Source organism: Fringilla coelebs (genome assembly GCF_963513975.1).
Source record: "Fringilla coelebs genome assembly, chromosome: 5".
NCBI lineage: Eukaryota > Metazoa > Chordata > Aves > Passeriformes > Fringillidae > Fringilla > Fringilla coelebs.
The window spans coordinates 36,882,629-36,952,667 of record NC_140033.1 but is presented as its reverse complement, the minus strand read 5'-3'; the positions used below and the strand labels follow the sequence as shown (position 1 = coordinate 36,952,667).

General features: G+C 39.5%; 5 protein-coding genes across 7 annotated transcripts; 3 read left to right on the top strand and 2 right to left on the bottom strand.

Moving 5' to 3' along the window:
• Positions 1-1,065: 1,065 nt before the first annotated feature.
• Positions 1,066-5,824, top strand: KRR1 (KRR1 small subunit processome component homolog). Of its 2 annotated transcripts, none has more exons than XM_084205613.1 (10): positions 1,066-1,184; positions 1,562-1,737; positions 2,207-2,341; positions 2,611-2,736; positions 2,832-2,915; positions 3,508-3,564; positions 4,043-4,213; positions 4,381-4,458; positions 4,589-4,682; positions 5,173-5,824. In XM_084205613.1, the coding sequence occupies exons 1-10, from the start codon at positions 1,079-1,081 to the stop codon at positions 5,313-5,315; spliced, it is 1,170 nt and encodes a 389-aa protein (XP_084061739.1). In that variant the 5' UTR covers positions 1,066-1,078; the 3' UTR covers positions 5,316-5,824. The 2 variants fall into 2 exon arrangements, with proteins under 2 accessions (XP_084061739.1, XP_084061738.1); XM_084205612.1 differs by having other exon boundaries at positions 1,559-1,737.
• Positions 5,825-7,827: 2,003 nt separating this feature from the next.
• LOC311153772 (glioma pathogenesis-related protein 1-like) lies at positions 7,828-18,596 on the bottom strand. Its single transcript, XM_084205805.1, has 6 exons — positions 18,403-18,596; positions 13,649-13,894; positions 11,540-11,649; positions 9,723-9,805; positions 8,558-8,584; positions 7,828-8,474 (listed from the first exon to the last, which is right to left on the bottom strand). The coding sequence occupies exons 1-6, from the start codon at positions 18,580-18,582 to the stop codon at positions 8,323-8,325; spliced, it is 798 nt and encodes a 265-aa protein (XP_084061931.1). The 5' UTR covers positions 18,583-18,596; the 3' UTR covers positions 7,828-8,322.
• A 1,868-nt stretch (positions 18,597-20,464) lies between these two features.
• Positions 20,465-26,821, bottom strand: LOC311153771 (glioma pathogenesis-related protein 1-like; the record flags this gene model as incomplete). The annotated part of the gene is made up of 6 exons (XM_084205804.1): positions 20,465-21,073; positions 21,157-21,183; positions 22,899-22,981; positions 23,696-23,808; positions 24,234-24,479; positions 26,642-26,821. 6 exons carry the CDS (start codon positions 26,819-26,821, stop codon positions 20,847-20,849), a joined length of 876 nt encoding a protein of 291 aa, XP_084061930.1. The 3' UTR covers positions 20,465-20,846.
• A 5,965-nt stretch (positions 26,822-32,786) lies between these two features.
• LOC311154305 (uncharacterized protein) lies at positions 32,787-40,156 on the top strand. Its single transcript, XM_084206661.1, has 6 exons — positions 32,787-32,983; positions 35,437-35,642; positions 36,341-36,407; positions 37,524-37,614; positions 38,712-38,821; positions 39,494-40,156. The coding sequence occupies exons 1-6, from the start codon at positions 32,815-32,817 to the stop codon at positions 39,781-39,783; spliced, it is 933 nt and encodes a 310-aa protein (XP_084062787.1). The 5' UTR covers positions 32,787-32,814; the 3' UTR covers positions 39,784-40,156.
• A 1,721-nt stretch (positions 40,157-41,877) lies between these two features.
• Positions 41,878-69,749, top strand: CAPS2 (calcyphosine 2). 2 transcript variants are annotated; one of them, XM_084205791.1, is made up of 18 exons: positions 41,878-41,949; positions 42,802-42,913; positions 45,200-45,246; positions 46,746-46,791; positions 46,916-47,026; positions 49,770-49,925; positions 52,140-52,256; positions 56,701-56,768; positions 59,101-59,220; positions 60,313-60,387; positions 61,905-62,000; positions 62,108-62,201; positions 63,430-63,545; positions 65,636-65,712; positions 66,213-66,367; positions 66,913-67,032; positions 68,098-68,194; positions 69,462-69,749. In XM_084205791.1, the coding sequence occupies exons 2-18, from the start codon at positions 42,836-42,838 to the stop codon at positions 69,635-69,637; spliced, it is 1,749 nt and encodes a 582-aa protein (XP_084061917.1). In that variant the 5' UTR covers positions 41,878-41,949; positions 42,802-42,835; the 3' UTR covers positions 69,638-69,749. The 2 variants fall into 2 exon arrangements, with proteins under 2 accessions (XP_084061917.1, XP_084061916.1); XM_084205790.1 differs by lacking the exon at positions 41,878-41,949 and adding an exon at positions 41,993-42,121.
• Positions 69,750-70,039: the final 290 nt, after the last annotated feature.

Genomic DNA, 70,039 nt, shown 5'->3' with positions numbered 1-70,039 from the left:
CAGCGCTGAGGAATGCCAGCCCGGCAAGCAGCCCCAGAAAGCTCTTATGTCCAAGAGCTGAGAGAGGCGAATTTACCTCCCCGGGCATGTCCAGGGACACGGAACCTTTCAAAGTCAATGGCATTGGGCACCCAAAGCCCGGCGCCGGGCGGGGCAGGAGCACATTCCCACCGCCTCCATCCCTCCCTCCCTCCCTCCGCCCGGGCTGCTCGGCTTAGCGCGGCGGCCAGTGCCATCTAGCGGGGCCGGGCGTGTCTAAGCAGCCTCCCCGGAGCGCCGCCAGCACCCGCTGCCCGAGGCCTCGCGGGCTCCTCTTTCGGCTTGCTCCCCTCCCTGGGAACCGCTCCCGGCCCCTGCCTGAAGGATGCTGACAGACAGACATTGACATGAATGGCTAAGAGCTTGCATCAGCTCGATGTCAAGCTTGCAGACAAGAAAGGACCTGGGAAGTGAGTCCTGTGGGAGATGTGGGCGTGCAAAGGGCTGGCACATGGAGCAGGCGAGCCAAAATAGGAAGGAAGGTCCGAGGGAAAGGTTTTAGGAGGGTCAAAACTGATTTTTAATTTAGTACTTTACTCAGGTGTAGATCAGGTGATAGAATTCTCTTCCTCATCATTTAGGTAATTAAATATCGTAGAGTGCAGGTTCTTATGAACAGATGTAGTGAACATCTGCCAAAGACAACACTGTCCTGCCTCAGAGTGCTCTTGCTCTTAAAGGTCTCCTCCAGTTTTTCACCCCATTGGCTCTTCATGGTGTCCATAAAAGACAGCGGAGGAAGCACATTCTTGCTCTTTCATTGAAGGAAAGGCTCAGGTACAGGTACAGGAAGGGGCAGGGAAGAGGATGAAGAGCACCCCCCAGAAAACCTTAAATTATTTAGTTACTATCCAGATTCATCAGCTGAACAGTAAGTTACTCAGCTGAAAAATCAGGTCTCATCAGGAATCTCCCTCCTTTAGTTAGGAGCCCCGCAGCACCCGGGCATTGCTGCACGCGTTTCCGGCCGAACGCTCCCACACAAAACGCACGGGAAGTTCCGCGCGGCCCAGCCCCGCCCCTTCCGGCGCGCGCGGACATGGCGGCCGTGGCCGAGGAGCAGGCCGGGCCTGGCCCGGGCCCGAAGCACAAAGAAAAGCAGAAGAACAAGAACAAGGACAAGAACAAGAAGAAAGCGCCGCCAGGTGAGGGCGGGATGCGGAACTGGCGGCTGGCCGGGAGGGCCGCGGGCTGAGGGGGGCTCTGTGGGGCGCTGCGGAGAGCAGAGGCGGCTGGTGGTGCCGTGTTGAGGTGTGCCCGCTCTCAGCTTCCTCGCATCAGTCTGTGCCTTGTTCCTGTGTAAGGTACTTGAATAATCATCTTGTATATACCAGATCAACAGCGCAGATCTCAGCTGCAGATTTCTTCGTGTTTGTTTTGTTTTGTTTTGTTTTTTTAAGACAAAGAATTTAAAGCAGTCATTTTTCTAAGGTCAGAAGAGATGCGAACCGCACTTAACAGTGTATTAAATCAATCTTCTTATAACAGTAGTAACAGGAGCTTTTTTTCTTTTTAATAGCAGTTGATGAATCTGAACTTCTCACTGTACCGGATGGATGGAAAGAGCCAGCCTTTACAAGAGAGGATAATCCCAGAGGGCTGCTGGAAGAAAGCAGTTTTGCAACATTGTTCCCGAAGTATAGAGAAGCATACTTGAAAGAGTGCTGGCCACTTGTCCAGAAAGCCTTGGGGGAACATGTACGAACATTTTACTGTTTTGATACTACACTTTACCTTTTGAGACATACAGGTCGTAAGCTGATGAAAACAGTGCAAGTTGCTTTTCTCGTGCCGTGTTTGTGAATTTCTACTGTGCTTGCCTTTGGAATTAGCAGTGTCATTTTTTGTCATCAAAATTGGTGAAGAACTGTGTAGCCAGACTTGCAGTTCTTTGCAAATGCTGTCAGCACAGTATTTGCAGCAGCAAATATCTCATCATCCAGGCACTGACAGCTTTGCTGTGCTTGAATTCGGGGAGATGAGAGAGGTGGTGCTTTGGGCCTTGGATATGTATTCAGTCTGGGTTTTGTCTCTCTGTGTGTGAATTTCCTTAAGCAAAATGTCACTCAAGAAATTTTGGAAAATAGATGTACCTTCTGTTAGCTACCTGCTTACTGCCAAAGCTGAATTATGATACTGATCTGGTGTTTCTTTTCAAACACCGCAGTATGTGAACGGAGCACTGGATCTAATTGAGGGAAGCATGACTGTCACTACCACTAAGAAGACTTTTGATCCGTATGCAATCATTAGGGCTAGAGACTTAATAAAACTTCTGGCAAGAAGCGTTCCATTTGAGCAGGTCTGTAATAAATCCTGAAAGTTTTTATCCATCATAATGCTTTTCTTTTGTCTTAAATTCTATCATAATATTATACTTAAATTCAGTCATAATACTTATAAAATGGTATGTTTTAAAAACGTGGGAATTTCAAGTGAGTCAAGTAAAATAAAATAAATATTTAAAATAAATCTATCTGAAAGCAAGGGGAGAAGAATAAACTGAAGTATTCTCTTGACTCCTATGAGTAATACATTTGAATTCAGATGACATTTCCTGCATCTCTTTAGGCAGTTCGTATCCTTCAGGATGATGTTGCGTGTGACATCATTAAGATAGGCTCTCTGGTGAGAAAGAGAGAGACTTTTATAAAAAGAAGAGCACGGCTTCTTGGGCCAAAAGGATCTACTCTGAAGGTATTTCCTACAGGTGGGGTAGCCACACAATACTGAGACCCAAATTTGTGTCAGGTCTTCATATTGTACTAATTTATTTTCTTTTTTTGGTGTAGGCCCTGGAACTGTTAACAAACTGTTATATTATGGTGCAAGGCAACACTGTTTCAGCTCTTGGACCCTTTAGTGGGCTGAAAGAGGTAAGATGAGGTAGATGAGCTGTTTGTGTAGCAAACAGTCTTCTGTGCGCAGCTCGAGGGTGGGCGATAAACAAAATCTGGCAACCTCGGCAGTATCTCACTGACTTTTCAGCTGTGTGTTAGTAAGCTGCATTTGCATGAATGTCCATAGCAGTATCATCTTAGCTGCTGAATTTTGTTTAGACCCCAAGATATTTCTGTCTTGGAAGAAAAAGCATCTGTATATATTTTAATAACTATGTGGGAGAAGAATGCTTGTCAAAAGCAAGTTCCTCATGACACCATAAGATCCATGGTAACATGAAAATAATGTTTGTGGAGCCTGCTGGAGTCTATTAGAAGCATGACAATAGTACTGGCATTTTTGAAGTGCTGTTCCTTCCAATTAACCCTGTGCTTTAGCTTTTTAAAGACTGGAATCAATGATCTTAGAGATCTTCCCCAACCTTAATGTTTCTGTAATTTTAAATGTTACTACTTTGTGGTGGCAGAGGTGGACAGAGGAAGCACAGTATTTTAAAGCTGATATTTTAATTGATTAGCATATTAAATACTTGAATGAGTTTCTCTTCTTTTTTTGTACTCAATACAGGTCAGGAAAGTTGTTTTGGACACAATGAAGAATATACATCCCATATATAACATCAAGGTTAGCATGGTCCACTGTGAATCTTTGTTTACAAGAAAATGCTATTTCTTCCCAGAGTGTTGTGTGTTAAAAACTTACATGTTTCTGTATGGTAATCTCTTTTGAGAATTTCTGTAGTGTGCTGCTTTATAAAAACCACTTTGATATCCTTCGTTTTATTAGGATACATTGCCATAACACCATTATGACAGTATCTGCAAAACCAGAGGAAACTTTCTCCTTTGATTGTTGGCTTGATACTTGCTCCTTTAAACTGAAGCACCTTCTCCAGTGCATTCTATCCCTGTTTTAAAACATCTTTTTGGTTCTGCTGTTCCTAATTCAACCTCTCTGCTCTTACTGAAGTGAGATGTGGAAGGTTTGAATGTAGCATATTCCCTCTAAGAAAGGCTAGTAAACTTCTATTCTGGATCTCTTGGCTTCTACTGTAATACTTTTTTTTTAATAACTTCTTTGTGATGTTCTGAAACTACTGAAGACTTTGATGATCAAAAGGGAGTTAGCAAAAGATCCTGAACTGAGGACACAAAGTTGGGAAAGATTTTTGCCTAAGTTCAAGCGGAAGAACTTGAAAAAACGCAAGGAGCCCAAGAAGAAAAATACTAAGAAGGAGTACACACCATTCCCACCTCCACAGCCAGAAAGCCAGGTTAGTTGAAACTTTATTTGGTTATGCAGGAATATAGCACACCTGAAATTGTGTTCTTTGTAAAAAGAGTTTGGAGGCTTTTTCTGTCATGTTCTGATTCCCTGATACTACACATCTGGCTTATAATGCATAATTAACTAAGGCTTCTTGCTCCCTGTCTTACACAGATTGATAAAGAATTGGCAAGTGGTGAATACTTCTTGAAAGAAAGACAGAAGAAACGCAAGCAAATGGAAGAGATAAAGGTAAAGTTGTACTAATCCAGAATCCGTTAAAAAGCGTTTGATTGCCATCTTGGAATCTGATTTTTTTTTTTTTTTTTGTCCTTTTTTGCCCTGCTCTATTGCTGCTTGACCTTTTTATTGGTAACTTCAGGCAAAGCAAGCAGATGCAGTCAAGAGAAGGCAAGAAGAAAGAAATAAAGCTTTTATCCCACCAAAGGAAAAGCCAGCTGTGAAAACAAAGAAAGGTAACCATTTTTTCCTGTTGTAAAATCTTCTGTTGTCAATTTCTAAGCTGAGTGATTTTGCAAATACAGCCTAGGAAAAAGAAAGGTCATGCAGGAAAAGGCCTGGTGGTAAGATCCATGCCCAGAGATTGCCTGGGACAGTAGAAAGATCATCTAGCCAATTCTATACCTATAAAATGGTAATTCTCCATTGAAGAGTCAGTCTCAATTGGTTGTTTGAGCTTCATGAATTTTTGCCTTTCAGTTTTACAGTGATACTGCCATAACTTTTACACTCAAGTAAACAGAAAGCGATAGTTACTTGAAAAACTTACGTCACAACTTTGGTACAAGATAGGGTAAATAGTTCTAACCTTTTCTAATAGTTCTAACTTTTTCTAAAGGTTAAAGTAAAACCACACTATGTGCAGAGTAAGAGCTTATGTTCTCAAATGTTTTATTTTTTTAATGCACTGGAGAAACAAAAATCTTTGTATTTCTTACTGTGTAGCCTCCACTGAGAAAAAGATTGATATTGAAGCGATCAAAGAAAAGGTAAAGAATGCGAAGAAGAAGAAATTAGGAGCACTCCCTGAGGAAGAAGTGAAGTTAAAAATGGCAGCAGATGAAAAGAAAAAAAAGAAAAAGAAGTAATTCACCACCCAAGATGTTTACTTGTCACCTCTGATAATGAACATTTTTACACTCTGAAGATGGGAGATTTTTTGCTGTCAGTATAATGTGGACAAGAAAAGACTAAGTAAATGATCATTCTCTTTTCCTAAGTACAGTTTAAGTTTAATTAGAGGACCTACAATAGCTCTACAGGCTTGGCGAGGTTGGTGAAGAAAATTGTGCTATTGTGTTGTTTGATATAGTGAGAGAATGTATTTGGATAATATCCATCTGTCTAAAGGGAAGGTTTCACAATAGAAACACTGAGGAGTTTAATGTGGAGTGTTAAACATTTGGGCCCGATAACTGGGAAGGTGGAAGCTCAAGGTAATTCTGTAAAAGACTAGCAGACAATATGCAGCCTCAAGTTGTGATGATAACTTTTGCTAAACAGGCAAGATTTATTACTATATAATGCTTTTATTTTTGTAAAAGCTGATTTTTTTTGTGTGTCTTGTCTTGATGTAAAATAAACTATTTTAATACAATTTTTGAAGCCTTGTTTAATCTACTGCACTACCTTCATTGTGTTGTCCAGGAAACCGCTGATAAACTGTCATTTATTAGCATTATCCTGATGGGATTTTACACAGAATATGGTACAAAGTAAGTGTCTTTACATAGGGATTGTGTGCTGCAGAGAAAGCAAAACTTTGTGTTATTTACCTTGAAATATATTCTTAGTTTAGTTCCTTCTTGCAAGAATATCTTAAAAAAATGTGTTCCTGGTTTGTTCTTTTTTTTTTTTGGCACTTGCCCTGTTTTAAAGGAAGTTTAGAGGTTTTTCAATTTCCCGAAACTGTGAAATGTGATGAAATAAAGTGCTTCAGCAGAGCAGCTATTGCTTTTTTCATACATCTGAGATTAAAGAAACAAATGTATTAAGGGGGAGATAGAGCCACACTAATGTCATGATTCTGAGTGCCTTTGCTGGGGTTTGGAATTTTGATCACTGCACACACGGTGGAAATGATTCTCCTAGCAGGATGCAGTTCAATGCCTTTTACATTAGTGACCTTTTATTTGAAACTAGTAGGTGAAAATGCATCCTTTTTTTTTTGTTGTTGTTTGAAAGATGCCACATTGTAAAATTTAAGGATTCAATCCCACTATGCCCACAGGTTTTTAAGGGAAGGTCTTTCTTAGGATTTCTAACAACTGCTTAAGTATACGGTTAAATGAAACTGTTAACATTTTGAACTTTCAGGTCTCTGCGTTGCTTCTGTTTCTTCTCCTGGAGACATGCATTAATTAAACTAAGCAGGAGAGAATTCCTGCTGAGCTCTTTTTAAGCTCCCCAGACACAGCAGTGTATCTGGTTCCCTTTCCTACCTTCCTCTTTCCAGTAGTAGGATACTACCCCACATGGGGGGCAGAGACCCTACTGGACAGTCTGCTGTTTAGCCCTGTGCAGGAAGAGTACCCACAAATTAATTCCTGCTGCCCACGTGCCACTTGCCAGCTGATTTTTAGTTGGGACTCTGCAGTACATGAAACTTGAGTCCTGGGCTTCACACAAGAGTGTGTGAATGTGCTGTCTTGGCTATGGAGGCTCCAGCAGTCACTAAACAAAGATGTGTATATATATATATATATATATAAAGATCTATCAAGCATGAAATTTGTAATTTTGTCCCCAGACATTTGCATATTGAAAAATTATTTATTCAAGGAATGCTGTGATATTGAAATGATTCTAGTATAAGAGTACTAGCAAATAATGATCTGGAAGTGTAATGTGAGAAATGTTGGGTACCAGTTCCAGTGTTTTCAGTGAAAATCCATGCCAGTAGTTAGGTCAGGGTCAGTAGTGGGCATGCAGAAATACTGATAGGTATTGTGGTGATGGTACTGCAGAAAGAAGGGGTGAGGGAACCTTTCCAGCTTCCCCCGCAGTAGTGTGTGCAGAGCAGAGGGACAGTGTGCAGAAGCTTCTAAAGCTATAGACAGGGATTGCTGTGGTCGAGCTGTGAGTTTGTGCAGCTCTGCTGCTTCCAGACTCTGCTTGAGCTAGGTGGCTGTGGTTGGTAGAGGATGTACCAAGCCGAACACAGCAGCTGTCCCCGCAGCCTTCTGCCTGCTGCAGATGTGCAGGTTCCAGGAGATTTGTTCTTTGGCAGCTGTTGAACCAAACTTGTAACTATGGGCAGAGAGTGATTTTATTTGGAGATCTATCTTTCCCAGTATTGCTTCTAGTGTTGTGCAAGTTGGAGCTGAATCCGGGGTTATTTTGTGCACCAGCAGTTAAGCTTTAGGTCATGTTGCAAATTCATGACTACCATACACAGGAAGCAGGAAATAACAATTTATTGTTTGAAACAGCAGTAAAACTCCTGTATTTAAAAAAATAAAAAACCACAACAGGAAAGATTGCAGTGATACATAACCACATAAACACAGGTGAAACTGTTTAGGCACAGATGCCCATGAGTTTAAAAACAAATTCTAAGCAAAGCAAAATACCAATGACAAGTGCTCTGTGAGACTGGGAAGTGCGCTGTCTGCCCCAGGACGCAAATGCCAGAGCTCACAGGAATCCAAAAATTCGTTAAAAAAATTTAAATTATACAGGCCACTCTGCATCTTGCTGTAGGAGTGCCCAAGGTAAGAGTGCAATAGGAATGAGACAGGTGCATGCTCTGCCTGTGCCTTGGCTGTGGGCTGGGACCTGGCCCCTGGGCTGGACACTCCAGCCCTTCCTAAAGTGTGTTGGACAGCTGCCTGCAAGCCTTAGTGTGCTGCCTGGACAATGTGCCCCTGTACCCACCAGATCATATGCACACTGCTCAACTTTAAAAATATTTTAACTTTTTAACTTTTAAAGCAATTTTAACATCTAAATCTATTTTAACTTTTAACTGGTTCTGAGCAATGAGAAAGCTGATATCAGTGCTTGTAACTACAACCTGCAGTGAAGATGTTATTAACTTATGTGAATGGAAGAGATGAATTGAGCCAAGTGCTCCTGTGGTCTTCTACGTGTGTGTTACCCACTGGCAGGTATTAGAGACCAATATTTTGGTAAGAGCCAGGAGGCCACAAATGTCAGTACAAAAAGTAGTAATCTTAAAGCAATAACGGTGATGCAGAACTCATCACACGCAGGCCTGTCCCACTCTGGTTGCCACCTGGAATTTTCTGTAAACAAAACAATTCACTTGTTTACAAGTATAACTGCAACAAGGGCAACAAAAGGAAGCAGTAATTCCAGTAGTACTTACCAATTACTTTGTCACGCTCTGGATTTTCTGGAGAGAGAAAAGAAGTAAACAGAAGCACACTTATAATTTAGAAACAATTTGACTCTAACCAAAAGGGAATGAAATGTGAACATCACAATGGGCTTATAAATACAGCTGATGTGTTTCTTCTTAGAAAAAGCAAAGACCTGCTGGCTCTGGGAGAGCTCTGCAGTGACTTTCAGGACTCTGGTGAGGAGTGATTTATCATACTTTTTTGACTTCTGTCACCAGTGGCTGGTGTAGAGAGGACTCCCCCCCGGTGTGCTTCCCAAGATCACAGGGTTTTGCCCTGTGCCCCATGTTTTGAGAGCCTGCAACTAACATTAAACAGCTCTGTGAATCCAGGACTCCCTTAAATTCCTTAGGTATTGGTGTTTTAACAGCATCTTCCCACTCCTTTTTGTTCACCAATGGTCGAATGCTGGGGAAAAGTGTGACCATACCCTCAGCTCCCCACAGGCCAATGGCCACAGCACAGTGCCTTGTCTTTATGGAAATTTCAGTTCTTCCCTCCTGACTCCATGCAGCCACTAAAAAGCCAAGTGCAGGCATATCAGGAAGGCTGCCAGACTTGAGCTGAGCACTGCATCTCCATGAATGTATGCATCTCTCTTGCATGTCAGCCTTGTTCTCTCCCAGTGCTTAGGGAAAAGCAGATGGCCTGGCTGATGGTCACCGGAGTGAGCAGCTTTAGCAGTGCCATGGCTGCTCTCCCCACCCGCAGTGGCATGGCAGGGGCAAAGCTTGCTTGGACCTGCACCAGCTCAAGCCACAGCTCACACATCAGGTGTGGATAACCTGGAGCCCCTAGGACAGGTATCCCATTCTCTGTTTCTGTTTCTGCAAGCAGTAATTTCTGGCAGGGGTAAAAACACCTTAAACTGCAAACACCACATCTCCTGTAACACACTCTCTGGCACCTGAAGAGCAAACTCCATCCTATCACTCCCCAGGGTAGAAAACAGGCTCTTTCGCCTCTCATCCCCTCTCTTTATGTAGTACTAGCCACTTGGCTTCTGACTGCAGTTTTTCAGTCTATATTTAGGAACAGGAGATGCTGTGCCTGTCTCCTGCCGCTATCTTTTGCGTGCTCTTTCCTTTTCTGCACGTGCTTGGGGAGGATATCTGGTTGTCTTCTACTTACGGCACAGCTGCATGGTACACTCCTCACCACCGCACTCGCTGCACGCTGCTCCTGTCTTGTATGGGCGCACCGGGAAATTCCCACTGTGAAGGAAAATACCACTGCTCTCAAACAGCCCTTGGGAAAATGGTAATACCCACTGCTAATTAGGTTTGAACCTGAGTTCTGCTTCACTTGTGTTGATAGAAGGATGGTTTTTTCAAGAGTCCCATCTGAGTGCCCTGTGCCCAAGACATGCAGTGAAAGAGATTAGGTGTAATGGGACCCCCTGTTTAGGTACTTGGAGATAGCAGTATTGCAAACCTGGGAATTAAAGAAGTCTCAGAGTTGGGTAATTTGTGTGCGTGGAGACTGGAACCTCATAGCTGGCTCTGGCTATGGAAGCAAGAGCAGGTTCAGTTACTATGTATGTATGTGTGTATTCAGCCTTGAAGAGGAATGCTCTGGTGTTGGAGAATTATAGGTGATGATTTCATCCATTTGTTGTTTAATATTTTAGGAGTGATGTAGGTGTCTCTCCTGCTCCATCCCTCTGCCAATGGTGTGAGCGGGACTGACTACATCTGCTCAGGTTGATACTGCACCAAACACAGCTTCAGTTCTTTGCTCAAAGCACGGCCAAAGCAAGACTTACAGCTTGCCTCATACTGGCCATAAACACAGAGAGGGATTTTGAAAGCATGAAATCTCAGCAGTGAGATGAAACTTCATGGTTAAACCTCATTACTTTCAGCAAGGCAAGGCTTTCTTTGCTTGGTCTAATCTGAAGAGTACATTCACTTGAGGAAATTGTATATGCATCTTGCCTGGGCCCTTGGCAGAGCTGAAACAAAGCAATGAAGCTACTGCTTCTCAAAATCAACAGCTGGATGTGACATTACTCCACTTGTTAGCATGCAACTGACCATTTGTGGCATCCTCACCCAGCAGGGGAGGGCCCAGCTTTAAAGCCCTCTCTAGAGCACCTTGATTCTCCAGAGAACACCCTGTCTGCTTTGCTGGGTGCTGGTGAAGGGACCACTCCTCTTCCCCATGTCAACATAGGACAAGAAATCCAGTGGGATTTTGGCCCTCTGCACAGTTGGGTGTGGGGCTTCTAGGGAGAGCAGCAGCTGTGTAATTTCAAGATATCTAGTCAGGGGTACATATTCTTCCAAGCATGAGACGTGGCAAAAGGAATGCTAAACTTGCTTGTATTCAAGGGCTGCCTGGCTTTGGCCCAACATGGCTTGGCCAAAGGCTTTTAAAGCTGCATTTATACCAAGGTGGTATTAATTAGCTGGAGAAGAGAATAATACATCCATCCTAGCCCGATATCCTACTGACTATGCACATGAAGGACCAAATTTTGTCTTGAGCAGCCCCAGCCTCCTAAGCAGCCCTCAGCTGCTAAAACTGCAGGCTGCCACCACTGCACACTTAAATGTTTATCCAAGCCATTGACTCAGGGGCTTAATTCCTTGGGCACGTGTGGGAATATCCTGAGACTTTGGGTTTGCACCTTGGCAACTGTCTGGGGCCATCTTGGCATTTAGGAGCAAGGGATTAATTTTCAGATGATCACTTCAGTATTTTCACGTCAATATCTTATATTTAATCCTTTCTTCCAGTTCCACTGCTTTTTGTCTCCAATATATAGCTCTCATCCAGCAAATAAAAAAGGCTGGTTGGACAAAGGAGTACCTCTTCTCTATTTTGGAGATTATTTCCTCCCACAAAAAACAGGACTAAATTGACTGATCTAATAAATTTGCACGTTGTGGGAGGGAAGGGGAAGGACCCAAACCCTGTGAAATATTCATAACAAAGAACCTTACGGTGGCCCATAGTTGCAGACGAAGTGTGCTGCGTTGCGTATGGTGATGTACTGCACCGTGGGACAGTAGTGGACAGCACAGCCAACCTTGTAGCTTGTAGCCCAAACTACCTGCAAAGACAGATGGATACACTAGTGACAAAGGCTTTGATTCCGCACCTGAAGAGTTAGGAGAAGACATTCTCTCCCCTGTTTTATCACATACAAATGGGATGAGGAGGACTCCTTTGGCAGGATTCACAGGGAAAAGCAGCAATAATGGATCTCAAAATAATAGGTTGTTCTGAAAAAAAGACTGATTGTTTTACCCAATTCACGATATATTTGTTAAAAATGTGCAGAAAGAAGACACAACTGGCTGTAACAGGTTGTTTTCCTTTCTTGCAAAGGAGAAAGGTGAGGTTCATCTCCTTTGTTTCAACCTAATCCATTAGCATTCTGTCTTTCCTGCTGTGGGAACTGAGTTCACACCTGTGCAGAAAAGGCTGCATGATCTGCTATAGCTCTTATGAGGGCTGGCTGCCCCTTCACTAAATCCTGTGGGGACATAAAGCAAATTTTCAGAAGGCACTGGTGCTTTGGGAGGAGGATTGTGTTTCAGCTGCATTCCTGCCTTTTAACATCATGGCCGTGACTAACATAATCTAGGGGCAAGGCCATTACTTCATGTACTGATCCTCTCTCTACCAGAAGCTTTTCTGTGGAACCCAGCATCCTATCAGAGTGCAGCCAAATGCTGCAGTCCTGAAAATTAAGTCCCGTGACAGCAGCAGAGGGGAGACAAGGGCACAGCAGTACTCTTGAGGGTGATAAAACATCAGCAATGACTGACTACATGAGCAATATGGAAGGATTCTGGCAACTTAGAACATAAATACATTTGTGCTTCCACTGACTTAAAGGGGAGGTCTGGCCCTTTCTATTTATGCCTGTTTGGTACCAGCTCTGGGAAGATGGGACAATCCTCAGGCTCCTGAGGGTTTTCTTAGTGCAGTGGCAGAGCAGAGGTTGCTCCTGGCACTAGCTGTGGATAACTTCATTCCTGAGGACTGTGAAGGACTGAATAAAAGGACCTTCCCTATTCCAGGAGGCCACTGACTGAGCAGTGATTTGTGGTCACTGCAGTCATTGTGCCCAGGGAAAGTTCTCTTCTCCACAGTTGGGAAGAAGAGGAATGATGAGTTCCCTGACAGTAAAGACCCAAGGATACCTCCTGAGGCTGTCAGATATACATCTTCTAGCTACAATCGCTATCGCTGCTAACTCCAAGTGAGAATAATCTTGTTTTTTTATTCTACCCCCATGAAATTGCATGGGCCACTCCTGTACAAACACCATGGTCAACAGCACTGTGCTTTAGTGCCAGGTAAGGTGTGCTGTGCAGTTTCCATGTGCTGACTCTTGCAATGTTCTTTGAGCAAGCTCAAAGAGCAGCACAGTCGCCTCTCACAGCTCCTGCATCCCAGTATCTTCTCTGCACACAAGTTCAGAAAGCCCACCAGCTTCACCTCATCTACTCAAGTCCTAAATGCACTTGTGTATCTCTGCAAAAAATATTAAATAGCCTCAGATCAAAATTTAAGCCTAGAGTTGCTGTTGCAAGCTGTCTTGCTTTCCTATAGCTGTGGGTAGTGACTGCAGGGTTTCACGGCAACTGCAGTCCTTTTCCTCCCTTTGCCTGCTTCCTTTGGGAATAGCAGTTGGACAAAGTGTGCACATGATGTTTGCAGAACTGCAGACATCTGTTTTCATTATGGTACTTCTCTAGGCCTTGGCATTTGAAGTCAAAGCTGAGACCTCATTCCACTCAGGCACTGCAGCCAACAGCCATTGCTGTTGTCTGTTTTTCAGCCACTGCTTGGCTAATGTGACTGCTTGATAGCTGCACTGTTTTGTTCCAAAAAACCCCACAAACTGTCACATTTAAAGTAATAACACACTGTCTCTTTTCCTCCCATGATTTGGAACATAAGAACATCTTGTGCACACAGACATACAGTAAGACTACAGAACCTGGAAAGATTCACTGAATCTTTAACAGAAATGTAGAGGTCTTGTATCAAAATGTCAAAGCTGGTTCATGGTTTAGATGGAGAAATGCAATGCCTACCTGTGTATAGTGGCCACATACTTTAGTGCACTTATTGTTCTCGTAATTATAGGATTCGACCTCGTGGAACCAAGAGGCGAGAGCTGCTTTCACGGTAAAGACAGAAATTGTGCCAGTCCAGATGTTTTCTCCAGCAGTAGCAAATTTGGGGTGAACTTTCCCTCGCTCTTTGAGGTATATATTATGTTTAAATAAGCATTTCTTTGCCCAAGCTTTTGCAGTCTTTGCCAAATCTGGATCCCAACTCTGCAAAATAAAGACAATTAAAAATCACTTTGTTATATTGGCAGTGCAGTAATTCAGAGCAGCTCTCAGGAAAAGCTGTGTCTCAGTTATGTAGATGCTTTTGGTTCATTCAGTTCTGCTTCTGTGGAGACTTACAGAGCTACATGGTAAATCAGCTTGTAGGTTTGTTTCTGATTTGAACTTAAATTGCTGATTAAGCTTGAGGAAATTTTTTGGGATGGTGTATGATCTTGGCTGACTGGCTTGTTGGACACCAAGAGCTGTACATTAGCCAAATACAGTGTTTGTGGCACAATGAGCATTTCAAGACTGTGCTGGCCATGAGAGAACATTAACGTAAATTAAAATGAATTTACATGGAATCCGGAAAATGAGGGTTATTCTTACCATATCAATAATGCAAAAGTCTTGTGTAGCCTCATACTTGCTTAAGGCCGTGGCTTGCAGGTCAGTTCACAAGCACACTGCAATTTTGGGGACAGTTTAAACTCAACCCTTTGGTGAGCATCATTGTGTTTGGTGGCTTGAAACCTGAGTGCTGAATTCATATTTGTGGAATGACTCATTCACTTGCTATTCAATTTTAGAGAAAGTAGCTATTTAAGCAACTGAGTTATGTAAATGTCTTTTGTTTGCACTGGAGGTGGTGTCTGCCCTTGCTGGGTTTTCTTGTGCACACACCTTGATTGAACGATTACAACATTGTACCTCCTGGCAGATACAGTACCACAAATGTATGCTTGTAGTCCTAGTTATACTTTGTGTTATATAAATGAAGTTGTCCAGCACTGAACTATTTTGTACTGAAGTTTTTTTTAAAAATAAACTTTTTATTTTTCCTCTTCTGAATTAATTAAAATTGCTTCTTTGCTTCTGCAAATGATGGAAACAACAAGGAAATTGTTTTGAATGGATCAGAAAAGATGAAGGAAAAGGTGTATTTTACAATCTACCTTTTTGCAGATTTTTTGGTAGAATCTAACAAAGGTAGGCTGTTGGATTTTATGTCTATGTTTTACCTAAGTAACTTTTTTTGTACCATAGCTAAGTCTGAAACAATGTGTATTGTTTACGCTACCAATTAGTAATTAAAAACCACAAGATCATGCCAAAATGCATCTACAGAGATTTAAAAATATTTTTTAACCTATGTCTTCCATTTCTTCCTTTGCCTAATGTTTGTGGAGGGTGTATTTTCCCAATGTGGTGGGGTGGGCGCTGGCTAGGTGCCCACTGAAGCCACTCTATCACTGCCCTCCTCAGCTGGGAGAGGAGAAAAAATGCAACCAAAGGCCCCTGGACTGAGATAAGACAGGGGGATATCACCCATCAGTTACTGTCATGGGCCAAACAGATTCAGCTTGGGGAAATTAATTGTATTTATTACAATTTTAAACACCTTCCTCGCACCTCTCCTTTCTTCCAGGACATAACTTCAGTCCTGATTTTTCACATCCTCCTCCCCACCAGCAGCACAAGGGGATATGAACTAGGGGTTATGCTCTGTTCATCAAACACTGTCTCTCCTGCTCCCTCCTCCTCAGGGGGAGGACTCCTCACACTCTTCTCCTGCTGCAGTGTGGGGTCCCTCCAACAGGAGACAGTCCTTCACAAACTTCTCTTCCTTCTCATGGGGTATAGCTCTTCACAAACTGCTCCAGCATGGTCCCTCCCTCAGGGTGCATTCCTTCAGGAGCACACTGCTCCAGAGTGGGTCCCCTCCATGGGGTCACCAGTCCTGCCAGCAAACCTGCTCAGTGTGGGCTCCTCTCTCCCTGAGGCCACAGCTCCTGCCAGGACCCTGCTCCAGCACAGGTTTCCCACAGGGTCACAGCCCCCTTCAGGCCTCCCCCTGCTCCAGTGTGGGGTCCTCCAGAGGCTGCAGGTGATCTCTGTTCCTCCATGGCCCTCCCTGGACTGCAGGGTCACATCCTGCCCCACCATGGGCTGCACCACGGGCTGCAGGGGAATCTCTCCTCCAGTGCCTGGAGCGCTTCCTCCCACCCTTTCTGCCCTGACCTTGGTGTCTGCAGAGTTGCTCCCTTCACATGTTCTTACTCTTCTCTGGCTGCAATTGCTTGTGCACAACCTTTCACCTTCTTGAATGAATTATCCTAGAGGCACTGCCACTACAGCTGAAGGATTTGGCCTTGGCCAGAAGTGGGGAAATGGCTCTGTGGGAAATGCAGGAAACTTCCAGCAGCTTTTCAGAGAAGCCACCCCTGTATGACCCCTCTGTTTTCAAAAAGTGTTTGTGCAAACCAAATACATCCACAAAACTAGGACATAAATAATTTACATAGGAACTCAGTACATTAAGCATTAAATTTGGGGCAGGGAGTCATTTCTAGTAAGCAGTTGATATTTCCTTAGATACTTTTAAGGACAATGGATAAAATCTGGCATTGCACAGAACTTATCTTTCAGTCTTGGAAGGTAACTCTGCCATTTAAGACAGAAACTTCATTTTACATCTTGTCAGGGCTCTGAGATGATCATCATGAAAGAAGTATGACAGTGGGGGATGCACCTTTGCATTTCATGGTCTCTTTTCTTTCACATTCTGCTTTTTAAGAGTCCCTGCACCTCCTCTCCTTCATCCTATAGTAGTAATAGGTTTAAACTTTGATAAAGGTATGAATAATACTAAGTTTAAAGTTGCATAGTAAGTTTAAATATACTTTCCATTTTGTGTGAATGCTTAATCTGGCTGACAGATGAAAAGCAGTGTACAGAAATGTTCACAATGATTTTTAGTTTAACTGCAGTTACACTCCATATTTGCTTATAATACTGCACTTAAACAGAAAGATTGGACTAAATGGCACGTAAAGAAAACGCACAGGACAGGGAGATTTGCATACAGATATCACCGCTGTTTAAGGAAACAAAACTTACCTTTTTTTCCCCCTCATAAACGACTTCTCAGTTTTCATTTTATAACATGTTGCTTGCTGACTTAAGGAGGAAAAATTTAATGCATAATATGTGAAAAGGGATGGAAGGCAGCACTAATTCAAAGGAGACTGTTGCGAAGCCCTGATGACACTGGTGAGACTCTGCTGTTTTTGAGGAGCTTTAGAACAGAACTAAGTAGTGCTTTGGGTGGATGAGAAAGGGCTCACATTTGTCAGGTAAAAAATTTTTAGATCAATGTTCTAATTTTATGCATTATAAATACCAATGATTGAGCTTTGTTACTCGCAATTAAAGGAGTTTACATTTTGCATTTTCTTTTAAAAACTACTTTTCCAAAATATGAGAATGCCCTGAATTCAATCTTAATTTTTACATATCTAGGTGGACAGGTAATTCCAGCAAAAAAGAAGTTCCTTGTATAATAAAAGCACCACCTTATTTTCTGCCTTTTTGAAGTGCAAAGGGCCACTCAAAATACTGTTTTCAGTTCCAATGCTTTTAGTTTTGTAAAAATTTTATCATGTATTGCACTGCTCTCTCCACATTAAATAGTTCCTGGAAGAGATCATATTTAAGACTAGAGGTTTTGCAGTATTTTTAAAGAAACTTGCCATGATTCGTTTCTGGTTTAGATGTAATTTGTTTGTCCCTTTCTTATGCTGCCTTTTTTTTGTTTTGTTTTGTTTTTTCAGATTTCAGTTCTTTTTCAAAAGAAGAAATTAAGCACAATTTAAAAGTATGAACACTGCACTTGTGTGCACACTGCACATCCTAACAATATTTTGATTGTTTAGGGCCAGTAAAGCAATGTAGAAAATACAGAGTCCCAGCAACAGGTTCTGAAGGCCAGGATGCACAGCTGAGGAGAGCTGATCTAAAAGATGCATATAGAAGAGAAACTAAATAAGTTTCCTGTCATGTTTCCAATCCAAGTTTTATTACTGTGCGGTTACCCCTCCTAACTGGGGCACTTATCTTTTAGTGTCTGACAACCAGAAACGGAAAATGAACTTGGTGCTTTCTGGCTTTCCCTGCAGGCCCAGCCCCTCGGAACTGCCGCCCTGCTGCCTCAGTCCGTGAGAGCCCTGCAGGGAATGCCCAGAGAAAGCTCCCCAGCGCTGTTTGGCAAGAGGATCTGCCCTCGCCGACTGGAGCAGGAAAACTGTGCTTAGATGTCTTAGATGTGCACAAACCCCGCAGCTCCGGCTGCCGAGCTGCGTGTGGCGCCCCGCAACCAGGAGGCTTCTCACACAACACAACACAACACAACACAACACAACACAACACAACACAACACAACACAACACAACACAACACAACACAACACAGCAGCACGGCTGGGCTGAGGGCTGGCATCTTCGGCTGTGGGTGAGGAATTACACAGCTAAACTGCACATATCCCATTGCATAAAGCCACCTGATAATTAGAGCCTTCTTCTCTGCTTTGAAAAGCGGTCAGTCTTATGACCCCAGGTTTTTGTGGAGTTGTTTTCTGATTTTTTACATTTGATCACAAAAGCAATCTTTGAGAATCATAAACAGCATCGCAGTGCTACAAATTTGTATGTAAGTCATGAAGATTCCCTTACCATGTAGAGCATGTTGCTGGCTGGTGGCTGCACTTGAGACCGCAATGTGTTGTGGGTTTCCACACATAGCTTAATAAACGCTGGATCCCGAGGATCAGGCAATGTCGATGGATCATAACAATCAGAGGAATAACAAAAGAGTAGTAAAGCCAGCGCACAAGTAAAAAATCTGCCTGTCATTGAGAAAGGGAGAAGAAGAGAGACGGTGCAAGCAGAAAATCACCACGGTGTATCTAGGGGCATCCCTAGACGTCCCGAGCTGGTGGCGCTGAAATCCGCCAGGCTCCGTGCCCGGCTCGCCTTTATCGATAGAGCCCTCGACAGCCTGAGGGCGGCTGGGCGTGGCCTGGCCCTCACCGCGGCCGCTGCGGGGGCGGGGGCGGGCGCGGGGTCGGCGCTGCGCACGCCGCGGGTGGCGGGCTGAGGGCCGCGGGTGGCGGGCTGAGGGCCGCGGGTGGCGGGCTGAGGGCCGCGGGTGCTCCGCGCTCGGACGGGGCGAGCCGCCCCAGAGTCGAGTGTCCTGGTGGAGACCCCTCTGCGTGTGCTTGTGCTGCCACTCGCTCGCTGTACAACGCACCGCAACGGAACGCCGCCGGGAAAAGCATCAGCGTCCGTCCTGCCCCCGCAGGGCCGGCGCCGAAAGTCGGTTCGTTTCTGCGGTTTGTGCTCAGGCATCAAGGAAGTTTTCTTCACTTGCTTAAGGCATGCACTGAAAATGTCATTAGCCCTTTCTTTACAGTCAGGATTCTCAACATCTGGTCTTCCAGCTTTAAAAGCAGACTGTTTCAGCTCTACAAAGTGGTTTTAGCTCTATCAGCAGCATTTTGCTCGGAAGATTTGTGGGCTGGAATTACCTTAGCCACGGTAATTGAATACAAAGCTAGTCACAGGAAACGAGTCATATTTCAAGAACACTGCTATGAGAATAAGGAAATTGAACTACAAGATCGCAGTAGAGCTGTAGCAGGCTTGCCCCTTTCTTTTTTTCTTCTTTCCTTAATTGTGGGCAAATGCTTCTCCCGTCCTTTAGGCTTCTTTGTTGCTATTTGTTTGGCCCCTGTAATCCTATTCATAGCAATCACTATGTGAAAAGTTTTGGATAAATTTTCTTTTGATGAAAGTAGATGCTGTTAAAGCTGTTGCTTTTCCTCTTTCTTTTCCTTACATATTTTCTTCCTTTCCACTACAACCAAACTGTTATAAAATAAAGCTACCTTATTTGTTTGTCTATTTATTTATTTATATACTGGTCATTCAGTGTCATTTCACTCTAATCCACATTTATTTATTTACCTATTTATCCACTGGTCATTCAGTGTCATTTCACTAATCCACATTTATTTATCTACCTATTTATCCACTGGTCATTCAGTGTCATTTCACTCTAATCCACTCCAAGGGATCTATTAACAAGAACCTCAGCTGGGGGCCCATTTTTATTCTGTGAGATGGCATGCTGCAATGTGGCTCAGAATTCGAGTCTGTGTTCTTAAAACATTAGAACAAAGACAAAAGAGCAAAAAACAGCTTTAAATGTTGATAGCACAGTTATGCATTGCTAATATCAGTCAGTATCTCCTGGCTTGAAAGATTCCCCTCACTAACAAACCTATATTGGAACAGTGGGGGTCAGGTTGAAGGATAAATGTCTATTAAAACAAACTGAATCCATCAGAGGTTTGGGCTTTTGAAATGAGGCTGAGATGCTCCATTTCTAAACCAGAATCTGTCCTGGGCTCATTTCATCTTCTGTCTCTGTTTCCTGCTACCTGAAAACTCATGATGGCTGCCATCTACTCTCATTTTAGATATTTTCACTATCTCACATCCTAAAATTAAGCTTTCCCCATTGACACCCCACCTTAATCCTTACTCTGTCTACTTTCCCTGGTATTCTTCTACTTATGGAGAACAAGGATTAATCCTGAGAGGAGAAGAATGGACTACTGACAATAGAGTAATGGACACTGATGCACATGGGCTAAATAAAGAAAAAAGCAAGCTTTAATAAAAAGTAATATATACAGTTAAATCTCCATTACTTGGGGGAAATTGTGTCTGGGATAACTGAAGGTTAATGAACATGAATTATTGCTTCTTTTGGATACAGTGTGCCACTTCAGACATGTCTTTGTGATGCCCCAGGCTTCCAGGAGGATTGTTAGCACATGGAGGAATATCTAGTCTCTCTGGTCCCTCTAGCAACTACCCCTAGAGCTAAGAGCCTCATACAGACATAGGAGCATGTTGCAGCTACTGCCAATAAATTATATTATGTCCATGCAAAGCCAATTATATCGTGCCTTGAGTGAAGAAGCAGCCTGTCCTATGCTGGATTGCATGGATAATGAAAGATGACCAAATGTTTTTGTTTTTTTTAAACATGTGCCAAATGTGTGAGAGTAATACAGCAGTAGGACCACAATCAGTCTCTTAATTGACCATTACTCATAAAAAAAAGTGTGTGGAAATTGCTGTTGTACTAGAAGTACAGCACCAACACTCAATACAAGAAACAGTGGCCTTAAAATTAAAACACTAAGACAGTATTGGTCGCAAGAGGGTTGTGGATGCCCAGCAGGTGGGACGTGTGATGGCACAGGAGGCCTGGGGGGACGGGGCTTCGGTGGCTGGGGCTGGGTATCCCAGTCGGGATACCAGCTGGCATAACCTAAAAGTCAGTGAAGAAACAGGTGTTAACATCTAGTCTTAGCACACTTACAGGAAAACCATTAAGAACAATTTGATACGTACTTATCAGCTTGTCTCGTTCTGCATTTTCTGCAAAGAGATCAAAAGAGGAAAGTAAGATGACTACCATTCAATGGTGGTTCTTGATGTAAGGAGGTAAGCCTTTGCACTGATGATGCCAGTAAATGCCTAGAACATCCTGCAAAGGGGAAGCAGGCCAGCAAGAGCAGGCTCCCAACTGGTATGGAGTTCATATTTTTTATTGAATTGAACAAGACAAATTAGCTGTATCAGGAAGAATTTGTGTCATGGAGATGAGGGATTAAAAAATAACAACAAAACTTAGAAGCTATTTAAAATTGTTACATATATCAAATTTAAGTAGTTACAGACAGATAAATATAACTATTAATTTATCACAGAAGTACACCTTTACTAAAATTTTGATGCATTTGCAGGATTGCCTCTGTGCATTCTATTGAAATTCCTCATTTCCCCCATAGGAGAAAATGGTAAAAGGGGGTGGTAGGATCTAGCACTTAACTTTTAAATTCTCTGTTCCTCCTGTCCCTTCCCCTAGTCGTTGATATATTTCTAGTTTTCCTGTGATGTGTCATTCTGAGGCTTTCAGATGAGTCAGCCAGGATATTACAGAAGGATATAAGAGTACCAAATGCTCAATAATTTCTACAGCTGATTCTGTCTAGAGCCCGGCTAGTAAAAACCATCCCCATTAAACCTCTGTATAAAATTCATATATGATTTAAGACATTGCTGCATCTTCTTTAATTAATAAGTCCCAAACTGGGCAATGTTTTTAATAAGGTGAATTGACATAAAGGGGAATTGACTTAAAGGTCAACTGCTATTTGGAGCAGACTCAGTGATGGGGTATGGGCTGTGTGTTTCCCTGCTGTGCCCACACCCTGACACCGAAGAGACAGACCCAGCACAGAGTCACTCTGGCTCATTAGAGGGGAGGCAAGGAGGAGGGAGCCCCTCACCATCACCCGCTTCTCTTCCAGACCCAGGCAGCATGTTTGCAGGGAACACCTCGTCCCCAGAGGTTTTTACTCCAGCCACACTCGGTTCATTGTTACATCTTTGCAGGGTTTGGGAGTGGGCTGTGCTGGCTCAGCTCTGCACCAACTCCCAGCACCAGCCAAACATCCCACAGCGGCCACAGGCCTGCTCCAAAGGGGCTAGCAGTCCTTTATTAATTGCTCCTCGAGATTTGATTAAAATCCCCTCATCCCTTGAGTCTTCCAAGCTCTCTTACAACCAGCACTCTGATAGCACTGAGCATAGTAGGGAAAAGATTTACAAACAAGCTCTCACTGCTGTTTTTCAGAAAACTGTGGAAGTTAGAAATAACTGTGCTTTTTGGTACCGTCTTATTATTAGCTCTGAAATACAGTTGCCTGGAAAATGTGTTAGGACACGTTAACAAGCAGAAAAGCAGAAGACACGTTTCCTGTTTCTGCTGAGAGAGGAGAAATAGACAGTGAATATTTGTTGGGGCTAAAATTTTGGATTTGACTTCCTGACAAGAAAAAAGGGAGAAAATAGTCTGATACTTCCCTGCATCAGAAACTCTGGCTTCTGCCTCTGAGAGCCTTCAACTGCAAGTTATTTCAATTATTTCCTTCTTATGGTATTCCTCCCAGAGTTTGGTACTGTTGTTGTGTGGTGTGCTACAGACCCACTATGCACTTAGTGTAAATTGACTTTTTGTTGTCTTTCCACTGCTATTTATGCCACTTTTGTTTCTGTGCAATTTTCTTACATGATCACTTTGGTCTTACCACAGAGCTTGTCTACACACTTCTCATTACTGCATCTACTGCATGGCTGTCCTTCTTTATATGGTTTTCTTGGGTAATTCCCTCTGCGAAACAGGAACAATATTTTGTTAGCTGTCATTGAAAAGTTGTCAAGGGGAGAGAATAATACCCTAATAAAAAAAACTGGTCATTGCAATTGTTTGAAATTCCTTTTAGATCACATTAGACCTCTGGCATGGGGAGCAGATGACTCCTACCACTGGAAATTAATGAGACTTCTCAGGCAATACTGTATTATTGTAACCATACAAGAATTTGACTCTAGCCCATCATTACCCACCTGATTATAAAAAACAAACCTGTAAAAAGTAAGTAGAAATACTGCAAAGTACCAGATCAGCTAGAGGACTGTCTTTCTTTTATTTCTTGAATTGCAATGTCTTGTTTGAAATTCATGTAGGGGCAGAGAAAGATGTAATCTTTCTGAAGCAGAAAGATTACATCTTTCCCAATTTTCCTGCAGAGACTGAAGTCATAAGAGATTTTCTTCCACCATCTTTATTATGGTGAGCGGCGCCAGCTATGATCTGCTCTCCTGCTTTTTTTTAGAATGGGATTTTCAGCAGTCCCAGCTATGTCCAGTAGGTTGTGTTCCCAATGGCCAGGGGAAGTTTCTCTTGAACAAGTGACATGAAGATGTAGTTTATTTTGAAATTTGTTACAACTGCACCCATCATTGTTGACATCTGATACCAGATCAGTTGGGACATTTAAAGACCAAAATAACCCAAACAAACTAAATGCCACAATTAACTTACGCTGGTCCATAGTCACAAACAAAATGTGCTGCTTTGAATAGTCCTGGAAAATTTTCAACTGTATTGCAGAAGTGAACTGCACAGCCAACTTTGTAACTCTCTGCCCAGACGACCTGCAGGACAAAGGGAAGTAAGTAATGCACTTCAAATACTGCCAAAGCAACAGCATTAAGATAAGAAGGAGAGGGGAAGTAGCTCAGGGAAATTTAAATCAGCTGACACAGGAGCAACTTAACCCAAAGGGCAGCTGGATGGATTGATAGCCATTTTTTCACTTATCTGGCTAACCTTTAAATGTGAAATTGCCAGGGGATAATCGCTTTCCACCATTACTGGAAGTAGAACTTGACATCCCTGGGGCTCATAATATTTATTTCCAGTCTCATGCAGCAATAAACTGGGGGCTGCAAAGCTGTGCTGTAATTCCTGTTCCAAAGCATCTGTTCCAAGCCTGTACTCAGATCTTCAGTGAAATTAGACTATATCTATATATTAGACTATATGTTAGACTATAAAGCACTGGGCATGTAAGACTCACCTGAGTGTAGTGACCACACTTGTCAGTGCATGTGTTGGTGCTGAAATCATAGCTGCTGACTTCATTAAACCAGGACCTGAGAGCTGCCTGCACAGAGAAGATGCGGGCCGTGCCAGTCCAGATGTTCTCTCCAACAAAGCGAAAGGTGGGGTGCATTTTTCCTGGGATGTCAAGGTAGGTATTGTGGTCAAACTTGCACTTCTTTGCCCATGCTTTGGCAGTCTTAGCTAAAGCAGCATCCCAGGACTGTAGAAAAGGAAGATAGCATACTATAACCTGCCCTGCAATGACTTATCTGAATCCAGACATTTTTAAACAGAAACTTGTTAAACGAGTTCATTTCCCCTTTTCTGCTTCCCATCCCTGCCTTCAGTTTCTTTCTCTCACTTTACATTTCTACTGTCATATCAAATTTTTGTGTTCTTTCTCCCTTAGCTATTGCAGGACATGCACGATCTATCCACTGTCCTGTTGTATCTGACCTGTTATATTTACAGCTGGAGTGCAATCTTTAAGCTGCTGCAGCTGGAGGGTGTAACTGTGTGAAACTTGCAGCTGTAGAGGGGCTTGGAGGACTTTGTGCCTAGGAGATGTTGGCTGTCCAGGGATTTTGTTATTATTGCTGATTATTACCAGACCAGACAGGAATTCTGTTCTACTGGCCAGGACAGAAGGAAGAGTCACAGCTGCTCTCTTCCTCAGCTCCTTCTGCCTCTTTTCCCTCCTCAGCAGATGGACAAAGCAAATAAAAGACTCACTCATCTCTGCTGGGCTGAGAAGGAAACACTTCAATCCAAAGAGGCACAAGTGATAATTTAACAAACCAGTCTGGCAGACTTGCAGATTTTATGCTGACAGGTAAAGTTCAGTAGAGGGAAATTCAAGTTAAGGGGTGTGAGAAAAAATTGAGCTCGTGTTCCTAATAACAGGTTTGGAGATAGCTAATATCACTTGAAAGTAGTAGACTAAAAAGCAAACAAAGTATTAGAAACTCTTTGCAAAGGAATGGAGAATAAAACCATATATATAATCACACTTCTGCAGAGTCCTCTTAAATGCTGTGTGCAGCACAGCACCCTACCTCAGGAAAGGTATGCTAGAACTATGAAGGCCCAGGAGAACTTGGAGTAGGATGATCATCTTCAAGTTCAGAGAGCTTTCATATAGCAACAGAAAATGCTCTGCAGCTTCAATCAGACAAATCTAGATATCTTGTGTGAAATAGGTAAATAAGTAGCATTAACTTGCATCTTCCAATACAAAGACCAGACACTATTAAATAAAGCTAGGCATTAACAGGCCCAAATCAAACACAAGGAAATAGCTTCACACAACCTGTGGTTAGGCTGTGTAGCCCTTTGACATGAGATTATAGAAAAATATAAAAACTTTTATGACCTCAAGGCTGGAAAAAAAAACCCTGAGAAATCCATTAAGAGCTTGTAAGTACCATGATTGGTATGCCTTGCAAGTATACCTTTGATTCAAGAGGTTTAAATATATTTGTCCTGCTGTTATTCCAGAATTGTTGGGTGTTTGGTCTGAGCAAGTACGTTTACTCTTTTGCCCTAGCTTTTTAAAATTAAGCATTGTTTTTAACATGGCAGGAAGTTAAAGTCACTGATACTCTGAATCTCATTCCTTTGCAATGATTTTCCATTTGTAGAAGTGATTCATACTCTGAAGTAGTTATCTATTTAACTTCCTTTCCAGCTCTGCAGCACTGCTGGAGGGCTCAGAGAAGTGATATGCACTGGCTGAGGTTACCTCCCTCAGCTAGCTATACCCACTTTTCCTTATGTATTCCACTGAACAACACGGGACCTACCTATAACCTGTTCTGATATCCACCGTATTTGTAGCAAGCTCTGCTTTTCAGCCTAGCCTCTTCAAACCCTGCTACAGCAAATGAAAATCAGGTACCTAAATGGATGTCCTGGAAATTCCATTTATTCAACACATGTTCTAGATTAGAAGAAACAACAAGAGATGATAGATTTTCAACAAATCCTGTTGCAGACTGCCTACTCAGAAACTTTTAAAAAGTCAAACAGCTTGCATGTATGAAACCTGACCTGATATAAACCAGATTACTATCTCTCTTAGAAAGAGGTAGATGACATACTGAGAACTGAACACTATTTTTTTGCAATACAGCCCTTTGCTCTGGCTGAAGTTGAGAGTAGTTAAATCTTGTGCTAAAAGAAGAAATTCCCTTCTAATTATTAAAATTGAACAATACTGCGCGAATTAATGTATTTTCTATTTCATACAAAGAACCAATATATATGTTACAGAAATCATTAACTGAAATGGAAAGAATAGCTCAGTAGAAATGAAGAATAAGATGGGCTAAATTAGCAGCCCAAACTATAATAATTTCAAAAAAGTCACAAACACAGCCTTACCATGCGAAACATATTGCTGGCTGGTGGATTCACTTTGGATCGAAATGTGTTGTGAGCTCTCACACAATCTTCAATGAACTTTGCATCTTCTATGTCAGGCAAGGGATATTGCAGATAAGCATAAAAGCAACTGAAGAAATCCAGTAAGAGTAATGCAGCAAAGAAAAATATGATTTTCATAATTCCTTAGTATTTTTTGATAAGTTTAAAAATGAAAAAATCTCTTAGGTGGAGATGATACCAGCAAGCAGTTTTTCAGAGGTTGTCCCCCGGGTGTGGAAGCACTTGAAAGTGTCAAACAGGAAGTGAAGAGCAACTGCTTAATCAAGTGCAACACTATCTGACATCATAGTCAGAGGGTAAAGCGTGAAACCTGCCATGCATATCAGCAAGGAGCAAAACTCCAAGCATACTTCTGTGTTTTCTTTGAGTGTGCTCCATCCTGGGTGACTGCCAAACCATTATGTGATTTTTGGTCTTATCTGAAGAGTTGCTGCTGAACAGCTTTCTTAAAACCTGTGTAAGTCATAAAAAATGCAGCTTTGACAAAACAGAAATCTGCTATTCAGCTGATTTTCCAATAGTATTGCTTAGTCATACCAGCTTAGTTACAATTAAGTTGCAGGACATTGGTTCCACATCAGAATTACTCAACAAACAAACAGAATTAGGAAATCTGTGCTTCAGCAGGAGGAAAAAAGTGGTTCCTGAACAGCACCCTGCTGCAAAACAGACATTCCGGCCTGGCCAGGTGTGTAACAAAAAATAAAATTTGAAAATCCCAGGCTTGAGTGTGTGTTGATTCTCTCCTCCTTAGGTATTTGCTATTACCTGCTAGCCTGAAATTACTGGAGCAGCTTCCTGTGCTCCTGGAGAGCAGCTACAGGATTAGCACTCCTGGCATAACATTCCAAGTCTGATCACTTCTCAGGGCAGTAGGATGGTATGTGTTGGCATTTGTATTGTCTCTCCAACTGTTCTACAAGCTGGTCGAATTTGTTTTTTCAAACCTAAGCTGAATTGTACAAATATGCAAGAGCATAAGAAGAACCATACGTTTTAAGAGCTATGGTCTTGTAACCCAGTTTTAGGTAGGTTTACAGGGAAATTTTTTTGCAAATAGATTGCAAAATATGTTAATGGATCTCATTCCTCGCTCAGTTTTGCCGGTCAGACTTAATGTAAAACCATGATTATATTACAACTACATGCAGTTTGCATAAAAACACCCATCACACTAAAACTGCGCCATTTAACAGTACAGTGATCTTGCACTTATATATGCATGCAATTGAAATTCTGTGTTTGGAAAATGAATGGAGATTTTATGCAGTAGAAAATTTTGATGGGTCCAGGATAGTCCAGGTTGTAAAATGCTTTCTTGCATTTCTGGCTCCATCTAGTGACTCTGTCTATAATTAAAGCAGAAGTTGAGCCTGCCCTCAAGCATCTATGATATTTTCCCAATAAGAGAGTTTTAGACTTTCGCCATCATTAAGCAGTGGATTTCGACAATTAAGTTTTGGGATTTGGATAGCACATGATAGCATTATAGCACATTTGGGTAGCACAATGCCATCCAATGCTGGACAATACAAGCCATTGCCTATCCACAGATCTCAAGTGAAATTTAACACCATGAGCTGGGTACGCGCAAGATGATTAACAGCCTCATGATTTTAAAAAATTCCCCATGTTTACATCCCACTTTTGCACTTCTGACCTGCTTTTAGTTCAAAATGGCTGGAAAAATAAAACCTCTGATTTTTAATTTTTCCCTAGTGTTATATTTAGTTAGAGGACTAAAAACTAGTGAATTACAGCCTATTACAGATATATACAATGCCTTGGAATCTGTGAAATTACATTTAATTTTGTTCTCAAGTCATCAACTTCCCCACAGTATTGTTCCTCTTGTTGGGGAGAGAAGGTCTGACCTTGACTTACTAGGTTCATTTGAACAAATGGGGTAGATCTGCTGAGTCTTCTTATTCTATCCGCAGGATTATGCAGCTGCAAGATCACTTGGCCTTCCAGACCTTTGAACAAACCAATACTCTGACATGCATTGCTGCTGCTATTACACAATGGCACCTCAGGGCAGAAAACAGATTATGGGACAGGAAGGTGGTGGTATTGAATTTCCACAAGCATTATTCTGTAAGAAACCACTTTGTTTTCAATAAAAGCTAAACAATCCTAAAATTATTTTTGTAATAATGAGGCTGTAAACAGCTTCAGAATTAACAGAGGAGGCCATTAGTAAGTTACTAGACTGAAGATAGTGTTACTGTAATTTTGAAGTGATCTGGATGATTACTCCTGTAAATTTAAGTGTGAAAGCTTTGGCACTGCATATTTTTAGACCTGCCAAACTTAAGAGAAGATGGGCATTACAGTTTAGACATCTGCTTTTTCTTAGGAGATTCTTCCAATATCTTCTGCACATGACTAACCAAAGTGCATTGAATTCAGGTAAAAATGTTTAATTCTCTACCTACCACATCTGGATGATCATACATTCCATTTCAGGAAGCCATGCAGATGTAGTAGCTTTAGTCAGTATTGGAATATCTCTCCACTAGGAAGGGTACAGGCCTCAGGCAGACAAACTGACTCGAACATTCCCAAAAGTTTCATCTCTTCAATTATGAATGAAAGAAGCTGTTGTGTTCATCAAACATAACCATTTTTTTGAAAAGGATCTTAATATTTAAAGTGGTGTTACCTTAATACTGGGTTAAGGACTAAACATTTCAGAGGCCTTTATGTAACAGCCTCACATACATTTTTGAGATTCCTACCATTTTGAGATTCCAGTGTTGTGGTTCTCTTAACACAGCTCACCCATTTATGGTTCATAAATTCTACCCATTTTCAATTTTGTGTCTGAGCCTTCAAGAACACCACTGCTCCTGGATCATGCATGGTCTTTGATTATCAATTCTGATGACAGTACATTTACATGTTCACAGTGTTTAACCCATGTACACTGCTTGTTTTTTCCAGTGATTAGTTTCCTTTGTAATTTTCCCTGAAATGTTGCCTGAAATGCATAAACATTTTGATATGATTAACTGTGTATAACAGGAAAGGAGCAAACAATCAAGGGAAAGAAAGTTTAGATGTGAACATCACTCTAAGCAAAATGTGCAAAACCCTCCAGAATTCTATGCAGATAAGGTTGAATTGCAATTATTTAAATGTAAAAACTACCTTGCTAGGTAACTCTTCATAATTTATTGTGCCACAGAAAAAAATGAAAAATACTTTCCTAGGATACTGTCTAGTTCTAGCCTTCTAAAAAATCTACTGCCAAATAAACAGCAAAATTTAAATCCTCCAGCCTTGCTTTTGGTTTTGTTATAGGCACTTGTTATATTCGAACCAGGGGCAGAAAACAAGAATTAACACTTGAAGAGAAATAAGCAAGAAAAGACAAAAAGAACTGAAAAGAAATGGTGCATAAATGATTCTGGTAACTTTTGGTACTTTCATTTCACAATCCAAAGCTTACTAAAAAAGAATCTCACAGATACCATTGTGTCTGATAACACAGTGGTAGCACAGTATATTCATCTGTAATTTACAAGGAGAGCAGCCTAAGCATCTTTGAACACTGAGATAAGAAATTTAAGAGCTGCTTTTACTAGATAAGATCTACTTGACATTAAAATTATCATCTGTTTTAGACCAGTGAAATATCATGTATTTGCTCATAGATAAAACTGATTCTACTGTAAAGCTTATTTTTTCAAGATGGGAATGAATAATTACACTTAAAATATTAAGTGTTCAAAAGAAACCTTTACTTTCTCAGCAACACTGTTTCTCTTTTGCCACTGAGAAATCAGAATAAAATAAATTTTGTTGTTGATTTTTTTCTTTTTTATGAGAATTGTAAGGAAAAAAATTACTTTGGCTGGATTTTATCCTTCTATCGACATTTTTACTAAGTAATACCCACAGACATTCTGCAATTACTGTGATTACTTTGAACAGCATCTCCAAGAATTATTGATGTTAAAAAAGACAGTGAGCTGCCAGTTGCACCCATATGGACACCCTGTGTTCTTTACAGAGGGTGTTGATTTACATGGCAGGCACTACCCAGGACATTTTACCACAGACAACTCTTACTTGAATGTAACAACCACAAACCTTAGTACAGTTCTGCACTACACTAATTAAAAATCTGACCTCATCATACCAATTTAATGGCATCAGCAACATCAAAAACTTCATGACCTCCAATACAAATATTCTCTCCAACAGATGTGAAATTAGGATGGTGCAGATGTTTCTTACTTAAGTATATGTTATGCTCAAAATGGATTCATTTGTCTATGTCCTTGCAGTCTGTGCCAAAGCTGCATCCCAAGTCTACAAAGCGTGAAATAGTTGTGCAATGTTGAGTTAAAACAAAATCTTAATCAGATAAAACCAGTCAGAAATAAGCAGATAAATATCAAACACTGGAGTTTCATAAAGAAATACTTTCCCTTATTTAGGCAAGTACCTGTGGTTTATTTTAATTGACTTTTCCTATTGCAGCACAGAAATACGAACTAATTTAATTAGACAAGTTTTTCCACCCTTCACTGTTGAAAATTAACTTTGTAAGAGCACTTGATAGCAACTGAAAAGATATTTGAAATGCAGTTTTGTCTTCAGGCAAGGAATAGGTGGCATGCTAATTAAACACAAAACTTTTTGGGTTTTATTGTTGAACAGGTCATTAAGGATTTTGATTTGATACATAAAAATTAATTCAAAGTAAAATGCACCAATATTTTAGATTAAATAGTAGAAATATTTTAAGTATTTTTAAGAAAGCTTCTGGAAACAAATATTTACGCTTCCTATGGTACAGCTTTAAATACACATCAGGGCATTTTACAAGGACAGCTTCATGAGGTAAATGTTAACAATTCCTGGCCAGTAACTCATTCTATACCTCTTCCTTCTTTGCAGCTCATTCCTGAACATGAACAATCTTCTGTATTTGTCTTCCAGTCAAGACTGTTTCAGAAAGTGTTCCATTAAAGTACCCAGTTTTATATCTTATTAGAAAATGCTTTGATTCATTGCTTAGATTTACTGCTGCTCATACGTTTCACTTCATTCTCAGTTTCTTTTTGAGCCTTACAATTTACTCCACTGGATGCTGATACTCCTTCCTCCCTAAGGTCTTTGGTTTTTTTTCAAGCCATACTTTCAGTCATAACTTCTGCTGGGTTTCCTATTCCTGAGCATTTAAAACCGTGCGCAGCGTCTTTTGCAAACTTCATTGTTATGAACAAAAAAAAGGGGTTATCCATTTTTTTAGATTGCAAAGTTCACAACTAAAACCCAGAACTGCCAAGTGGGAGTCCTAACTATTGAAAGTTTATAATTTCAAGTTGTAATATTCTGTTAACAGTATTACTTTTAGCTGCCTGTTCTCAGTGACTGTTTCTCGGTGGGACGGGAGGGCAATATCAAGAGACATGTAAATGAATCCTATACCCAAAGTGTAACGGGGTGAAAACCCCCAAACTCGTCTAATAAACCCCCAAAAGCAACGAGCCAACTCAAAATTAGGAGATTAGAGCGGAGTCTAGATATCAAGAACAGAGTTCCGAGCCTGCAGAGATGCTGGAAGCCTCGGTCGCCCCTCACCCTAGCTGAAGCAGACCACAGCACGAGTGAGGACCCATGGACTGGCCGGCAGAAAGGAGGGGTATACCCTAGCCCTCTCGTGAGAACGGGACCGCCAGTTCTGTCCCTTAGCGGACAAAGCTGCTGCACTTCCCTCCTCCTCTGAGTCACCGTGGGAATAGCGATGGCGGAACCGCGGACCTGCCGGGTGCCCCATCCTGAGTTGGTCCCTTTTAATAAAGGCATCAAAAGGAGAACAATCTGTCCATTTATTACATTCATCGCTTCCCAAATCACCGTCCCTCTTTTTATCTGCCAATCCAGTTTAAAGCCCACCCCACCCAAGCAAAGGACATTCTTCGCTGAATTAATGCGTGCTCCAAGTGCCTTCAGGGCGCTCATCACTGAGCTGCCCATTGCTAACATGGTCCTCTCGTGCCGGGCCGGGCCGACCCGAGCCGCGGGGCGCCGCCGGGGGCGCTGTGGCGCGGGGCGCGGCCCGGCCGCGGGAAGGCGGCGGGCAGGCGGCGGCCATGGCGCTGTCGGCCGTGCAGCAGGTGCTGGTCTCGGCCGTGCTGGTGCTCTGCGTCTTCGTCGTCATGCCCAGGATGTTCGGGGGAGGAGGCGGCGGGCGGCCCGGCCGGTCCCCGCGGGGCGGCAAGGCCGGTCCCGGCCACTACGATCCCCGTCAGCACGGCAGAGGTAGGAGCCGGGGCGATGCCGCGGCCGGGGTTCCGTGCGGGAGCCGCCGCCGGCTCGGGCGGGCTCGAAGGGAACCCCAGGATCCGAGGGGGATGTGCCCTCGTCCGGCGGGAGGCTGCGGGTGTTCGCGGGCTGTGGACGGAGAGGCCTGGTCAGACCGCTGCGAGCTGGCCTGTGTGCGCCTGAAACACCCCCACGTCCTGCGGCGTTTTGCTGTTCAGGCTCGCCAGTGCTTTGGGCTTTGTCTGTGTTGTCTTACCGAAACTGCTCTTAAGTGCAGGAAGCACCCGGTAATTGGAAGTGTGGAACGGTGTGAGGAGCGATGCCCGCAGGGGCACAATCGAACAAATGAGCCGAGAGGTGTCACAGGGAAAAATCAATCGCAGTAAGGAAGCCGAGTGTTGCTGTTAGTAAATATACGTACAGAATCATACAAAGTCTGTCCGGCAGTGTACTAAAAAAAGAGTCCAAGATACTTGTTTAGAAAAGGTATCGATGAAAGGGTTACAGAGTTTACTACTTGTAGGAGCTATGGTGGTATCCACGTATATTAAGCCATGTCAGTGCATGTCACGATTTGGCTCAAGGTCGAAGGGTGCACCTTAGTTTTTGACAATCACTAAAAGCCCGCTTCTGTAAGGTAGCTCTGTGATTCATGGATGATGCCTTCCAAGGTATTTCAAACCAAGAGACAGCTTCTTGCTGTAATCCTCCAAATGTGTCTGTACTTTTCCACGCTGGCAGAAAAATGGAGGTTTGAGCTGCTACCAGGTTCTTCCCACCTGATGTCAAACTTACTGTGCTTCATAAGCTCTTGCCTGGCCTGTTTAGCCTGATTATTTTTTATTTATAAAGAAGCTGTATATTCTCTATAGATCAAATTATTATAAAACCAAATCCTAAAAAAAGCCAAACCACTTCACATGCCTGTGATTCTACTGAAGTACTGGCCCAGCACTGAATAAAATAAATTTCAGACAGATCTCCTATTCTCATCTCTCTGGGTGGTTCATATTTCCTGTTTGGCTAGTAACTCACTTTGCTGTTTCTTCTGTGGGATAAACTTGGTGCAGAACATTGGATCTCTACTAGGATTCAACATTCCTCCTCTCCACCGTGAAGGTGTTTCCCTTATCACATTCTTATTTGTATGATATGTAGAAATCTTATTCTTCTGTCATAGTAATTATTTTCGTAAAACTACTCATTTACTTTAAAAACAAATAGAACTTAAAATGGGGGAAAGGCGAGTGTAAATGTAAAACTGGGAATCAATATGAAACATTATGAAAGGTGGAAAAAAATATATAATATAAAATATGATTTCCAGATTAGTTAACACAGTTTTAGCAAGTCTAAACCTACTTGTCCTGAAAGGACAACACATGCATGAGTTTGCACTGAATGATGAAGGTAGCTTGAGTTCTGATTCTATCAGCCAGAGCATTGAGGTTTTGTGTAACATTAATTTTTTCTCTATCTGATCATGGCTGTACTTTGCACACTTAAGTTACATTACCGTGAGTTCCTGAAATGCCACTGTTACAGTATTAATTGATAAGTAGTGATTTGCATAATGGTCTTTTGTTTGGGAGTTTTTGAAGAACATGAACCTTGCCATACCCATACTCAGTTCTGATTAAGTCTAGGCACTCATTTGAGACATCAGTGTAAAACTTCACAATCCCCCAATCCCCTGCTGTCTCTGCAAGCATTTGCATTCTTTAGCTGATGGTACTGTTCCATATGTGCATGTCCCATGAACCCTTGATTTAACTACCAAATAACCTGTTTCCTAAGTTGAACAATGACATTGGCTGTTTTCTCATCTGCTCCCTGTTCTGCTAGGCAAATTACATGCAAAAATACTTCTGACTTCCAAGGTTGCATCTCTTGGGTATTGTATAATCTTCTCCTCATAAATATTTGATTTGCAGAGGTACAGTACTTCTGAGCCTGTGGGAATATCCATGTAAACCTGTGTTCACTGTCAAAATAATGAAAGCAGCAGCACAGCGTATTTCAACAAAACCTTTTTTTTTCTGGGACCAGATAATTCAATTTGTAATTAGCTCAGTTCCTTTGGTGCAAAGGAAAAAATATTAATTACTGTTTTCAGCATTATCAATAGTTTCTCTGAATATGCTTTAATTTCAAAATTTAAATCTATCTTTCTGTGATTTGCTGTGGGTTTGCCAGTGTGAAGAAGCTTAAAAATTGTACATTAGAGAAACCAAGCTTGGTTTGAGAGTTTTTGCTGCCTAGATTTAACTGTCCATCTTGTTAATGTAAGAATAATTCTTAATTTTTTAAGTGGATACAAGGCTGCTCACACCGTCTTAGAAGAATGATGAACAAAGATGATTACACAAGAAGAAAAAATTTTAATTCCAGTTGTGGACTCCTGATTTTATTTCTTACTTTATTGTTTTTCCCTTAATTTCATTTTTAAGGTAGTCCTCAGACAGTTTATCAAGTTCACCGGAATCCAGGAAATTCTGACAGTAATACTTACCAGAGTTTTCAACAGATGAGAAACGCAATGGAGAAAGAGATAAAAAGCGAGAGGACGAGAGGAAACGGTAGAGAGTTAGCATTCACCCTCATGCCTTTGTATGCTCTTGGAGTGGGAATGTTTGCAGCATACAAACTTCTTAAGGTAAGCCATAGAAAAAAGCATTATATTACTGTAGTTAGGGGGAAATGTAAATTCTTGGCTTGTCTGTTTGTTTTTCTAATTCTGAGCCCATGTATAGGTTGTCCAAAAGCCATTTCTTGCTCTGTTTGACTTTGAATGTGAAGTCCAAAGTTAAAATTCTAGTGTATCTAATTCTTCTGTATGAAGGCTTTTGGCTTAGGTAAATTCAGGTGCTTGAAAAAGTGAGAATCTTTCTCACCCTGCTGCCTCAAATGAGAATCTGAGAACCTGAACAGTGTTGTTATCTGAGTCTGTAACCTAAGTCTCATCAGTGTTTCAGTTCCTTTTCATTCTTCAGAATGAGATTGAGTATGGGAAGGAGGTGGACAATTCCTGCAGAGCAGTGATCTTAGATTAGCAGTTAGGTAGAACAGCAGGTAGGCTTGACCTTTTGTTTGGACTGCTCATATGATCGTGCAGTTGCAACACGCAGGTTTATTCATGTTATGGGATAGCTTTTCTACTATTGGTAAATTCAAAAAGCAGAATGATGATAGGTTGTTTTTCAAAAGGAATCAGTCTTGAAATGTATTATTTATAGTAAGAGATACACAAAGCTGAGAGTGCACCTGGAATATTGTTGCTTGCCCTCAGGGAAAATAGTGTTTTTAGTACACAAATAGCGATGAGGTTGTTTATCTTGATTGTATTTTTTAAAGATGAAGTCACATGAAGAAAGTCACTCCAAAAAGGAAAAAAGTACAGAAGACAAGGCAAAGGAAACAGGTAAGATACCCATTCAGAATGCATACGTTCAACAAAAATGCTTATTTCGTACTGGAACAAAACATGTTTTCATTGATGCAATCTAGCGAAATGAAGGCAATCTCTCAAGTTACCGAGAGCAGTTAGGAATCTACAATTACCCACTTTGGTATTCTATATGTTTGAAATGCTTGTTTGAGGTTTGTTTTAATTCTCCAGATGTAATGCTCTTTAAAACAGCTGTAGTAATGCAGTATGATTCTCTGCCTCTAAAATGTCTGATGCTTTTCTCACTTAAGATCTGTTCAGTTTTCTTCTGATTAAATGGGATATAATTAAATAAATAGGGTATTTAAAAATAATATAATGATCTGGTTTAGAACTGAAGCGTATTGATAGTGGAACAGTGTGGCTAAACAATTAAAGAGACCATTTATGATTTCTAGGCCAAATGACAAACCTACCACAAACATTCAAAGTTGAGGCTGTTTTCATACCTTTTCCTCCCTTGAATAGACACATTTTTAGTGAATTAAACAAATAGCAGCATCTTTTGGTGTCTGTGTACACTACATCTGTAATGAGGTTCAGCAATGATTTGCTACACTGCTACTCATCATCCTTGTGTGTCACATTCTTCTAAGTTTAATTGCGTTTTAGGAGGAATGACTTCTCTTGATTCTAGTCCATTAAGCATTAAATATATTTGTAAGGTGTGAATAGGCAAACACATGAAAGCATATTATGTATAAATACAGTACTTACATCTCAGCAAGTCTTGCAGCTGCATAGTTTTTGACACTGCGAAGGTGAGGTCCAGATTCTTGCTCAGTTTCTACAAAGGTGTCCTCTTTAGGGCACTATTGGAGATAGGTTACTGGGTAGAAAGTACTTCTGTTCACACGTAATAAAGCTTCTGTTCTTACTCCCACCACTCCCTTTTCATATTGTCAATTTTTTTGAATGAAAGAAGCTTTCTGGTTTTTAATCTGTCCAACGAAAAATATAAATTAATATCCTAATGATATTGTAAAGACATTTTTTACAATGCTCTTTCTCTCCTCATCCCCCTCTCCCTCCCCTCACACCCCCCTCTTTTTTTGCTGTATTGTTTTTGTTTGTGTTTGTTTTTATTAGAGCATCAGCTTTTAGAACTGGAGCAACATCTAGCACAGACAGAGAAAATGTTAAATTCTCTATTGACTCAGTTGGATCCACTTTCAAACTGGTGAGTTTTCTTAAAAAATCTCGCGGTTGTTTCCTGTATATTGAAATTTGACCAAATGTTACTGAAGAGTTCTTAAAATAATCCTTATATAGGTAAGGAACAGTTTTAGGAACCTTCTTTGATTGCTTATTGTTTCTGTAGCCTTTTGCAGGCGATACCAGTTCTGCCATTTGTGAACTTTTCCACATAGACTCCCATCTCTTGTTCATCAAACATAAATGCAGACAACATGATCATGTTACTGTGGCTTAACAAGATGAACTTTAATATTGACCAAGGAGACTAATAGTGAAAATAAACTCAGTAGTATTTGAAAGTCCTTTTGGGAAATAGATTTTGGTAGCAGAGTGAGTTTCTTCTCTTAGATGTAGCGATAAGAAAAAAACAGTTATCAGTGTATAGCTGCTTATTTTTGTGTTTTGAAATGAATCTGTGAAGTGTGTGTATTCCAGTGAAATAGAACTTGCCTATTTTAGTAGGTCAAGGGAATCATTAATATAAAAACTCCTTGTAGTTGTGGAGAAGTTCTGTTCTTAAGAAGCTAGGGCCTTACTCATCTACTAGAAAAAAAAGTATCCTTGCAGTTAATTTTCTAGACGGACATCTTTCATGAAACACAGGTTAAAACATGCAGAAATTCCTGATTGTTTCTGCAGTGTACTTCTGAACTGGATATGTGCTGAAACTATTAAGCAGCAAATTCACTGGCCAGTTTGCCTAACAAATTTCTAGTAGTGGTGGGGAGGAAGGTTAAAAAACCTTAAATGAGAAAAGCCTTCAAACTCTAAAGTTCTGTATTGGGCATTGTTGTACTACTAATAACAGTACTTTGGATAATTGTTACTTTCAGTTGTCATTACTTGACCTTGGCTGTTGGGGCTCCAAAGTCAGAGTTCAGTGACATTCAGTAGTTTTATGATGTAATGGCCTCCCCACTTCTCAAGAGACAGTTCTTAAAGGAAAGCTTGACCTAAACATTTCACAAACTTCACTATGGTATTTATGCACAGAAAGAAATATTGCAATAAGTGTATTATTATCAAGCACTCCCTTCCAAGATAATCTTTCAGCTGTTAACATTTGTCTTTTTTTTCTAGTGTCAATGCTTTAGCTTGTGAGCAGAAAGATGAAATAATGACACAGCTCCAATCAATTAGACGACTGATGAAAGAAAGTGGATTGGATAAATCAGAAAACAAGATGAAAGGTAATTTAATGTTCAGACAGATAGATAATTAAGTAGTTTATATTTTAAAAGAATAAATAGATCTTATTATAATAATGTTCCGCTTCTGAGTTTTAGGTAATTTGTATGGGATTAGTTTTATTCTGGAGGAATACTATTCTTCTTATTTGAGATGTATCCAATTTCAAATTTTTGATACATCATGATTTATTTAAGAATAGGTTCTCAAGACATTGAACTGGGATGGACCACACAGTCACATTCTGTTTTGATAAAGGAACAGACTACTAACAGACTAATTAGTCTGTTAGTAGTCTGTTCCTTTTTCCTAATTAGTCTGTTAGTACTGGACTAACTTTAGGCAAATGATTTCCAAATGGGGATCTTGGAGGCTGTAAGTAATGCTTGCATAAAACACTAAACAGCAAATTGTATGTTAGTTTCAACTGGAGACTCCCAAGAGCTGCATTTCTCCCAAGAGAAATCTTAAATGTTAAGATTGGTCCATTAGAAATTTTTGGGAATTTTTGCATTATTTGAGTCTTAATAAAAGATTAAAAAAAAAAAAAAAAAAAGCTTTACTTCTAAACTGACCCTGAAATTCAGAGCCTAAAGCTTTACTTCTAAACTGACCCTGAAATTCAGAGCCTTACCAGTAAACTTTAATTTTGATTATTTGTTGGGAATTTTAAGATCTTGGACACATTTGTGATGAGAAACTTGAAGATCTCATTCAGTCATTTGCCGAACATTCTCAAGAGAAAGAAATGGACAACAGAGAAGATGACTGTCATGAAGATTTGCTTGAGGATATTGATAATGATTACAAAATAGAAGAGCATGAATTACACGGTGAATGTGAAATACATCAGTTGGAGCCAGATGTGGTAGAAGAGGAAGAAATGATAAGCAAAGATGCCATTGAATCAGAAGAGATGGGACTGAGGAGGCGCAGTAGATATGAATGGAATCTGCATATGTAAAACTTCCAAAAGGTTATGAATTCTTTTTATAATGTTGTATGCACTTTAAACTGAAATGAAGTTATGTGCACTGCTATATGCTTTAAAAAGAGGGGTGAAATACTGCCTTTGCTCGTATCTATGACAATTCTATAACTGACTTCAGTGGCAGCAGAATTTTACTCAGGATGTTTACATATTTTTTCTATTTATTTTTTCCCTATAAAAATATTTCTGTACTCTGTATATAATGCACTGTAATTATATCTGATGCTTCACTAAAATATTAGAATATCTTCTAATTGAGACTGTAATGAATAGATGTTTCATAAATGTTTTGTAACTAGAAAGCATTATACCACTTGAACTGTGACTTTCTTGAGTTCATTAAAGAGCATGCACTGATGAATTCAGGTCTTCGTCAAAAAATTTTCTCTGACAGTGTGAAAAACAGTATGCATTAGGTCTTTGATACTCATTCATAGTTAAGTTTCTTATTTGGAGAGAGAAATTCAGCCATGGCCGCTATATGAAAATAATGGTGTCTGAATTTACAGTCTCCTGAGTAATGATTAGTTTTGTATGTCAACTTAATCCCAAATCTATTACACTGGATCACTTAATTTCTTCCCCACTTGTCACTTGTTAAACTCAGCAGCTGTCTAATAACTGATTGAAACCCATTAGGACTGTATCTCTGTGTCACATTTATTTTAATACCATAGAATCTGACCTTTTGATTAATTTTAATACCCCCTTTTTTTTTTTACATCAGAATTAACAGATGTGTTGCTATGTAACATTCAAGAACTGTGGGGCATGGGATCTTTTTTCAATACATTATGCCAACTTGATAGCCACTTTTTTAGGTCAGTATTAGGAAAAACATTATTTTCCTTTGCCAGAATAATTTTTGTCCATCCTTTCAATATTTAATAATTTTTTTATTCACTTAATGCGCACACCATGGTACTGCCAGGCTTTAATGACAGGAGTTGTGGTAGAGGTAGGTCTGATAGTATGGCACTGTTACATTTTCTGTTGTATAATTGCATCGCTTTTAAGTAGGCCAGTTATGATGCCTGAACTCTTCTGGCATCCTTATTCTTACAGGAAAATAGCATGTGAATTTGTTTTTATGGAGGAAATGTACTGTACTTAAAGGGACTAAATTTATTATCATGTCACTCACTGAAATGGAATGAATTGTTCATTCTGGTGTAGACACATGGTATGGGTTTTGTTCTAAAATTGGATCACACAGGCTTGGAAGTAGCAGCATCCAGAAATACATCCTTAGCATCAGTGTGTTAGTAGCTTTGCACTAAGTGAGATTTTGCCTAACTTTGGAAAACTGTTTGACTACAGAGCCAGGGTTTCTCAAGAGGCGGCAGATTTTTTTCCTCCGAGACAAATGGGGTTGATTAGAACTGGTACTTGGATACAGTTTGATTTTACAAAGTAACATTCAGGGCAAATGAAACTGAAAAAAATCAGTTTCATTGAGGCTTTTGTTTGAAATAGCTAATGTATTAAAGTGAACTAATGTCAAAGCCATTGATCTGCGGGAACGATGGAGTGGGAGCCAGGTGTGCTGCGCTGCCGAGGTGTGTGCAGGGTGCAGGTCAGTCCCGCTCCCTCCAGGCACTGCTGCCGGCGTCCTTGGCCGCGGCGGGCGTTTCCCCGCCTGGGGCGGTGTTTGAATCATTGCTGCTGTGCCGTTCACCTCCGCGAGTCTTCGCATGCTGCTGACACTTGAAGCCCTTGTCCGAAAGGCTCTGAGCTACCTCGGGCTGATCGCTGTATTTCTCATCCAGACCACGAACACGCAGCTCGCGGTCTCTCGGCGCACTTAGGAGATCTCCGATTCCAGCTGCCGGGGTTTGCCGGGGGCAGAACCCGTGTGATGTGTAAGCGCCCGCCTGTCCTGGCGGGGCTGCAGGGGCCGCAGGGCGGGCAGGGAGGGACGGCCGGCCGTGCTCCGGGCCGGGGATTTCCGCAGGAGCGATCGGGCACGGCGCTTCCCCGCTCGGCCGAGGCGCACCTTGCGCAGCTCTGGTGCGAGGCCTGGCTGGGATTGGCCCCTCCGCGCTGCTGTAGCGCCCGCCCCGCGGCACCGTGGAGACCGTGCGGGGTGCGGGACGGGGCTGGGCCGCCCCGCCAGCCCTGCGCCCTGGCACCGCTCCGGTGAGACACAGCCCCTGCCCGCCGGGCTGCCGCGCCTCTCCCGGGAAAATGCATCATTTCCGTGGAGCTGCTGAGCTCATAATGTTTATTCCGCCTTTCGCGCATTGGTGTTTGATAAAAGTAATCTCAGCGTGTGCAGCATCAAGTACAACAAGGCTGTCTGCGCCCCCAGGTGGGAGGATGCTCCGTTCCGAGAGAGCCGCCTGGCCGTGCGCGGGCATTCTCCGGGCCTGGGGAGGCGGTTCGGCGGGAGGGCTCCGAGCAGGCCCTGCAGCCCCGCTCCTGCTCGGGAAAGGAAAAGGCTGTGGGAACTGCTCAGTGCCCTCAGCCTGTCGTTTGAAAATGGAGCGTCCGATTGATGGGCTTTTGGTTCAAACCTGGCTGCGTGGTTTGAGAAGCCAGCAGAGCAGGAGTGCTTGGTGGCATGTCACCCTGGAGCTCTCGGGGGCTGGCAGTGTGCCGGGACGGCCCGGCCACCTTCCCGAAGTGTTCCCAGGGCACTGAGCCATGGAGAGCCAGGCAGCGGTTGTGAGCGGAGAGTACGAAAGGTTTGATGTTGCCAAGGGGTAACAAATTAATAATACTGGAATGAGAATGTATCGATAAGTGTAAGGGAAAGAGGGAGTTAAGCTTGAGGCAAAAAAAAAAAAAAATTGAACATGAATCTGATGAAACATTAGTAATAAAAGGCTGAAATTAAGAGGCTGTGAAAAAGAGAAACCCACAGCATTTCATAGTTTGCTGAAGACAATACCAAAATTCCTTCTAATGCAGTAATCTTTTCCCCTCCCCCCCAGAAGTACTTAGATCAAATAATACGTGTTTTTGTTAATAGTATTTTCTGTTTTTCAGTGTTTTTCTGAAAGCTGCCAGCCATTGAATTTGCATGGATGTGGAAGTTAAAGGAGTTGCTGCATCCCCTCAAAGAAAGGCTGAGTTGTCATTGAGGGGGAAGAAATGTCAGGTAGTCAGTGGAAGGCTTCTGATTATTTTTCTTCCTTACTTTGACATTTTAAAAATATTTTAATCATACTTAACAAGGTTCTTAGTTTGAGGTTAAAATCCATTCTGTAGAGAAGGCACCTTTTAAAGAATGTATTTTTGTCAGAAAGGGATAGTTTAGTATGACAGCTTCTCAGATGAAGGTGAGAAATTCCAATATAAACAGCTATCCAAAAATAACTGCTACTCTGAGTATTTAATTGGAATGTAGGGGATTTAAGAATGAACTAGTACTTGCAGTTAAGAGCATCAAGGGCTTGAATGTGTACTGTGTGTGCTGTCTCCAGCTGTTGGTGAAACTGCAACAGGTGTGTCTGTGTTTTTGTTTTGCAAGACAGCAATAAAGTTAAGCAGCCCCCAAAATATAATTTGAAAAGGCATGATTTTAGGTTGACATGAAAAATAAATCTCAGTGCTCCATGTTCAGTATGGAAGGAAATTGTGTTTTCCAGGTATTCCTAATAGTCTATGATTTAAAATAGGGTAGGTGTGCAACCCTCACAGGTTCACTGTAGTAGAAACTTTAGGGCTAGCTTTTGATAGTCCCTACAGATGTAATCTTGGATTCTGAGGGCCATTATTTTCCTTACTGCTAAGGTAAATATTAATATTGTTAGTAACAGTTGATTTCTCTCACAGATACTATGTACTTTATTGCCATGAATGAAAGTTAATTGCTAATCCTCCCTCAGCCCCCAAGCACACATTTTACTTCCTTATTTGTTGCATGACCCCATTAGGAATTCTTGGAGTTTGCCAAGTTGTTGGTCTTCTTTTCAGTTTGATTTGCAATGAAAAAAGACCTTTTGTAAACGTTAATTCATCAATGTTATAATGTTACTGTTGATGTTTTAACCAGATTTTTGAAAATTAAATACCTCTGGACAACAAGAACATTTGGGGCATTTAGTATAGGTTGTAAAAGAAAAGAAATGTCATTTTTTCCTCTAAGCTCTCATCCCTTTTTTCTTTCTTTCTTGTGCAACTAAGTTTCCAAATTTAGACTTTCTAGTCCATGTGAGTTTTAGTAGTTTGCAAAAGTAAATCTTAAATGCGCTTCACCCCAGTGTTCACAATGGTTTTTGTTCGCTTTCTTCCTGCTTTGTTGACTTCTAGAAAAGGAATTATATTAAGGCTTTAACATCTAGAATTAGCTGTGTTCTTTGCCTCACCACAGTTAAAATAGTACAGAAAAGAGAGAAACGTGCGATGTAATGCCTTGTTTTTGATGCCTTGATGGTCTTAGGTAGGTGACCACAGGGTGGCGGTGCTCATTCCGTGCCGAGAGCTCTCAAACCCGGGTACCCGGGCTCGTTCTGGAGTCACTAGAGGGTAGTGTTGCCGAACTTCTGCCTCGGGAGCAGCTGCAAGGCTCTATGGCAAGAGAGGAGTTACAGTTTTGTGCTCGCTCTCAGATCGTGAAGGATGTTCCAGCACTGCTGGAAATAGGATTCTGCTCAGTTTAGGCTGTGATGCTGAGATTTATGAGCTGAGAAGTGTGAAAACAAAAATGCTAGCCCTGGTTCTGACCATCTCCAAACAATTTTTTTTTTTTTTTCAGATTGGGAGGCCAGTTAGGTGAATTGTTACTTTGTGCTTGCTCCAGGCAGCCTTCCCTACGGATTTGCTGCTAGACGTTTTCAAAAGCCATAGGGGGATAGGTGATGCTTTAGCTCGAGTTTCTTTTCCTGCTATGTTCTTGCTCAGTTGAGTTTGGAGATCTGTATAGTATTCAGCCTTGCAAAATAAATAAAGTGAACTGCCTAATCATCATCAGGGCTGCTATAGTAAAGCTGAGATGAAAGAGTTACACCAAATATCAGGTCTGAGCTAGCCCCTTGTGAGCCAGCTGGCTGTCAGTCTTGTGGTTTTGGTTTAAGGGTTGGTTCCCAACCAACAAGGACCATGTGATCTAAAGCCTTGTGAGCAGTGATGGTTCAAAGCCTCAGGAGCACACATTATTTTTAATGTATTATTAATAGCTGATGTGGGTGCTGTCTAGATTGTTAATGGCTGGAAGTCTTACTGTCATGATGAATATTCAGTCTGCTAGTCTCATGATGTGTAAGAATTAGATTTCAATGAGAAGTTTTTGGTTTTTTCCCCCTTGTTAGTAGTGTCTTAGTCAATTATGTTGGACAGATACTTTAAGCCTCTAATTTTAAATATTTAAGGAGAAATTGAAAAGGGACAACTATGTATGTTAGTCTGGATCCCTTAGGTATGTAATAATGTGTCATTCTTTTAGGATTGGAGATCAAATAGACAGGCTACACACAGTCCTCACCCACCAGAGTAAGTCTGCTTCTATTTCTGATCAGCTTGTTTAATTGTGTGGATTATTAACACAATGCATTTCCATTTATAGTGATGTGCAAATTAGTATTCCATGAAATTTATCATCATAGGTTTGTTTTCTGTGATTTATATTTGGAGTAGAATATTTGATGTATTATTTACTTTGGAATTAAGTAGATTTATGTTTGGCTGAGTGGAGGTTTAATTACAGAGTGGGTAAAGATGGAAGAGATCACATTGGGTCTAACCCACTGGTCTATCTGGTCCCACCTCCCTGCTCAAGCAAGGTCATCCCAGAGCACATTGCTCAGGATTGCATCCAGATGGTTTTTGAGTATTTCCAGTGAGGGAGACTCCACAACCTCTCTTAGCAACCTGTTCCAGTGCTCAGTCACCTGTGGTGAAGAAGGTTTTTTGGGTGGAACTTCCTGTGCATCAGTTTCTGCCCTTTGCCTCTTGTCCTATTGCTGGGCACCCCCAAGAAGAATCTGGCTCCATCGCTTCAGAGAGTGTCACTAAGAGCTACATATTTATACATTGTTTTTCTTGAATATTTTTAATGTGTCTGCAAAAGGAGAAAAATGGTATTTTAACTATTGACTGCTTTTACAAAAATACAGAGAAACTGTTGTGAAGGGTTGTTACAAGCAATGGGAAATTTTGTTTGTGCTTTTAAAATTTAAAACCTTATAATGACTTTGGCACATAAGAAATATCTACTCTTCCAAGGACCATGATTGATAATTTAGCCAGTTTTGTTTACTGAAGTGCCTTAGAGCCAATGTATGTAATTATTTTATAAGTGTCTGTGACTATGACCCTTGATTCTTCCAACCAAAGTCAAAACATTCAAATTTCTGTGTACTGTCTGTCATTATCTAATAAAAAAAGACTGAAAGATAAGGAACTCTCATTCCAAGAAGATATAACAGAGTTGCTTGCAAATATTGGTGGTAAAATATAAAAAAAAATGTGTTCATAGTGCTCTGCAATGTACCTGGAGTAAAGGCAGAAGGTACAGAGATGCTTTGATGAATTGGAGATGTTTTCATTTCTTTAAGCAGATGAAAGTACGTTGTGTTTTACTGTGTTAATCTCCTATGGAAAGTTCAGAAGATTTGCATTCTCAGTAGCAATTGCTTCCCTATTGTCTCTCTGTTGACTGATTACAGAGGAATGTTGACATGGATGTGCTGTGGAAGACAAGAGTAAGGCACCCCTCATTTATGATCATTTTGCAGTAGCTCCCATTGGGGAGTGAAGAAAAGCCAATGTGGGAGTAAAGAAGGATCTTTTTCAGCTGCCAGGATATTCTGCTACTGGGGAGGAGAAGATCTGTGGCCACTTGCTGAGCTGAAGCAAGAGGGGCTAATAGAGATTTGCTGAGTAGGCCATATCCAGTTGCATGGAAATTTTTGTGAAGGACCTAATAATAACTATTGTAGTTAAATAATATGGGAATGTATTGCTGTTAAAATTGTTTTAACTCCCTGCAGGGTGCCATGCCTCGATCTAGGAAGGCTGGAAGATTCTGATGAAGAGGTAATTGTAAATTAATTTTGTCTCAAAAAGTTTTTAGAATTCACATTTTTCAGGAATTTATAAAAGTATCACTCTGAATATAAAACAATTGTGATTGCTTGTCCTTTTTTTCGTGTGATTTTAGGATGGGGACTCTTGCATACCATACACTGGAAGTTCTTCTCATAGGTGCCAGCTAGATTCATCTTCAGAGTGGAAAACGTCATTACAGACTCCATATGCACAGCATCAACATGTCAGTCTGTCACTACAAATATCTTAATAATATACCCCTTTAGCAGTAATTTTAAAAAGCATGCATATTTTTTTAATGTTTTTTTTATCTTTTGGTTAAGCTCATATCTCCAAGTGCTGTTAATCCAAAATATTTTTAGTAAAGTCCTTTTACTGAGATTCTTTAGAATATTTAGAAAAATATTTTATTACATAGCTTAGCTCTTTGTGATTGATGCACTTACCCTTTCACTATACTTATTTTTTAAGAGCTATATTAACAGCAGAAATAACAAAGATTAGTAGTAGTAAGTGTATGATTGAAGACAAAATCTGTGTTTGCAAACTCTAAGTATTATTTCTATGGAGCAGTGGTTACTTCTGGTGTAAAGAAAACTTTTGGAGTTACTTGCAGCCATTTAATGTTTTTTTTCCTTAGGGCTGTTTTCTTAAAAACAGAACTGTGACATAAACTTTGGAATTGTGTCTAATTTGTTGATGCTCTTTTTATTGTTAAAATTTCCTCATCATGTTAGCTTTCCATCCCTGGATGGCTAAGAAACTTAATCACCACTAGTCTTAGCTTTTTAAAGAAAATCAGGAGCCCAGATGCTAATATTCTGATTTTCAGTGCAGTGCAACATTGTTGGGGATCAATATCCACTATAAAAGTATTTAGAGTTGATTTAATTACTCAGTTATTACACCTCCCTGAATGAAGGAAAAGAGTTCTTTGGAATTCTTATATCTGAATTAAGTATGAACAAAATATATGTGACAATTTTTTATTTGATCATAATACATCCTCTTTCCTGCTTTCCTTTAAATAGGTGTCTAGAAAATTGTATCAGAACAAAACAGAAGTAAAGAAGTTGAAAAAATACAGACTGACAAAAAGTCTTATCAGTTCAGTACTATGGTATATGGTCTGAAAATCTCATATATTATAATTTCTTTTGTGTGACAGGAGCTAGTTTAGTGGATAAACTATTAAAAATACACTGATTGAAAGTCCATTATTTCAACAAGATTTAACTTATGTAAACCTAAGAAATATCCAAATGAGTGTTAAAGAAACCAACTCAGGATTTTAACTAGAAGGAAAACCAATTTAAAATTAATTTGTAAATAACCTGTGTGAAACAAATAACATAATTACTTGAAGGACAGAGCTGCAGTTTGGCTGGAGTTCAAGGTGAATCTGCCAAGATCACTATTTTGTATGTTTCCCTATATAACCAAATGGTTTCTCTACTTGAAAAACAATTTCATTTAAGTGAAAACTGAAATGGTGTTTTTTTTGTCTTTTTAAAATAAAGTACTAAGCATATACTGGGTTTTAGAATATGTGCCCAACATAGGTATTTAAACATGTCTCAAGATGTAACTGTAAACATCTAACTACAGGTAGGTTGTTTTTCTTTCTACTGCCTTGTAAGTGTGCAAACATGCTTCAGTTGTTATGGCCTTTTTGGGTCTGGATGCTTATGCTTACACTGCTTGCTTTACCATTTTTTTTAAACAAAGTTCCACTGTATAACTCTCAAGCTGCAGGAGTGCTAGTAGAAGGTTGGTGGGGCGTTGTTTCTCAGGGTCTTTCTCCCTTGTCTGCTTTCCTTTATCTCTTCATGCTTCCTTTCTGCCTTCACTATGTCTTAAATGCTGAGTGCTCAAAGTATTGGAATGTATCTTTCTGTTTACTTGCCCTTTCTCTTTCTGTCTCTCTTTCTCCCTCTTCCTTTCTCCATTTTTTGCCTTTCTCCCCATCTTTTTTTTTTTTTTTTCTGGAGAAGATTTTTAAGCTGTTTTAAAATATTTTAATGTATTCCTCTGAGAGGCCTTTACTTCTGCATTTCTTGCTTCTGGGGCTCTGACCAAGCTTTCCCTGAGCCAGATAGATTCTAGCTTCTTCAATAACTGTGTAAGTAAATCTTCCTAAAATAGGTCACTTTCGGAAGAAAAATTTAAATATACTCTTATAATTCAGGAATTAACCAGGGAAGAGATGTGAATCCTATTTTGAAGGAGAAAGTTGGCTCTTCAAAAACATTAATATTTTTGGGTTTTGAGAAATGGTTTTCTAGAGCAGGACTGTAACACTGTTGTTGCAAGATGAGTTGCAAGTGTTGAGTAGAGATGCTAGAGAAGGCCACCTTACTTTTTTTTTTTTTATTATTATCACTGAAGGAATATAAGTTAAATATTGAAGGTGTTAGTTACTCAGGGAGACAGAAGAGAATGGAATCTTGGGCTTCTGTCATTGCTGCCCTTTCTACTGATGCCAGCCTCTGTTGTGCAGAGCCCTGAAATGGGTGTAAGGTTAGAAAGGTACTCAGCTGTGCAGCTGAGGTTGTTCTAAGGAACAGTGTCCCAGTTCTCATCGGCCATACAAGAGTATTAGAACTTCTGACCAAAAAACATCCATCCATCTATTTTCAGCCATCCCAAAATCAAATGTCAGAATTTCCATTTTAGTGATGTTATAAGGCAGAACCACTGAATTTGACTTCTTTCTTTAAAAGTGATGTAAAACCATGTGAGTGTGTATGTTTTAGATTTGAAAATGGTAGAATTTGAAGAACTCAATGAAAATTAGGCCAGAATGTGCAGTCCTGCTTGCATTTTTTCTTAATTTGAAGCATCATGTCAAGAAGTTTCAGACATTATACTGTATAGGAACTAAGAAAATGCTTTTCACATTCAATAGACCAGACAGAAGCTTTTATGTTGATTACTCATTGCTTTAACATTCTGTTTGGGGGCAGAAGACAAGACCAGAAAACCTGCCATCCCTCAGAGACAGATCCAAGTTGAAGCACAATCAGTATGAAGCAGGTACAAAGGAAGAACATAAGCAGCATCCTCAGAGAATTGCAGAAAAGAAAAAAGACCACCTCCAGTGTCCAGACACTTCCTTAAAGGTAGCTGGCAAAGTAGAAATTGCATTTTTAAATAGAAAATGTACTATTTAGTTCACTATTTAAATCACTATTTAATTACACTGTTTGCAAAGGTTTGCACATGTATGTAATTAATTTCATGTTTTTATTGTAAAGAAATAAAAATATGTTATTTAAACATCTAATGTTGAGGAGGAAATAAACTGTAGGAAGGTTGTTTCAGTTGTTGCAGAGAGAGAGAAACTGAAGTGCTCTGAGAATTTATGTATGGTTGTGTTCTCTGGTAAAGAAGGTAACACTGGCTTTCCTAGTACACCTCTAGCCTGAGTCTAAAGATTAGCATGATTGACAAGGGACAACTCAAAGCCTATAAGAAGAGGAGAGACACTGAAAATGGAAAGCAATATGGGGTTAAACAATGAAAGATATTATCTGTACTTTTTGCTTTGATGTGGTATAAGATTCAGTACAGTTGGACTGCAAGCTGTACTAATTCTGATATGTTTCTTTGTGTTTTCAAATTAAGGTGGAAAGAAGGGTAGATCAGTGGAGAGAAACTGGAAAACAAAGGGGTGAAAAAAACCCCAACTTTCATCTTGTTTGGAAGAGATAGTGGAGGAGAGTGGTTGAACAGGGAAAGATGCATCATTGTAGATGTGAGGAAGCAGGAAACCTAAGTAAGCAACAGCTGTGAGGACTGGTTGAGTGCTAGATTCTGCTGAGGGTAGATGACCATTTAAGAACCTTAATGGAAAGTTAAGTATGCAAATATTGATAGAACATATTGTGCTCATTGTTTTCAGAGAAAAGGTTTGTGAGAAATAACGAGTTTACTGAATTTATTTTCTTAGCATTCAGTAGAATGAAAAGGGAAGGTTTTTCAAAAGAAAGATTGTTTCACATACTGTAGATACCTTTAAAAGAGCTTTCTCTTCAAGTTGTGCTTCTAGTGATCAGATAAAGGAAAGTCTGAAAAAAGCTATTAATAAACATTCTGTGAATAAGAGGTGAATGAAAAAAAAGTTGAGGTATTTTATGATTTAGTTTTATGTTTAATAGCAAATGAGATTTTCTGTTCTGGAGATTTGTTATAGTTTGGTGGGTTTTTTTTTTGTTTGTTTGTTTGTTTTGTTTTGTTTTTGTTTTTTGTTTTTTTGTTTTTTGTTTTTGTCTTTTCTAATGATTCCACTCTAATGTACTGGTCTGACACTCATATAATCAGTTTTTCAAGGAGTGATTCCTTTATATGCACTACTGCAAGCCCATCAAAAGGGTATTTACAGGAGGAGCCAAGTTACCTAAAAATGAAGAAATAGATAGCAAGTATATACTGGGAGAGAAAAAGCAGGACTGTTTTTTTTTTCTGGTGATTTTGGGTTCCAGAAAGATACTTGCTAAGCACTAGAAGCTTGTGTGTTAATTCTTCTCACAGATATTAATGCAATGTCTATCAGAACAATTTTTTTTGTGGTAGATATTATCACTACCTGATTAGATGAATAAATAAAAATATTTCAATGCACTTGTTTTCCTTGATTAGTGGAACTTGTAACAACTTCTCTTTTCTGTAAAGAAGGTGCTCATAGAGGAGATCGCTAAAACTGTTTCTGTCAAAACTTCCTGTATCCTTTTTTTTCATATTGTGCATGTAGGAAATATTTCTGTAATACTCTGGGACTGGTTTACAAGTCTGTTAGAACCAGTAGCATGCTTTGGCTTTTCCCTGTCTAGGCTATATTTAACTTCTTCACTGGTCACAAAGCAGTATCTCTACAATGAGCTTTGAGCTTTATACCTAATAGCAAATCCTCTGCTTTCACTTGGCTGTTCTTGTGCAGAACAGAAAAAGGATGAGTTCTTCTCTTCTCCTCAGAGATACTAAAGTCTGCTTTCTCTGACTTGCTGCTGTTTTTTCACAAAGCTTGTAGGAACACAGTATTTTTGAGATTTTTAAAATTTATTATTTATTTCAGTATAAATGAAAACTGGTAAGTATGCAAAAGATACAGATCTTGATCTCTAGTCTTTCCTTGTAAGTTCAGTTTCTGTAGAAAGCTAGGCTTAAAAAAATTCTCTTTTAGTTAGCATGAAGTGGAAGAAGTAGACACTTAAAAAAGTAAAGAACAAAGTAGTATTTTTAAATAAATTGTTGAGGAAAACGTGTGTGGGTTTTTTAGTTTGTTTTTATTACAATTCATTAAATTTGAGTTATAAAAAGAATGTATTTTTATGTAGGGTACACAGCTTGAAGATGGACAAGACTTTGTAACCCTTGATAAGAAAGCTCTCCTGCAACAATGCTATACAAACAAACCTTATAATATGCAGCACAACATAAGGAAATTAGAAGCTGTAAGTATCTGGACTGGTATTATGCTACTAACCACCTAGATGTGGAGAATGGCTTCCTAGATTTCAACAGAAGTTATGCCTTTGGAGATTTGGGTCTAGTATGTAACTGCACGCATTGAAATCATGTGCGTTTAAACATTTCTTTCAATGGGAGCTGAATTGAGCAATCCAGTGAGCATTTTTAAATCTTATCTGCAGTGCTTGTATTTTATGCACTAATCTGTATAACTGAGAGCACAAATTATGAGTAATATATACAGATACATTCATACAACTAAGAATAACTGAGGCAGTTGAGTGAACTGAAACATAATGTAACATTCAGTGTTAGAAGCTGGACTTTGATGATCCCTGGGCATCTCTACCTGCTCAGGATAGTCTATGATTCTATGATTTCCTCTGGTCGGTAGCTTTTAGCTGGGCCTGTGTTCAATGGTCCATGGATTCCATAATTCCATCAGCTAGTATTAGATTAAGTCAGCAACAGCTTTGGCTATGTCTTTAAGCTCTAGGGATGGAGCTTCTTCAGTGTCTCTAAGCAACACCTTCATGTGACATGCTATTCTCTGTGTGAGGAAGTTCTTCCTATTGTCCACACTAATCCTCCCAAGGCTCAGTGTGTAACCTTTACCTCCTGTTACACTGTTGGCTTCTGTCAAAAAAGTTTGATTCTCTTTTCTTTGTAACTTCTCTTCAGAATGCCTCACAGCTGCTGGTTCTGCAAAGTAAACAAACCCAAGCTCCCTTAGCTGCTCCTTTCAATTGCTTTTGCTCTGGTCTTTAGTCCTTCCTTTCTGAAGGAAGGAGGGAACCCTGAAGTCTGGAAACCACCATGGACTCAGTAGCGTGCAGAGAGGGGAATTAAAACTTTCCTTACATGGATGTACCCAATACACTTTAATTTATTACATAGAAGTGAATTTTACTCTTTTTAGGACTGAACAAAAGGAGTCTTGCCCATCTTAGGCCAGGCCTTGAATTTAGGTTCATTTACAGAGATGAAGAACCTTAATTTGATATTGCGTGATTCAGTATTTGCATCTGCAGAGAGATGGCTTTTATAACTGGTTTTTGAAGGAATTGCTGAAAAGGGTTATGCATTCTAACTTTCTCATGGAATAATAAGCCATGAGAAATTTTATGATTTTTCAAAAGTTAATAGTAATTTTAATTAATTTTATTTGCTATGCATTGAATTTTGCATCATTGCAATGATTTATTTGATTTTTAGTCTTGTTGAAATGAATGCAGACATTGCTCTACTGAGGTCACTGTTAATTTTCATGACAAGAAAATCTTTTGAGGAAGTACTTAAGCTTTTATTTTTAGAATAAATTAAAAAATCTATACTAGTGGCTAAGATAATGGAAAAAAGTCTCGAAGTATCTCTAGAGTAACTACTTAATGCTAAAGTAAGTACAGTGAAAGCCCTGAGAAAGGGAGCAGTGCAGAACTACAAAATAGAAGATGTTCTGTAGCTGCCATGCTTTAAAATGCAGCCAGCAGGTGTCTGAGAAAGGTGTTACTGAAGCCCTTCAGAACCCTTTTGTTATTCATTAGCACTCATGGTCAGCACAGGCTGACTCACTCTCTCTTTTGAGGACCATCTCAGGCTCTCCTAGGTCCAGCTTCTGATAGTGGTAGAATACTGGCAAAAACTGGCAGTAGTAACTTCATGTGTATTAATTTCATTTTGTGTATGTTGCCTCAATTGTTGGCATTTCATTTTATCTACTTGAAAATTTTGCTCAAGAATACACACTGTTAACATGTCCTTTTACTGTAATAATTACCAAAAAGTCAAATGTTAAAGTAGAACTCCTCTTGATTTTTCTGTAATTTGGGATGAAAATTTGCTAGTGGGGTTCTGCAGGGCTCCATCTTAGGCCCTGTGCTCTTCAAAATCTTCATAAATAATTGGACACAGGACTGGAAGGGATACTGAACAAGTTCACACACGATACAAAAGCTGTAAGGAGCTGCCAACTCCCTCAAAGGCAAGGACGCCCTGCAGAGAGACCTCAACAAATTGCCCTGGCTGGGCAATCACCAACCACATGAAGTTCAGCGAGGGAAAGTGATGAATTCTGTACCTGGGACAGGACAACCCTGGATGTAAGAACAGACTTAAGGGGAATGAGATGCTGGAGAGCAGTGCCATGGAAAGGGACCTGGGGGACCTGGTTGATGGAAAGTTGAACATGACTCAGCAGTGCCCTGGCAGCCAGGAGCCAACCCTGTCCTGGGGGACATCAGGCACAGCATCACCAGCCGGGTAAGGGAGGGGATTGTCCTGCTCTGCTCTGCAGTGGGGCAGCCTCACCTTGAGTGCTGGGGGCAGTTCTGGGTGCCACAATATCAAAAAGACATGAAGGTATTAGAGGGAGTCCAAAGGAGGGCAACCAAGATGGTGAAGGGTCTTGAGGGGAAGTCTCATGAGGAGCAGATGATCTCCTCACTTGTTGTGTTCAGCTTGAAGGAGACTGAGGGGAGACCTCAGTGTGGTCTTCAACATCCTCATGAGGGGAAGAGGAGCAGCAGGTACCAATCTCTTATGAGGGATTCCCTCACTCGAGGGAATGGCCTGAAGTTGTGTCAGGGGCGGTTTAGGCTGAGTCTCAAGAAAAGGTTCTTCACCCAGGGGATGGTTGGGGACCAGAACAGGCTCCCCAGGGAAGTGGTGACAGCACCAAACCTGACAGAATTCAAGAAGTGTTTGAACAATACTCTTGGGTACGTAGTGTGATTCAGGCATGGTCCTGTGTGGTGCCAGGAGCTGGACTCATGTTCTTTGTAGGTCCTTTCCAGTTCAGTTTGTTCCGTGACTTTGTGATTCACAGCCCATTGCCAATAGGTGTCATATGCAACCTCTGGAGAAGGTTGGTTTCCTCTGAATGCTCATATTTAGGGAACAACAGTAACTACTTTTGCAGTGAGAGCTGCTACAAATTCAATGTTTGCCTCTGCCCTCCGCATTTTTGTAATTTCATAGCAGAGCTTTTGTCTTTGAGCAGAATGGAAGATGTTTCATGAAAGATTACATTCACAGACCTAATTCAATTGAAATTTAAGGTGTAAGGTTTGGTTTTTTAAAAATCAGATTCTTTTTGGCATGCTAACTGGTTTGGATCTATAAGCTGGGTCCATGGAATATGTTATAACAAATACTGCCCTATACTATCGCCATGTCCTCCTTTAAATCATTCTTTTTAATACATCTGTTGCAACAGTTAATGGGTAAAGAATCAGTAACCCAGAATAAAGCACCCTGTAGTTTTTGCACCTGATAGGTGCAAAAATGAAACATGAAATTAAACAAAAAAGCATCCTACCTCATACAATTCTGAAATCTAAGGCTTAAAATCACTCTGAAATAACCAGCAGCTGGTCTGGTGTTGCATTAGTTATTTGGGTTTTTTTGATTTGGCTTTTCTTTTTTTGACTAGTGCCAGTCAGTATTTATTTGAAGATTGTGAATTCTACTCATAACATCTCCGTGGAATTAGGGATTATCTCTTATAGGTACCTGGGAACTTTTCAGTTCTTCATCCACACAAAGACTAGATCTCTCTACAATTTGCTTTGCACACAAGACCAATTAGAAAAATATCTTAATTCTTTAGTTGCAGAATATCTAAAAAAAGAAAGATTGCATAACCCCCTTCAGTAACAATAATCTCTATTTTCTCATATATAAAATTAATTTTTTTGAATAAAAGGTAAAATAAATGCAGTAAACAACTTCAGGAATGTGGAAGATTAAGAGAGGTGCTGAGGCCTGGTTATTGCTGGTGGCCTCCATACTATCCTGGGCCATCTTCCTGTGCTTTGGCTTCTCTCTGTGTAATGGGTTATGATCAATGCCTGCACACTTTACAGTGAATGGCACAAGGTTACTCTAATAAAAATAATAAGAAGATCATGTTAAATCCCTTTTCCCCTTTAGGATGATATTTCCTGAAAGGTTTTTCAGATTGACCTGTCTCAGCAGGAATCCTGTGGCATGCAGGAAAGAAAAATCTTGCAACTGAGATTAAGTCTTAAAATAATTTTTTTTGACTAAATATTGCTGGAGGTAAAGTTTTATTCTCTTAGTTGGAATCTGTGTCACCTGAAAAACCTGGAATAATGTGAGTTTCCTCAGGCTCTATTGTACTTACAGAATGTATTAGAAACAATACAGAAATAAGGATTTTGTCTGTAAACTTAAATACTAGAATTCTCATATTTATTACAGCTAATATGCATAGACACAGTGAGTGTGTAGCAGAGAATATTATACGTCTATTTTTTATGCAAATAGACTCTATTTAAAATGTTATAAAATATTAATTGTGGCATGGGTAGGTTTGTGACCTCAGAATGCTGTCTTAAAGGGTAACTTATTATTTGAAGTGCCTCCTCTTATATATTTCACTTGTTCTCAGCCAGTTTTTCATTGCAGGAGGATTTTGCTGCAGAGAGGAGAAAACAGGCTGTTGTAGAACAAGTTATGGTGGATCAATTATGTAGGTAAATGAATTTATAATTTAAAATTTCAATTTTCCCTACAGAAGAATTTAGATCTGTTAGTGTTTGGCTTTTCTTGCTTAAGAAGTGTTTTGATCATCTTGTTCCAAGTCTTATGAAGTCTTATGTATTAGTATTATTTGTAAAAATTCTTTAAGTGAAAGGCTTTGTAATGCAACTTAAAATATCAGTTTAAAGTGCCATGTGTATGTTATTTTTTTTCTGGAAATAATTCCTAATTTTATGCTTGAACTTATTTTAAGGTCTGTACAATAGCACTAACTCTTGAAAATAACTCTCTTGCACCTCAAGAAAATACGTGGATGCCCGATCTTATAAATTGCATATCCTCAATATTGTCCTTTCTAAAAATCTTAGCTTTATTAATATTTATTAATCCTTTATTAATACTGGAACAGCACCTCTCAGGCATAAAGGAGTATTATACCAGTTCTGGGCAGGTAGGAAAAAAAGGCACTATTATAAATTGAGTTGGTGCAGTAAGATCTCTTGCCTTCATTGCTATCCCTTTAGCTTCAAGAAAACATTGCTTCTGTGCAGAAAGATCCCTCTATTTTAAGCATGCTTTAATAATTCAGGGCTTTATGCAGGCTGCCTGGTTATGACAATATAAGAAGATGCAAGCTAGTTTAATATAGTTTCGTGTTACTTTATACTTACAAAAAATTATCTGTGGGTATGTCTAGATTATTTTGCATTCTGTGCATAGTTTACCGACTCTGGAGTCATCTGCACTGGTGTTCTAGCCCATCTCTAGTCCTAAGATTTTGAGGTTGAAATGTTATTGCACTTCACCATTTTAGTTTTTATTTGTTTCTGTTACAGTGGCAGTTTAAATGACCTATATTGTTTGAAAGTCTATTAATACTGTTACACTATTTAAAAGCTGACATGACAAGAAGGTTGCCTGAGGGAAACAAGACTGTCATGAAACACAATGTTAAATTTCAATTTTAATCCTCAGGATTAGAATTATGGAACTATACAGGGTTGAAACCCCCAGTGTTCAGAAAAGTGCTTGGCTTGTGTCATATCCCTTTAAAGATTATTACAGAGGTGATCTTAAAAATATACTGGTTACGTTGAAGTGTTTTAGTACTACTGATGTTGCATTAAGCATACAGCTTTGTGCATCTTGGATCATGGATGCCCATTTTGTGTTTATCCTCCTTCTGCTGTTTTGCTTTATTTTTTCCATGTCTTCCTTCTCCTACTCTGAACCCTTCTGTTGATAATGTCAAAACAATATTCAGTAGTACTGCAGCTGCATCAGGATGAAGTTTTAATTTAAAAAATCTCTCTGTTTATGTTCCAAATATAACTCTGCCAGTACTTCTAAACAAATTGGAATCAGTTATCAGGATGTTAATCGGAAAAGATTAGTTCAAAACTGTTGCATGAATAAAAGCTATTTAAGGAAATACAAAGGTATTTTGAATATTTTTTTACTAGAGCAAATCTTGCAATTAAATCAGTGTAACTGATGTGTACAAAGATGTATCTGTATAGATCAGAGAGCAAGTTTAGAAAACTATAATAGCCATGCAAAATTATTTTTTCCCTTCTGATAACCATTTCCATCGCATAACAAGCATCTCATTTATTTTTAAAGGTTTTCTTCTTTTGTTTACTTGTTGAACTGATACAGAGAATATCAAAATGTTCAAAACCCAGTTTTGCTTGTTGGGACTTTGAGATCCTCTCAGCTGTGTAGTTAACACTTTGAGGGAGGAAGTGCCCATGTTTTTGTTGGATGACAGATTGGATGGGGCTTTGAGCAACCTGATCTAGTGAAAAGTGTCCTGCCCACAGCATGGGGTTGGAACTAGATGATCTTTAAGCTCCCTTCCAACCTAGGCTACTATGTAATTCTGAGGTGATGTCCCTGGCCAGTGCTAGTAACTGATATCACTGCTATTGTAGGGAGCCATGGTTAAAGAATATCACTGATGGAATATTTACAGAAATAGTAGAAATTATTAAAAACCCCAAAAGCCTTCATAATACTAAGATTTATTTTATATAAAGATATATAAAATTTACTTTAAATAATATGTGTCTGCATTTAACATTACTACCTAGCAGTGCACTGCCAGAATATTATTGCATATGTTTGATTTTGTGAAATAGACTTAAGAATTTGTAAAAATAAACAAAAAATTAGGCCCACAAATTTATGCAAGCTTAATGGTTCACTCCAAGATTGTATTACTGTATTATTCTTGGGTGTTTTCTTTCCTACATAAAAATATGTAAGACCTGAAATCCAGCCATACTAACAGTCAGAGGGTTTCTTCCTGCTCTTTGTGGTCAGAGCTGTTATAAGTGATCCAGAGCAGTCCACACGTTCTGATGTTTGCAAGGAAGCTCAAGGACTTCTGGGAGTTGGCATGGCACCAATGCGTTTTAGAAAAAGGACCCTCCATGAAACAAAGTAAGTTTATAAAAATAAATTTTCTGCTATGTATTTTTTTTTTATCTCTGTGAATTCTATTTGCTTTTTCAGATGTTCTGTTTTTGGCTTGGATCCACCAGCTTTATATGAGGCTTTTTTTGTAGCTTTTCTGTGATTGTTATTGCCTAGTGAGATAACCAGGGACCTTTTTATGTGAATTCTCTGGGAATTATGATTGATTCATAGAATTTATAAAAACTGGGAGAACATTGTTAAGCTTATGTTGATATTATTCATCACAAGGACTTGCCAGCCTTTTCCAAGTGGTTGGATGCTTGCAATCCTTTTAGAGATTCCTATCTTTAGGTGCATAAATATGCATCTGTAAATGCTAATGTAGATCTTCACAATAATCATACTTTTCTTTCATGTTTTGATTTCTGCTGCAATAATTAACCCCATTGGCATTTAAATGACATTCCTGGACTGTCAGCATTGAACTAGTTGCTCCAAGGACTTTAAAAAAAAACCTGAGGAAACACTGTGATCCATAAAATTAAATGAATCTGCAGGTCTGAGTTTTGTTCTGTTTTTCTCAACATTCAGGCAAGAATTTCTGCTTTGTGCATTTTAACATCCCGCTCTTAAGTCTTTCTCATCAAATGTCATCTTTGTATTTTTAAAAAAAGGAAAAAAATACCAAAATAACAGTCTCAATTTCTTACATCTATCAGATAGACAAATCTTCATTTCTAGAACTAGTAATAGGGCCAGTATAAAATATTTATGTGGGTAAAAATGTCCCCACCTGGATATTTTTGCAAGAGAATGCATTGGTTCATGGAAGTTGGTGGGTGGTAGAGGTAAAGGTTAATTCTTTATGTAAGTGTATATAAACAAAATTTCCCATTCATATCCATGTTCTCTGTGAATGTACTCTCATATTATATAATAACAGAACACTTTACAGCTCTGAGTTGCTTTCTAATTCAGCTACAAAGGATCATCTCCTCAGCCAGTTGCCAAGGATACTGTATTTCATGGTTTTTGCTGTTTGAAAATGGTTGAGTGTTATGTAACAATTATCTGGGAGCATATAGGTATCATTAACGTGCTGCATTATTTTCACAGAATAAGGACCAAATCAGGACTAACTGAGAACATGCTCTCCAACAAGCTATGCTTTCATAGTAGGATTATATCGAGGTAATCACAAATTTTGTGAAGCTTTTCAATGCTCTGAATTTGTGAATGAGGATTACTCTCTTGAACTGATTAATTGCACGGAATATTTCTGCTCCCTATGTTGAAGGAAAAAAGTATGTGTGGGTGTCCTTGTGTAGTACAAATTTTGATGTGGCTAATGGATAGTGGCTTTACAGTCCCACTGTACCATGTTAAGATCTGTAAGCAGTGTTATGTTACCATCATACCCATAGCTCTATTCAGGACAGTTACCACAGGGGCTGTGTAAAGTAGTGCTTTTAGCTGTTGCATCTCAGTTGTTTAAAATTATTTTAGCCTTATCTTAGACGTGACAACTACTATAAGTATTAGTGGCTATGCAACTGGTTCATAGCTCCTTATGTATTAAATTTTAGAATGTTCTGATTTGAGTAGTGGTAGCATAAACATATTTTTCAGTTTTGAAAGTGATGCTTTTCTGCAGCTGTGAGCTGTATACTTGTTAGACACAGCTGAATATTCAGCAACATACTTTCATATACCTCAATGAATGCAGTAGTCCTGGTGTATGTAACCCTTTAGTTAATCAGTGAAAATTATATTGGCATACTAAAACATGAAGCCTTGAGAGGTGTTTTAGCATTATGGAGAATGGAATATTGAATTAAAATACGTGACTGAATCCACAACTTGAATTTCATGGTAGGTTAGAGAAAATAGTCAAAGAGCTCTTTAAAAAAAGAGCTCTTGTACAGCATGCAACATTGGAAATAAAATGGATACTGAGAGCAGCCTTGAGGGGAAGAACTTGGGGGTGCTGGTGGATGAGAAGCTCATCATGATCTGGCAGTGTCTGCTTGCACCCAGGAAACCAACCATGTCCTGGGGTGCACCAAAAGAAACATGGCCCAGCAGGGCAAGGGAGGGGATTTGCCACTCTCCTCTCCTGTCAGACCCCACCTGCAGTGCTCTGTCCACCTCTGAGGTCCCCAGCATGAGAGGGACCTGTTGGAGTGACCCACAGGAAGGTCACAAAGATAATCAGAGGGATGGAGCACCTCTCTTAGGAAGACAGGTTGAGAGAGTTGAATTATCCAGTCAGGAGAAGGGAAGGCTCCAGGAAGACCCTCTTGCCTTAGATCCCTCCAGAAGGCTCTAGGAAGTTGGAGAGGGTATTTTTTTAAAGGGTGTGTAGTAATAGGACAAGGAGGAATAGCTTCAAACTAAAAGCAGGCGGGTTTGGATATTAGGAAGCAGTTCTTTATTGTGAGGGTGGTGAGGCATTGGATCAGGTTGCACAGAGAAGCTGTGGATGCCCTGTGCCTGCAAGCGTTCAAGGCCAGACTGGATGGAACTCTGAGCAGAGTGGTCTAGTGAAAGATGTCCCAGCCCACACCAGGGGTTTTGGAACTAAATAATCTTTAAGGTCCCTTCCAACTCAAACCATTCTGATTCCAAAATAAATGTTACTTATGTTTGGGTTGAATTGGATTTATGTAGATGAAAAATATAAAGGTGCTTTTCAATTTTCCTTCTAGAAATGGTCACGATGCTTGTAGGGAGTTGGTTGGATTTTTTTTTGCGTGTGACAAATCCCTTACTGTGTATGAATTTCGACAGTTTGGAAGAAACAGGTAGGATTAATTATTTTTTAAAAGGGTTTTAGAAAACATATTTCACTGTATCAAAGAAGCTTAAATAAATATAATTGTTTTAGTACCAGTGTTGTATTATTTCACAGGACAAATGCCTTGCCTTTCATTCAGAAGGGAGTTTATCATCATCAGCGTGGACAAAGAAAGGGAAAAGCTTATGATCTTAGTGACTTCTACGTTGTAAGTATTCTTCTGCTGAATGTAATACTATTTCTTTGGAGGTAATATTTGGATATTTGAATTGTAAATTGTGATCTAGCCTTCCAGAAAGACCAAAAGTCTTCCTCTTAAGAGACATTTTTGAATTAAAGATTTTCAAAAGTCTGGATTGTTCTGTTGTCCCACGTTTTAGAGGTTCCAAATTTAGGTTTCAGATTCAGCTGTACTTTGCAGTTCTCCCCCTAGAGGGCACAAGACTGCTGACAGTGTGGACCTTTTTGGACGAAGTGATCCACTCAGGAAGGAGAGTCCCGAAGTAGACCAAAGTACTTGCTGAAAGTAAATAATCTTTGCAAGGTCTGCTGGCATTTTTAACTCGAAGCAATGATTAAATATTTTTTAAACATGAAGAAATTCCTGGTTAATTGTTTTTAACCTACAGTTTGAAATGTAAACAACACCTGTTTAGAGCAAGTGTATGAAACAATGTTAAACTTTGTCTACCAGCTAATCTGATGGTTGATTAAAATTCATATTGCACCTCCTTTACTGCTGTAGTGCTAGGTAAAGTGTTCATGGTTTATAAATACTTGAGCAAGTTTTCAAGTACACACTGTTTTCACCAAATTCTTCAAATGCACCTGCAAATCTGAAGTTTGAAGGAACAACCATCTTTGTGAGAAATGTAGAAAGTAAAGATATCGATGTTAGGTTTTGGTGTGTTTTGTCTAATCACATGCCTATCCTAACTGCTTACACAACCACCAAAGAATTTTGAAGATGAAATAGATGAGTTTATGATATGAAAGATGAAGCTACTTGTTGGGATTTTCATATTTTATTGTCATGTGTATTTTTGCAGCCTGCAGATGGAAATGTGTTCTGAATAAAGATGCATCATTAAGTCATCCAGAAAATGTACTGCACTGGGTTCAGTACCTCTTTGGAATGATGCTGTCTCTGCGAATCTCCATATCTGCTGTCATGCTTTCTGGGCTGACATTAAGATATGCAAAGTCCAAGTGGTTGAGACCCTTGCATAGTGTCTCTGTTTCCTCCTTCCAAATTCAAGTGTTTTGGAGACTTTATAAACCAAGCCTGCCTAGATATTACAGTTAGAGCTACTGCATTTTTTTTTATTCTTCTCATTCTTTTTTGCTTTTAGTTTGCTGCTTTTCTTTATTTTCCCTTCCCCTCTATTTATGAAATACACAACTAATTTTTAAATCATTGTGTGCTTTACCAACAGGGAGCCAATCTGACTTTCCGAAGCGTTGATCATAACCTTCCAGAAAGTGTTAAGCAGAACCCTTTCTTCACCCTTCGTGTGATAAGTATTGATGAAGCAGCTATGGATTATCTAAAGTAAATGCTGAGAACTGCTTTTCAAACTACCTTTCCTTCTTTAAGCAAAAAAATATTATTTTTTTAGGTCCTAATACCTTATTGCTTATACTGCTAAAAGCAGAATCCATATTTAGGCTGTTGTTAGGAGAAATTAGTAATTGATATTAGAAGATTTTGCATAGTTCAGTAAAATCCTAGAATGGTAAGGAGTTATTTTAAAGAAAGAATTGAAATGTGGATCTGTTATTTTGCTTTGTTTGAGGTCACATGTTTTTATATACATTCAAATCATATACCTCCTTTGTTTCAGTTTGTGCACATTGCCTCTTGACTTGTCAACAGGCACTACTGAACAGAGCCTGCCTCAGTTTTCTTTACTTCTTTCTCTCAGGTATTCCTAGTACTTGAGGGTAAGACCCCTCAAGGCTTCTGTTCTCCAGGCTAAACAGTTAACAGCTCTCCCAGGCTCTCCTCATATATCTTATACTTTGATCTCTTCCTGATTAGGAAGAGAATAACTTTAATCTCAATTAAATATACTCAGTATCTAAAGACTACTTTATTAGCAGAACTTGACTATTATTTTCTTTCTGCAAGTGTTTAGACACATGAAGCTTGTTCTTAGGTATGGTAATATTCACTTAGAGTCCCTTTAGACTGAAAGCTTTGTAAAGGAGCCATAGTTAGCTAACAGTGCATAGAACAGTAAATTCAAATTTAATTGGTTCTAGAACTGTATAGTTGTATGATGCTTAGTGCTAATTGTTCCCTCTCGGCAAGGTTTCAGTGGAATAAAACACAATATAGTTTAATTTCAGCTAGTTTATGTAAGACATTTTACATCTCAGAAGCCCATCATTCAAGTAAAGCAGCTTTTTATGTCATTTGTGGCTAATCTTATACCTGTGAAATTTGGAGTTGAACCAATGTTATCTCTGAACAGAAGAGCCATAAAGAAGAGTTGCTCAATGGGTTGTCATTTTGGATTTTTTACTACCTGTGGTGGAATAGATGATTTCCTTTTTTATACTCTCTGTATTCTTTCCATTAGTGACTAAGTTTCAGTCTATATTTATCTTCTGTATGAGGATGTTATTGAGCTCTCTATTCTCTGGTGCATGAGTTTCGAATTGAGTCCTCTTACCTTCATTACTATACTGACAGAAAATCCTGTTCAGCTACAGTCCAAAAGGTCTACTGCGGGTTCCCAGGAGCAGCTATGCCCTTCTGTCACAAACCATGAATCTTTTGGTGTACATATGTTCTAGAGGGAGTACGTTGTCCTCTGCAGGTGGCTGTTGACTTTCCAGTTTAGGTGATCTGATGTAGGTAAGCTTTTAGGGACTTCAAAATGGAAGGTGCCCAAAGTGGAGATGAAAAGTCCTACTAGATAGCAGAGATAGGTCTTTGGCCTCAGAAAGCAGCAGGAGGAGTATGTCATGGCAAAACACTGGTGAACCAGCAGCTCAGAATTGACAGTAATGATTTTCCATTTTTTAAAATATTCTGATTAAAATAATTGTAGGACTTTGTTGGTTTGGTTTGGGTATTTTTCTTTCAGTAGGTTCTTCCACAATATTTTTTATCAACCTTTATAGTAATTTCTGATGAAGGCTTGTGGGAAGCCCTTCTCAGAAGGGAACTTAGCAGAAAAAACTCCACAAAATTTAATCCTAATTTCTAGATATACTTTTGATCTACACCTTTGCTATTTGTGTTCTAAAGAGAGATTTGAAAAGTATTACATATTATTTTCCTGTTGGTGATTAAATGTAGTTGCTTTAACAAACTCTTCTAGTGGTATGAGATTGGGATTGAGCTAAACTTCTGGAGATTTTATGCATGGGAGGAATTATCCATGGTTAATGAATTAGTAGGGGCAATTCCAGTTAATATTGTTAGAAGAGAATTTCTCTGTATCTGCAGCTGGTAAGCAAGGACTTTTGTGAGTGCTCTCTCAAACTCAAGCAATTGGATATTGTGTTTACAAGGGTAGTATATGAATTAAATATAAAGTTGAGTATATTGACATTTTTTACTACATCTGTTTAGAATATAGTCATATTACATGTAATTTTACCAATCAACATTAATTTTGACTTCTTTAGAGCTTCCTCTGTGGAACTGAAGGGAGAGTACTCCAGGCAAGTAGTTGATGACAGTGAAGTTTTCAAGAAGATTCAAGGTTTGTATCTTCCAGAACCCATTCAATTTTGGTTTCTCCATCTTTGTAGAATAAAGAAGCAATTCTGTGTCTCATAATGGAATTTTTGTATTGTTCTGAATTAGTAGTTCCAAAGCTGCTTTGTATGTTAAATAATGGCATGTGATCAGTTCTCACAGAAGTAGGCAGTTTTACAGTCTGAACATATTGAGGACAATAGCCATTTTTTCTTTCCTTATGTTGTCTCTTTGAAAAAAGTTTGTTAGATATTTCTTGTTAAACATACTTTAAATGATTTTCACTCAAATGTTAAATAACTCATGATTTCCTTTTGGAGTGGCATTTTTTTCATCAAAGAAAAGGGAGCCTGAATGCTCCCTTGTCTTTGATGGTTAGACAGACTGGGTATGTCTGTCTAACCATCATATGTAGACATGGTGTTCTTTACTTCCATATTGTCTCCATAGCAAGTGGACAACTTCAGGTAAATGTTGTGTCCTTTTCTTTCTCTAAATCCTCAGGTATATTCAGAGAAACACTAAGTAAGAGAGGAGTTCGGGTTATAACAGGCTTAGGAAAGTATTTCCGACAAATAGACAAGAACAGAAATGGTTTTCTCTCTCAGGCAGCCTTGAAAGAAGCTCTAAAATTATTCCATTTGGAAATGCCTGAAGAGGTGAGTCTAGCTGAAACTGTAACTGTGGGTATTATCTTTCTTAATTTATGGAATTGCTTCTTTTTTTTTCCTAAATCTATAGTTTAATACTTGCGTTGTCCATGTTTTCTTTTAGTGTTTTTTTCCCCCTTATGGTGTGTTGGCATTTCTGCACTCAGTTCTATGTAAAGTTCTTAAAAAAAATATATATATTTTAAAACATGCAATCTTTTTTTACATCATGACATGAAGAAGCAAGTGTGATTGCAACCCATTTTTTCTCTTTAGGCTTTAAAAAAATAATTTAGTTTATGCTGTTTACATAGCTTTTTTCTTTGTTTTATATATTATGTTGTAAAAGTAGCTCACAGCTATCAGAACTGTGAATAATGTGAATTATGGTCATCAGTGACCACTGATGACATGCGTTATTTTAACAAATCTTTGAGTGAGTATGGATCCAGAAGTTTGGGGGGTTTTGTGAGAACATTGTAATTTCCCATTATAGCAATTGTTCTATTTCCGCATATAGTGAAGAACTTCAGCAAAATATTTTTAAATTACAGGACTTTGAAACATTATGGCTTATTCTTGATGACAGCAAGAACGATAAGGTCGACTATGGAGAATTTACTCATGCCATATTTGGAGAAATGAATGAATATAGGAAAACATTTGTAAGAAAAGTAAGTTTTATTGCAGATATTTTGAGTGTAGATATTTCGCAGTCTAACTTTGGAGCTCATCACTCATCCTATTCTAGTTATTGAGTTTTGTCGTTATTTTTCCTAAGTTCTATACCTGGAAATTGACTTCTTGAAGTTTCAGATCAGTTTATCAACAGAAAGGCAAATTGGTAGACTGCATGCTGTTCCATTGTTAAATTAGTTCATTTTAAATTCTAGAATTAATTCCTTTATTATTTTTAGTTTTCATGCATATGTGCTGTTCTTATAGTTCAGTCCCATGTATAAGGTGTCTGGCACCCTAAAATGATCTCTTTCAGAAGCCTGTTTCTTTATTCTGGCAAATGACAAATTTTGGCAAATCTACATCTGTAGACTTTCTTCCTGCAGTACCTGAAATATGATGCTGTAATACTTGTCTCCTTTGAGACCAACAGTAAGAGTCATCATATTTGTGAGACATGTTATATGTGAAATGCCACTTGTTATTTGTCTCTAATGTAATGTGGAGCTGTTTGCAGTATCAGACACTGATCACAAACTAGCCACAGGAGTAGCAACTGGATATCAAGATCAAGAAAAATGACATACACTTTCATGCTTTCAGTCATGGAGGATCTGGCTCTCCTAGCCTTACGTATGGAGCATGTGTATTTGAGTAAACTGAAATGCAAATGAAGCTGCTGTTAGCAGTGCTGGAGAGGCTGTGGGGAGGCTTCTGCCAGAATGATGTGGAATCTTAATAATTGGAGGAGGCAGAAGGGAAGCAGCTGAACTTCTGATTCTAAGGATGAGCAAGAAATTAGGGAGAGAAGACAATTTTTTTTGTGTTGACCAGGGGACACACATTTGATGTGAAAGCTGTTGAGGTAAAATAATCATGAAACTGCATAATCTAGAAGGATTTTCTAGTATCTGGTGCCTTGCATAAGATAGGTAAATTGACATCATCCACTGCACAAGATCTAAAAGTGTGTGCTAGGTAGTTAAGTGTATTTGGCCTTTTTATATTTCCACTTTTTTTTTTCCTGAGACGCTAATATGAAACTCTTTTTTCCTCTATAGGCTTATATGAAACTAGATTTCAACAAAACTGGGAGTGTGCCTATGGTAGATGTCAGAAAATGTTACTGTGCAAAGAAACATCCTCTAGTATTGGCAGGTAATTCAGATGAACAAACAAACAAAAATCTGTACTTACAGAAATCATCTTGTTAGCAGAGGTAGCAGATCCAGAAGCTGGTTGGAAATACAAACTGTTTTCATATTTACTTAGACTTGAGCTGTTGAAGGGGAACTTTCATCATCTGAATTGAGTCTCTCCAAACATAACTATAAGTAGTAACGAAGTTCATATACACAATTTTAATACTTGCCCTTTATCGAGCTGCTAATACTGCCTGTATGCAGAGTACTTCTTTTCCCTACCTCTGTAAGCAGTTATTTCACAGCTTTCATCTGTAAGTTATCAGTGGCAAATATGATATTAATATCTTTGACTTAGTAGGATACTCTCATTTTCACATTACTGTTTTCCATCAAAATGTGCAAGGATTCTAACTGACATGGAATGTACTCAGCCCTTGAATAATTTATTCAGAAGGAACTTAATTTATTTCTGGGACAGGTTTGTCATCCTCTACAGAGGAAATGCTGGTTTCTTCATTATTTTTTCAGGATTCTCAAAAATGTTTAAAGTCTGCTATTGAAAAAATAGGAATTTAAATACTTGTATGTCTGTTTTAGAAAACAATACCTCCATGTACCAAACTAGTCACTGTGAAAGTCTCCATGATGTCATGACCCTTTCTTTTTTACCTGTAGAAGAGAGGGGCTTTTAAATATTGCCAGTGATTTTAATGGTAACACAAGAAGTCACATGGGGGAATAGGGATAAAATATATGATTTTTTTTTCCAATGCTGTAATGCCATATTTTTTGTACTTTTTTTTCCTCAATGAAATAATCTCAAGCATTATCTTTATAAAATTTCTAGGACAAACATATAAATTACAGAACACTTTTCAAATGCCAAGTTCCATCTTAAAGTTTTCCTAGCACTTTGAAGTTTTATTGCAGTAAACATACACTTTCTTACAAGATAAATTCAGAATTTTAGTTTACAAATGCATGATGCAGCCCTTGCAGTCATTTGAAAAAAAAATATTTTCCTAATCTCATAATTCATTGCAATTGGCTGATCCCATGTTTTGTGTTGATACTTAATTCTATCATGCTATTAAAATAAGGTAATTTCTACAGATGGTAATAAGTGAACAAATGACTTAATTCTGAAATCAGAATATTGAATTTGTTCATGAAAAATAAGTTTTCAAACTAAAATTTGAAAGTTTGTTGCCTGAAGTATATTAATACTACATATTCACTCTTCTTTAAAATGTACTTAATAGAAAAATATACTTTCACAGGCAAAACTGCAGAAGAAGAAATTAAATCATCATTTCTAGAAGCATTAGGAGAGTCCTGCAGCAACCCCAATGAAGTGTCCTATTCTGAGTTTGAAGATTACTATGAAGGATTAAGCTTTGGAATTATGGGTGATGATGATTTTGTTAATATCTTAAGGAATTCATGGGGAATTTAGAGTGGAAGATGACAAAAAAGAAGAAGGGACACTTTCTAAACAAGGAGTGACTAAGTAAGAGAGGATTTAATCTTGATAGGCATTACTTTATAATTAGTGTCTTAAACTGATATCAGGGACAGAAACCTTCAGATGGTTTCAGAATAATACATGGCAAATTTCATGGAGTGTCTGTTGAGTTATGCTAGCCATTCTTCTAACAAAAATGCCGTTCATGTCTTTTCACTGGAAATTATTAAGGCTGTTTCCCACACAAAAAGCAATTTGTAAAAATATTAAAATAAAGTCTTGTATGTTAAAAAAAGAGGGAATTAGAATACTAAAATGCTTGAAGGGGTATGTGCAAGAGAAAATTTTGTTTTATAATGCATTGTGAAAAGCTTCAGATTTGACTGCATAAAT

Bases quoted from the DNA above. Each gene is read 5' to 3' on its own strand.
- KRR1 (XM_084205612.1), top strand. From the start codon at position 1,079: ATGGCGGCCGTGGCCGAGGAGCAGGCCGGGCCTGGCCCGGGCCCGAAG. The intron at 3,565-4,042 runs GTTAGCATGGTC...AAACTACTGAAG, and splicing joins ATCCCATATATAACATCAAG to ACTTTGATGATCAAAAGGGA. The intron at 4,214-4,380 runs GTTAGTTGAAAC...TGTCTTACACAG, and splicing joins CTCCACAGCCAGAAAGCCAG to ATTGATAAAGAATTGGCAAG.
- LOC311153772 (XM_084205805.1), bottom strand. From the start codon at position 18,582: ATGACAGGCAGATTTTTTACTTGTGCGCTGGCTTTACTACTCTTTTGT. The intron at 13,895-18,402 runs GTAAGGGAATCT...TTTATTTTGCAG, and splicing joins CCAGCAACATGCTCTACATG to AGTTGGGATCCAGATTTGGC. The intron at 9,806-11,539 runs GTAAGGTTCTTT...TTTCCTTCACAG, and splicing joins GTCTGCAACTATGGGCCACC to TGGGAATTTCCCGGTGCGCC.
- CAPS2 (XM_084205791.1), top strand. From the start codon at position 42,836: ATGGATGTGGAAGTTAAAGGAGTTGCTGCATCCCCTCAAAGAAAGGCT. The intron at 46,792-46,915 runs GTAATTGTAAAT...GTGTGATTTTAG, and splicing joins TGGAAGATTCTGATGAAGAG to GATGGGGACTCTTGCATACC. The intron at 47,027-49,769 runs GTCAGTCTGTCA...GTTTGGGGGCAG, and splicing joins CATATGCACAGCATCAACAT to AAGACAAGACCAGAAAACCT.
- LOC311154305 (XM_084206661.1), top strand. From the start codon at position 32,815: ATGGCGCTGTCGGCCGTGCAGCAGGTGCTGGTCTCGGCCGTGCTGGTG. The intron at 35,643-36,340 runs GTAAGCCATAGA...TATTTTTTAAAG, and splicing joins CAGCATACAAACTTCTTAAG to ATGAAGTCACATGAAGAAAG. The intron at 38,822-39,493 runs GTAATTTAATGT...GGGAATTTTAAG, and splicing joins ATCAGAAAACAAGATGAAAG to ATCTTGGACACATTTGTGAT.